Below are 58,545 nucleotides of genomic sequence, written 5' to 3' on the forward strand. Positions count from 1 at the left end.
AATATTTTGAGGATAATTCAGTCTCACAAATGAAGGCAAATTCCCAGGAAAATGTTGCAAGATCCAGTCTGGGTCGGTCACCGGGACCAGAGGCTTAGTCTTCTGAACTTTCAGACTTGTGCTGGAGCCCATCCTCAAGGAACTTCTCTCTACTGGAATGTGTGCTTTGAGCTATTCTATGCATCTCCCAATCTGTAATAACTCCCTGCCTTCCACTGCTGTTGATCAATTATAGACCAGTTGAAAGAGTATTTGTTGCAAAGAATGAAATTGGATTCAGAAATTTAAATTAGGAATTATATGTGTATAGAAATGCTTTAGGAAAGTTTTTGGTGCTCTTTAGACCCCAGCTATGATATAATTAACATTATTAGATTATTGGACCTATGTCAGTTATAAACATAAGAAACGTATTATTGATATTGTTTCATAAAGAGGTTGATCCCCAGCATGCTTGTCAAAATCAATCTTACATATCCTGATTTTCACCTAGAAAATCAATTATTATAATACTAACAAGGAAAACAATGGCATAAATAGCAGGCACGTCTGCTGTCTCCAAATCATTATTGTCCATTCCTTGTTTTTTTTTTTTTTTTTTTTTTTGTTAGCATCTGTATGTTGTTAGCCTGGGAATGTCTATTCTATCATTTAGTTACCTTATGCATAGGAAGGGCCTGTTGTTTGATGTGCCTTCACTTTAATGTAAAGCACACTATTACTAGGTTAATGATCATGAGCCATCACTGAGTCACTTTGAAAAGGTGGCAGTGATGAATGGAGCCGGCAGCTCTGAGGGAGGTTGATCACTGAATGCACAGTGAAGTTTATTTAAGCTGGGCTTGATAATGGGCCTGTATTTGAGATGGGATGTTTCTAGTCACTATTTAGACAACAGACATTCCCTGACATGATATTCCCTCCCTGCCCTCTTATCTTTACACAGAGTAAGTAAAGCTAAGGCTGCTCTCTGTTGAAGATCTATGGATAGTGGGTAGCATGCGATATGAAGTGGCAACTCTACTCTAGAGGCTATAGAATATGGAAAGTATGCAGAAAGAATAGGCAGTCTTCCATGGCCCAAGCCTCTCTTTGATAAATTCACTTTTTCAGACATGAATATTGACCATTCATTTCCTTAGCATACTATTTGAAAAATCCATACATTTGCCAAAACATCGACAGGGAGTCCTCTGGTCATTTATGAAACACAATAATATTTTTCCCCATGGGGTATGCTCCATTTCTGAGCACCATTTCCATAATCATAGGCTGATGTGGATGAAGGGGTTTGACATCTTATATATCTGTAATAAACTAGCTTGAAAGAGGCTTTTGAGGACTTAAAAAGAGCATTTCTGTATTAGAGGCAAATGATGTGTCAGCCCTATGAGGTAAGCCATGACAAGAAACCGACTCCACAAATCAGAACTCTATTTTATTGACAGAGGCTATAGAAATATAAAACATATAAAATAATATAAAAGCCTGACTGACTTCTCCTCTTCTTCTTCCCCCCTTACATTTTATGAATTAGAAAAGAGCCTCTTTCTCACACTTTCCCTGTTGCCCTGGCCTAAAATATACTTCTGTTTCTGCAGGCATTATGGTCTCTGCCTAATTTTCCCAAGGTCCTCTCTGTGATTTTTTACAATAACCAATCCAGTATCATACACTTAGATTAGTTATTGTGGTTCAATATGATTGTCATGTACTCATGTGAACCAACAGCTACACTACAGTGGATTTTTAATATATATGTATTCAGGATCACATGCATATTGATTTCTTTTTAAAGTAAGAAAATGAACCCTGAGTTATTGTTTTAAGCATTCTCTGATAAAGCACCAGTGGTGGGATTCAAATTTTTTTTACTAGCGGTTCTGTAGGCGTAGCTTGGTGGGCGTGGTGTGGCAGGCGTGGCGTGACGTAGCTTGGTTGGCGTGGCTTGGTGGGTGGGGTGTGGCTTGGTGGATGGGGTGTGGCTTGGTGGGAGTGGCAGGGGAATGATACTATAAAATCTCCATTCCCTCCCCACTCCAGGGGAAGGTTACTGCAAAATTTCCATTTCCTCTCGATCAACTGGGACTAGGAGGCAGATAATAGATGGGGGCGGGGCCAGTCAGAGATGGTATTTACCGGTTCACCGAACTAGTCAAAATTTCTGCTATAAGTTCTCCAGAACTGATCAGAACCTGCTGAATACCACCTCTGTAAAGCACCCACTGTAATGAAAGGAAAGCATCTTTTTCTTCTAGCTAATATCATAGAGCTAGCTTATATTATACTAAAGATACAAAATTTGGGCTTCAAAAACCTAGATGACCACTAGATTCCAATAAAGAGTTGAGGATAACTCTAGCCCTCTAGGGATCATCTGGATGTTTGCAGCAGCCCTCCAGGTTACTGAAGACAACTGATCCTTTCTTCACATAAATAACTCAGATCAATGTAATGTTGCAAAAATACTAGAATTTGGGGTCTATGTTGCCCTGTACTTTTATTATAGGAAGCTGTTCCGACAACTAAATGACAACTTTATAAGACATGTCCCATTTTTATTCATTGAAGGAAACATTTAAATAGTAGTATAATAAAATTATTATTTAAAAAGAAAATGCTACCCCCATTTTGAAAGGAGGTCATACAGGGGTATAAAAAAATAATATACAGTAATATATAATAATATACTTAATAATATATATGTATATGAATAATAAATAAATAAATGTAATATGTATAAATAATACATAAATAATATAGAATAATATACATACAGGTTTATAAAAAATATCTAGTTAACTTAGACTTTTAGTTTGGGTGGCACCTCTGAGGAAGACTTTTTAGAAGGGAAAACAGGGTCAAGTGATCCATTGATCCTCTGCACCAGATGGACCCTCACCACAAATTTGGACCAAAATGAATTTCCAATGGCCCAGGACTCTGATCTAAACTTACCAGTACAAGGCCACATGATTGATGCTCCCTTTTGGTTAGGCATCAGAAAGCAAGAGGCATGAAAATATAAGCTTACGAAGCGGAGTGTGAAGCCAGATCGAGTTTTGGAGGCCACAGTTGAGTAAATGCTATTAACTTAATACACCTGGATGGCCTTAAAGACAGATCAGGATTAAATTCTGAGTAAGGATTGCTATAGATTCTAATATGAAATTCTCTGTCTATGGATAATTCATTAATGGAAACAAAGTCTACTGGTTGTTTTGAAGCCTCACTGATAGTGTATCAATATAACCTGATATCACTCTCTTGCCTTTGTTCTCTGAAACACTGATTGGATCTGGACTTGTTTACTTTTCAGCTTCTGGACTGATTTAGTATCTTTTGTGCATTTCTCTAACTGTGAGTAATCCTTTCTGGAATTGTAGCTTGAGCCATGAAATCATACTTTCACTGCTTCTGATCTCATCCCAGGACAAGGCATCATCTTGGGAGGCTACAAGAAGGCTATTTTAATGGAGGCATTCACTTATTGTGCTGGGAAACCCAGCTACTGCACCAGGATTTCCCTGGAGTATGCATTCTGTGTGTTAAGTGAGAGGGAAACAGCCTCCTAATCAGAAGCCGTGATAACAGAGATAATGGCTTGGCAGTGAGAGGAGTAGTACAGATGGAAGGGCTTAAGGGTCCTGGCCACATTGGAATTGCTATCATCTTCCCACAGGAATATCAAAGGCAGCAGTGGAAACTCAACATTGTTTTTCTCATATAACTGACTGTATACCTTTCAGCTGTAACTGGCAAATAGCTGCAGTGGAACTGGGAGATGCAGCCAGAGAAGGTGATGCCTCAGCATTGAGAGCACCAAGGACCCAAGATAAATAAAACTGTTGGTGAGAGTGACTAGGGATAGGTCAGGTGAAGGGTCACTAAAAGGCCAAGATGCCTGAATATTTTGGTTGTCTATTTACCCAGTGGAGAAAGACAGAGTGCTGAAACACTCCAAGAGCTTCTTATTCCTGGGTACAGACAGAGCTTGGCTAGCAGAGGTGAGGGGAGAAAGTAAAAAAGAAAAAAGGGGGTGTACATTAGAGATTCTCCCTTTATAGATTGCATGGAGGCATAATAGTGGAGGGTTTCAGCTCACAAGGAAGCACCAATCATGATTATATGCAGGCTGATACTGGCATTACAAAAGAAGAAGATAGAACTGTCTGAATGCCATAGTAACTCAATGTTGGATCACAGTCCTGCCCCCACCTCAGATTAAGATACTCCATTGTTTTCCTTCAATACACACTTTACAGGGAATTTTCAGGCCAGATTTTGGGCTAAATTTTATTTCATCTTTATGTTAAAAGGAAAGGTTAAATTTAAAAACAAGGTGAATTCACTCTTGTGCAAAAAAATTATAATTCAATTGTACACAGCAAGTATTTATTTATTAATCAGATTTATATACTGTAACTGTCCATTTCACCATAGGTGACTCTCAGCATGGAATAAATATAGCTATAACTATAGACAAACATGGACACAAACACAGAATATTAGGGCAAATTTAGCTGTTCTCATGAATGTCTTAACTCACAGCAGTTGAATATTTAGCTATTATATATAAACAATAAAGGTCTTTTACATTGATTCTGAACTTAATATCCTTAGTTCACAAACTGAGATATCAGATGTACAGAAGAATTCTTGTTTTGGCAGAGGGTGAGTTGCTATTAATTTCAGTGGAAAAATCTTTCCATATATAAAGTAATGCTCCCCAGAATTTATTCATTTAATGAAACCAATAAAGAAGCCATTCAGATGCAGTACATGTACTGAAGACCTACAGAATGGAGACCTTCTGTATCTGAAATAAACCTTGGCTGGTGTATAATGACTTCATGATCACATCTCTGCAAGCCTATGTCTCCTCAAAAATGTATTTTCGAGGGGACTTTGTTTATACCAGGCGTAGAGGACTCATAACTCTCAAAATGTCAAATTTACAACCATCAGCCATCTTAACCAGTGGTCAGAGACACTGGGAGCAGTAATTCAGCAATATTTTGTAGGTCATGCATCTGACTAGCTCATACTGTTTGTTGCAGGAATTCTGGAATTCTTTAAAATCTCCAGCAAGGAAAAAAAATGACCTTCATTAAGAGTTGATCAATATATCAATCTGCTCTTACTACCCATACATTTCTCCTAACTTGGAACTGAAATCTATGTTCAAGTAATGAAAATTCATCAAATTGGTATTGCCTTTCACATACACTCAAGTTTCAAACTCTTTGATGCTGTTTCTTCCAAGATCTAGTGGGTAAGAAATGCTCTTTTTATATCTGAGATTAGCTGTTTAAAAAAAAAAAACATGCAAAGTCAGTAGAAAGTACTCTCCTTAAAAATATTGCTAAAATATTTACAAACATATAAATACATAAAATTATAGCGCTTAAAAACTATTGTCCATGAAAGTTACTTACCAAAATTGACCAAATCAATGGATTCTTCAGATGTTTCTCTTTTGTCATGTAATATGAGTGGTTTAGTAGTATTTATTTAAAGCAACTTGAAAATAATTTCCATTATTTGTGGTATGAGGAGCAATCTGAAAAAATTAGAATTAACTTCAAAGTATCTTGACATTGCTGGTACCATTTGAAAAGAAGAGAAGGAAAGGAAATGTAATATGATGGAGACACTAATTCACATTTTTATTTCCTTTTATTACCACACAGAATCATCTTATCAAGGAGATGAGCAGCATATACTATACATTTAATAAATAAATAATAATTTACATGGTTTGTTATTTATTGAATATATTACAGTAGCCTGGTTCATATAACACTAAAACATAAACCGTAGTTTATAAAGTTATAAAGATTGAATTCACTTATCATACTGAATTGAACCAAATAAATCAGATTATAGCTTTGAATGGTGTGTGAACCCAGCTACTAAATTTTCTTTACAAAATGGAATTATTATGTCTGATACACTTTCTGAGTATTGACTGGCTAGCTTGGTGATAGTTGCATAAAAGAAAGAAAAGAACTTCAGATGAATTCTAATTTTGAAAATTAATTCAAGCACTATTAGAAGGAATTATTATGATGGCTAGGGTTAACTACTTTTATTTTCCTCTGTGAAGGTCTTCAAAAATTTCCTCCTGATACTTAGTGTTATGAACAAAAAGGCAGCCCCATTGTTCTGATTTATGACTATTAGAAACTGTGACAGGAAGTTGCCTCCACTGCAGAAGCCCCAAACCCCACCTTATGTCAATAAGCCATTGAAACAGAAGGCTATAAGTCCTTTGTACAGAGTGGTATTGAACACCCAAACCAACCAAGTTTTACGTAGAAAGGAAAACACTGACAGATTTTTTCCAAATGCAAGTAGATTAACTGTCATTGTGCTGTGTTCTCCTCTTTCTCTTTTTCATTTTATCAGAAATGTAAAAAGCTAGTTGTAATGTAAAATGTTAGTTTTCTGCTAAGTTAATTTACTTATTTGCTTAGGAGTTAGAGTGAACCAAAAAATATGAACTGAGATGTGGGCGCACTGCACAATTAATGTATTTTAAACACTTTTAGATTTCATGAAGTTTTATTAACTTTAAACTTGGTGTTTGTTTCCTTTTGTAAGTTTGGGACTAAGATACACAATTCAAATAAATGGCCCTAAACCTTAAGTAGAAGATCAATTTATGGAGCCTTGGAACCTAATCGTATGATCTCTTAAGAAAGTTATAGGATGGTGCCTCTGTTGTGAGGCTGAAAATATTCTGAACTTGGAGGGGGGTGGGAATTTGACCTTAGAATCTTCTTCCGGTGTGCACAAGGTCCTCTAATGCAAATTCTCTCCAATACTCAACGAGGAAAAGAATATGTACCAATGGAAGAGAATATATGTAGTTCGGGGTTAAACTATGAAGTCCTTGATGATCTCTGTGCTTGGTTCTTTCAAACCCCATTCCTTTCAAGCACTGAAGATGATACTTAGTCTGGTGACAAAATTTCTGCAAGCAAACAACTAAACTCAGAGAGAACCAAGGATCCCACAAGAGGACACGTGGCAGAAAGGCCACAGTTTTGCTAGATTTTATCTTTCTGAACAGTGACACATACTCAAACTGGTTTGTCATTGATTTTAGTAGTGAGAATTCCTTTACATCAGTGTTTTTCAAAATTGGACTCTTTAACTTCAACTTCCAGCCTCACTGGCTAGGGAACTCTGGGGGCTGAAGTCCACTCACTTTAAAGTTGCCAAGTTTGAAAACACAGATTTAAAGAAATAAGAAGAATGAAGAGAGAAAGAAAAACAATGTTGCTTCTAACTCACTTATGTCCCACATAAGATTCTTTGATAATTTAATAACATACGAACAGAATTTCAGCAGAATAAGTGGATCAGACAGAGAGAAGAAAAAAGGAAGGAGGGGGAAAAACATTATGACAAATATAGATCAGTTTTCTCAGTGGTAATTCCCCCCCCCCAATTATGTGTGATGTGTATTTGTGGCAACAAAATACGTTACAGGAAAGAGAAGATTGAACTAATACAGAATTCACTCGCTCCAGACTGAATTGTGTTTTACTGAGAAAATCTGACATACAAAGCATTCTTGATAGTGATGCCACATTTTTCCTTTTCAGAAATTGAGGAAGGCACAAGAAACAATCATGTTTAAAGATTGCAATAAATGTTACGTTAAAGAATTTACAACACGTGTTGTTTGTGTGTGCGTGTCTGTGTGAGTCTATCTCTTCCCTTCTTTGATGGATCATCAAAAGTAAAATAAATCAGAATGTAATGAAATGGCTAGAAGTATTTGTATAAGGTCTTGGTTTTTGTATTTGTTCTTAATCTGAGCATTTGTGCCTCTGACTCAGATATAGAGCAGAGGAGCAAGCATTCAAATTGAAGTAAATATTGGTTTGGTTAGAACAGCATTGCATTCCTCACCTTGCAGCAGCTGAATAGTTGTTATGACTAGAAGAGAAAATTGGTCAGCCTGTATCATCTTCAAGGTTTTGGTGATGCTCGTGAGCAGTAAAACCTTGATAATTGCAACATTATGGATAAGAAGTAGGGAAAGTAGCAGATGTCTGACCTTGCCTGACTTGTTGCTACTCTGCTTGCAGGAGCAAATGATATCTTTCCAAGGTTGCAGTCTTAAAGACAACTACTGATTTTTTGCAGAAATCAATATCTTGGAAGTATTATGAGTCAGTTAGGCAACACAATTTCAAGGCAATAAAGTAAGAACTAAACTGCCTGGAAATGAAATGAGAATCTCCCTTCTTCAAAAGTTATGAAATTATAGGATAATACTAAAAAGTTCAGCTCAGTAGCTTGGCTATTCTTATATTGGGAGATGCTTTTTAAAAATGTCCTCAGTGAAGACAGAGAAGCCTATGAAATGTTACAGCAGATCTGGCACTTTGGGTGCTCTGTTTGAAACAATACACTCCTTCTTTTCTGTTTACTTTTTTATCAGTTGTGTCTTCAGTCTTCTCATTTATTCATTCATTCATTCCAATAAATTCATTCATTCTAATATTCTTTGTTGCATTATGTTAAGCATATTCTAATTATTTTGATTGGGGTCTTTAATTCTGACCTAAGTTTTCACATAAACTACCATTTTCTGACATTTGTTAAGACTGTAAAAAGCAGCGGTGATTTTTCTCCAGATAATTTACCATTAAAATAGGAGGGCTATATTAAATTAGTTGAGAGCAGATAATGAGGGGAGTTTTTTGAGGGGAGGGGAGGACTGTCATATTAAAATTGCCATCCTTTTTGGAAAAAGCAACAGGAAGAATTTTCATGTTCAATTTGAATTAATAATTTAAAGAATAGTTAGTACTCTCACATTACAGCGATGTATTTAGTGTATTAAGAGATCTATTGACTTTCCAAACTGCATCACTGTTCCATGTAGCTCTATTTTCAAATAATGCTTTGATCTAGATGTTGCACTTTGCTCCAGATTACTCTTCGCTCTTGAGTTTCATGTAAACATTATGGACTATTTCTTTCACAATGTCTTTTTGCGAGTGCCATCTTAAATTCAGTATGCCTAATCTGGAATTGAATTCCATTTATTCCCCATCCCCAAACATTTATCTATTTGCTTATGCTTCATCTCCACTGGCAATATTGATGTAGGCAATATTGGTATATGCAGTCTCAATATTATATGAACAATAATGCATTCTCCAGAGATTTATTGTTGAATTTATTTACCAAAACCATGTAACACTGATAATGGCATTTATAAGCTGCATGGTATTTATAATAATGTTGATTTTTTTACTACTTTCATATTTTTAACAGCAACTTTCAAATGCTGTTTATATATATATATATATATATATATATATATATATATATATATATAGCTGTGAACAAAGTCTTCTCAAAAAGTTGAATCTTTGAAGAAAAAAAATGCTACTTTTAGCAAGTGACAAACATTAAAAAAAAGACTCAGGGGGGAATCCACATGCACCCACATCACAAACAGCAACCACTGAAAAAAGCATGCAGGAAGATTAATTTACCAATAATATATAACAATTCAATAAAAATTCAGAGAGTTCAAGGATTCCTGTGAAACTTTCCATAGCCATCTCCCCACCCCAAGAAACATAATTTTATTTGTTTGTGATTTATTAGAAGTCAACAGAATTTATGGTCTATGATATCTAAATTGTCTATAAAATGTTGGACTGAGACTAGGAAAACCCAAGTTTTAGCCCACGTCAGCCATGAAAGATCTCTAAGTGACTTTGGATCAGTCACTCTCTCTCAGCGCAACCTACTAGTGAGGGATGATGTTGTTCTGAGGGAAAAATAGGTAGAAGCAATGCAGTGTGCCACACTGTTGCTCAATGAAAGCTGAGAAATATATCTAATAAATAAATGCAATCATTATATTTTTGTATTTGTTATGTCTGATTCTTTTAATTATTTAATTAAACTGGTTATTTTAACTAAAATATGTTTACTAAATTAAACAAAAAATAGCCTTGTACTCTGTACTCTTTTTTTTTTACATTCAAGTACTTTGATCTTTATTGAATTCAGAAGTAATAATATAATTTTGTTTGTAAATGCAACTTTGTTTCTTCTCCCTTCCAAAATGCTATAATTTGGAGAACAAATATGTTGCTTAGCAGTAAATGAAAGAATGGCAAAATAACAATATTCCTTTGTAGTCAGTATTTAAGATGGCTGCCACTTATGTGTCATGACAAGCAGGATATAAACATGTATATAAAAGTCAGATAAGGTTTTCGCCTGTGAACTGGGGTCCTCGTCAGGGGTGGGTTTCAAAAATTTTAGCAAGGGGGTCTCTGCCTGGTTACTGGGTGGGCATGGCCATGGTGTGTGTGGCCTAGTCTGCCTCCTACACCAGGGCGCGGTGATGGTGTTTTTGCCCTTCCTCAGCTGCAGAGGCTTTCCTCGAGCCTCCAGGAGAGCAAAAACAGCCCCCCCAGGCTCCAGAAGCCCTCTGGAGGCTGGAAAAGGACCTGTTTCTGGCCTTCCCAAGCTTCCTGTAGGCCCATTTTCCCCCTCCCTGAGCCTCTGCACATGCCCTCCACTTACCTGCATGAAAATGGGCTGCGTGAGGACTCCTGGGAGAGGCGGGGTGGGGTAGGCGAGGCCAGCCAGGAATGGGATTTGGGGGTTCTCCAAACAGCACAGAATTTTACTAGAGGTTCTCGTGAACCTCTGTGAACCAGGGGTGGGTTCTACTTACCTTTACTACTGGTTCGCAATGGGGCCGCGTGTGCACACGCACTTCGCAAACATGCACGTGCGCTCTTCTGTGCAAGTGCAGAAACATTTTCATGTCATCAGGGTCAGTGGGCGGACCCTCCCGCCGGTTTTACTACCAGTTCTATAGAACCGGTGTGAACTGGGGGCAACCCACCACTGCTGTGAACCCCCTGCAGCCCACCCCTGGTTCTCGTCCATTCACAGTGAATGCTGTTGGGAACAATTAGCTCGGAAGACACCAGATACTAGCTCCTGAAAAGCATGAGTGCCTTTGATGAATAACTTCGCTTCATAGGGATTGCTGGCTTCTTCTTGTGCCTAAACAGGATTATATGAAAACCATTATATTAGCAATATTAAAAGAATCAAAACAAAAACCTCAGCCCTAAGAGATATAGTATTGGTCATTAAGTGAATTCTTAATGCTGTTTTTTGCTGCTGTTGAGATTTTATTTGCTATTCCTACTTAAAGCATCCTGGAGTACGTTCGTCAAGCCTAATTCCTAGTCTAGGTGACTAGGGAAGCCATGTGACCAACTTCCATGAGAACCACAGAAAAGATGGTCTTCTTCAGTCTTTTGCTTCCTCTTTGGAAGAGCTTTATAGCTCCCGCTGCCTTAAGAAAGTTCAAAACATTCTTAAAGATCCATCTCATTCTGGGCACCCTTTTTTTGAACTATTACTATCTGAGTAGTAATAGTTGGTAGATGGTACAGGACAATAAAAATAAGGACAAATAGGTTGAAAAACAGCTTCTATCCCAGAGCAGTAACTACCGTATATTGAATTCTACTGTATAGTGCAATATTAATGCAATATCAGGGGTTTTCAACTCAATTGTGTAGAATGTGAAGAATGTGGGGTTTTTTTAATGTATAATGTACACTGAAGATGGCATTTAATTTCGTTATACGAGGTGCAATGACAATAAAGTAAACTAAAAACAAAAACAACAAACTAGAATGTATCAAAGAATCTCATTGCTGCTGTATGTTCCAGAAGGGAAACTGCCATTAAACTTGTAAGAAAACCTTGTCAGCTTGATATATTAGGATTTGTTCTTTACTCACAAACCAGGATAGCCTAGGGCATGCAGGCTCGGTTTGGCTTCCCTTCCAGGGTTCCACAGTCACCCTCTTATCAGGATGATGCACGTTTTTCATTCACTGGGAGTGAAAGCATGGCACAACTCCCAGCATCTTGTACTACTGCCAAGACAAAATGAAAAACCAAATGTTTAAACTCATGTATATAAGCCCCTTAAGAATAAAGCAAAAGTGATTTGGGAAGGAAGAAGGGAGAAAAGTAGAAAAGTTCTGGGTGTGCATTTTTGAAGGGAAAAGAAAAGCTATATGGAAGGGAATAAAGATATATACGGATGCTCTGCTTAGTTCAGCTGGAGGGCTTGGCTCCCTTGAATGTCCTCACTCCTATCACAAGAGCCAAGGACACAATGAACTGTAGAGAACGTTCACTAACTTGACTACTGGGCCAAAATATATCCTCTGACTCTGACAGGCTGTCAACTCTGTGATATTTGGCCCTCCCACTGACATTGCTCATGTAGCTGACAGCTTTCAGCATTCAGATTTGCCTAGTTTTGCTTTGCTTACTTGGAAATAATAGATTAAAAACTTGGAGCTAAATTGCAGAATTGGAGGAGATGAAAAACTCATGTTGCGTTGCAACTGCCATCACCTCTCATGGCTAAATGCCCAGTTGGTTGTTCAGATAGCATAAAATATATTTCTCTCAGCTATGAACATTCACAAGGATCATTTAACAATTAATAAGGTTATTGTCCTACAAAGAATGGAAATTGTAGCCTAAATATAACATGGAGCCATTTTGCGTCTGCTTTCAGCTAGCCATTTTAAGAGTGGTCTCATTTGCTTCTATTGTTTTCCATGTGAGGCAATCCTTCTTTTACTCTTTCAGATATGAAATTAAACCTTGTAATACTGACTGTTTGGAGGGACTGGCTCGTTCAAATATTCATTTGCAGAGGAAATAAGAGAGATGTTCAGTGAGGGAACTTAATCAGATACTCTAGATTTAAAACACAGAAGATTTAAAACACTGAGTCTGGGGAACTCAGACACAAATCAGTTTCGCCAGAAAATAAACATAGGGTCCAGTGAAAAAGGACTCAAATGTCTATATACCAATGCACAAAATTTTGATGAATAAACAGGATGAATTAAAAATCCAAGTACATGAGGGTATGAGGGTAAATATGATATTGTTGCCATTTCAGAAACTTTGGTGGGATGAAACCCATGAATGGAATATACAGCTAGAACCATTTAAATTGTTTAAAAGAAACAGACTTAATAAAAGAGGAGGTGGAGTTGCACTATATATAAGAAATAACTACATCTCTACAGAAACACAACAGAACAATGATGAAAACCATCTTCAGTGCATTTGCACTATAAAATGAAAAAAGAATGACATTGTCATAGGCATATACTACAAGGCACCAACCAAACAGAGGAAATAGATGAACTTTTTGCTAATCAGTTAACTAACATATGTAGGAAGCACATCACAATAGTTATGGAGGACTTTAATTACCCTGAGATCAACTGGGAGAAAAACTCTGCACCTAGTGGAAGATCAAACAGATTCCTGACAAACCTAGCAGACAACTTTTTCTCCCAAAAGGTAGAGAAGGGAACTAGAAGGTCAGACATACTGGACTTAATTCTCACTAACAGAAAAGAAATGATAGAAATCACAAGAAACTTGACAGGGAGTGACCATACAATTTTAGAATGCAACATTATACAAGCACAAGTAACAGAACAAAGTCAAACTAGAGTCTTTAAGCAAGCTGATTTCAATAAACGTAAAGAGAGCTTGGGAAGGATTCCATGGATGAGAATCCTCAAGGGGAAAACAACCCAAGAAGCTTGAGAAACTTTGAAAAATGAGATTATAAAAGCCCAGTCTAACACAATTCCAATGAAGAAGAAAAATAAGAGATTGCAAAAGAAACCAGCATGGCTGCACAAAGAACTCTGATAAACTGAAAGATGAAAAGGACAAGTATAAAAAGGGCATAACTAACGCAGATTATTTTGTAAGACTTGTGGGCTTTGAAGGTCATTTAAAAGGCAAGCTACAAACTGCCCTTTAAAGCCACCCCAATATAAGAACGATAATGTTGGCACCCTATATTCTGGAAATTGCTTTCAAAGCCAGAGATGGGACTTGGACACAGAATACCCATATCTCTACTGGTAAAACCTTATTTCTTTCATATGCTTGTATTCAAAGAGAACATCCCCGAAAGAGATCGCTATCCTATCATATCAAAGATGATGTTGCCAGTCCTTCTCTTTTTGATTCATCTCCAACACTACAATCAGGGCTCCTCATGTGCAACTCCAATCTTGACAAGGCAGTTCCAAGAAATGCAATATTCCCAAAACTGAATTTCCTACTTCAAGAAGGGGGAAAAAAGTAACAAAGATCTTTCTGCCATGCAACTTCTAAAGGTACCTGAAGGCTGAAATGAAAGAGACCTGACACAGACACATGCAACTACTCTGCATTGTCTATGTCAACATTTCTGTATGAAACAACATCATTGTTTTGTGACTCCCAAGGTAACATTCTAAATGTTGCCAAATTCTTAAGGAACAAAAATACATTAAGATTAGGAAGAGAATGTCATATGACAAAGATGGACGTGTATATGGGGCTGGGGGGAAGGGGGGTAGAGTGAATATTCAGATAGAGAAGCAATGCAAACTTACCTTCAGTTCACTTTAAAAGCCTAGTAAATCATTACACTTTTTATTATTTACCTGGAACAAAATTCCCTAGTGGAGGAGGGGATACACAACTCCGAGGGCACATTCTTTGTATTTTTTTTCCAGTGGTTTGTTCAGCACTTTTCCTGAATCTCAGAACAATCCAAACTGATACATTAATAAATTAGAAATATCGTAAAGTTAGATTTTCCCAATATGATGGGGTTATTTTCTAAGGCTCAAGGTGCCAATGCCAGGTGGGAATTTTGAGAAAGGAGGTAATTCTCACACAGCTTGAGGAAGACAAAGGTTGCATTTACACCTGGCCAGAAGGTTTAATCATCTACTATTTCCAAACATTGCAGGCTAACAATCTGCTGTGTCTGAGATCATAAAACATATCACAAAGTGGAGACAGAAGAATTGGGGCTCAGTTGACCAGAGCTTATCTTTTCAGACATGCAAGCTGGTTGGGAAATTCTTGTCCAGTTTTGCAAATGCCTCTTAAAGCAGTTTTTCTTTCTCTTTTCTCTTTTCTTTCCTTTTATTTGTGACTTTTTTGAGAAAACAGGCATCCATAGAGAATTTTGCTCATAACCTGAATGAGCAGGTTAAGGGAACTTTAAGTTTAAAAACTTAAAGAGAAGCAGGCAGAACCCATATATGTGAAGAAAAGGTGAACAAAATGTTGGTTATTTCCCCAAAGCGTTTCTATAGCTTTTGTATAGATATGTCAGAATTTGTCACTTCCCTGAGCATATCAACTTAAAAAAAAAATTCAAGGATCTATTAAAATGTTAAAGCTGCCATTGGATCTTTATTTTCTTCTCTCCAGCAAGCATTCACAAATCATTTCCATTCAGTGATTATTTCAACCAAATACAACTTGTGTTCTCTCTAGTAGTCCCCTATCTGTAAAATGGGAGTGTAAATATATTAAAGATAAGAAGGTGTTCCAGTGTTTTCAGACTGGATTACATGCCTAAAGTAGCTAGGTAGATTTGGATGAGATAAAAATTATCTGCTGTATATTATTTGTTAAAAGCATGCCATATTTGCTGAAATTCATGTTCATTTAATGAGTTTTATGTTCATTGGTTCATTGATTGCTCCACTTTACAATATATATTTTTCCTTTTGGAAGTACTTCTGGTCTGGAAATAACACATTCATTTTGTCACTGTAATGCCTTGTGACTGGGCAATTGTAATTATTCTCCTCTGAACACTTCTTCATGCCTGAAAAGACAAGATACAGATTTTGAACATAAATGTCCTGTACTACTGTTTTGAGTTAAAAAGAATTATTTTTTGTTCAATGCAGGCTGCTCTGATCATTCTGGATGGGTTCCAAACTCAAAACAGTTCTGCAAACATTTGGACTAAGTAACTATTTTGAACTCAAAATGAAGTGTTTTGAGCTTCCAACAGTCTGAATCTGAAATGTTTTGCACGCTTTTCCTGTGCACGCAATTGCTATTTGTATCCTTTTCAAAGAGTGTGGTCCTCTGGGGGCATGTCATGCTGTCTTGATGAAAATAACTCAAGAGCTCTCTTGATTGGTTCATCACAGCATATGCTCAGAAACTGTGGTTATCATCAATTTACAGTGCAAATAGAACCAATAAAATCCTCTTCAACTTCTTGAATTGAATATTAAAATTATTTGGATAATAAAATAATAGAGGTGGCATCCATAGCACCAACTATACATTCCAGTGAGTTATAAGTCAAAACTGTCTGTTAGTCCAAACTTTTCTAGTAGGATGCCAAGATAGATGCCAACCAATCTTTGGATGAAGTTGTTCCTCAGGGATGGGAGCCACCATAGAAGTTGCTCCCATCCTTGGCTTTTTCAGGCTTCTAGCACTTTTATCTCAGGAACAGATGGAATAGTGAACAAGCCAACTATGCATAAAGCAGGCCCCTTTCACTTGGAAACTTATCACAGGTGCAATGTGGCCACGACAGCTCTTTTTCCTTACACGTGGGCTGCTAATTTTGCAGGAATTGCAGTTCCAGAGTAGTCTTCAATGCAATCTCATTTAAGAAGTATTTCAATCATCTAGTAATGATAGGCATAATAAATTGTCAGGGCCTTCAATTGTAGATTGTGCTGTAACTAGTTCACCTACTGAAGCTGAGAACAGAAGCCTCCCAACCAAGATTTTCACAGCAAATCCAGCATTACCAATGAGTTTAGCAGAGCTCTTAAATTATGGACTTGCTTCTTCAGGGAAATGCCACTCATCCAGAGATAAAACTGAAGCAGAAAACCATATGATTTTTTAATAAACAGAAGCTCTTTCTTGTTGGGGCTCAATTGCAGTTTGTACTCATCCAAATCCCCTAGCATTTGGATTCTGTGTTAAGGCTTCCACAGCATCTCCAATCTTGCCTTGGTGGAGAAGTACAGCTGGGTATCATCAGCACGTTGATGAAAACTCATTCTGAACCAAAAGATGAATTCTCCAATTAGTTTAATATACAGTAGATATTAAAGAGTAAAGGTGAGAGAACTCAGCCATGCAACAATGAAAAAGGAACACTCATTTCCTTTCCTCTACCACTATAACCATTTATTTTATTTTTTTGCCATTTATGTCTTCAAGTCAGAGTTGACCTCTGGCAACCACATTGACAAATCCATTCAGTTTTCTTGTCAACTATTTGCTGATGTCGTTTGCCATTGCATTCTCTCTAGAGCTAACAAAGAATGACTGGTTCAAATTTATCAAGCTAGTTTCATGCCTGAGTCTTAGCCCTGCAAGGTAGTCCTGATAAGAAGCACAACCAGAAATACTAGCAGCCGGTTTATTGTAAGGTTAAATTAACAGAATCTTGCAAGTCTGAAAGTATTTCTCTCCTTTTATTTTACTGTCCAAAAATCTTCTGAAATGTTTCCTATGCTCTCTTCCCTTCAGTGAGCTGAGGTATCTTTTATATGCCAGTTGTCCAGACTGCAGCTCTCCTTTCTGTCTTCCAAGATCATTGCTAGATACCATTACATCCAGGTAGGACTAGATCTTGTAGTCTTCCAAATTCTAGCTTGGTGTCTTTAAAAAACACATCAAAGTAGGTCTCACTAAAGGAGCAGAACAGTTATAAAATCATGCCAACAACCCATAGCCCTTGGAAGTATCCAGAAGGATACAATGGTCAATTGTACCAAATACTACTGAGAAATCAAATATCAGGAGGCACATATTATCTCCATCCAAGCCCCAATGAAGGCAATCAATATTGTTTCCATTTTATACCTTGGTTGGAACCCTGAGTAAAAGAGGTCCAGATAATCAATTTTGCAATTCTATTGCAAATTGTAATTGAAGTTGCAGCACTTTCTCAACCATGTTCTGTTTTTAGGGCAGTAATTTTACATTATAGTTGAATCTAGGAAAGCCATTTCAGAAAGTACCACACCATTACTACCTTAATGAAGTAGAGGCAACCCTGTCATTTGAGGTAGCATTGATTGTCTTTCATTTTTAGTTATTTATCATTCATTGATATCATGTACACATTTAACTTCCACTTTTTCTTTTACTGGTCTGCATCATTATCTTTCCAAAATTTCCTGCATAGTTTTCCCCTGCAACTATTGAAATAAGCTGTCTTAAAACTAGCTTACTCCAACCATAAATGCAAAATCTCCCAAAAAGTTGGCAAGGCCGTAATGAAATAACTTCTCAAACATTTTCTTTTTTCCTGCCCTGCTCATTCATTATTAGATAATCATCTTTGGAAAAGGTGATTTGCTGTAATTGGGCAAATTCAACCAACAGTGAATAAATTTTATTTACATGTCTTCAAAAAGAAATCAACCAATCTCTTAGTTTACAAAACACAGGAGAAGTACAATGTATTGATACATAAAATGAGTTCCATGAGGAGGATGAATTGGCTTTCTTCTCAATCCCATCAAATCTCACAGAACAGATCCCTTTTGAAATTACCAGGATGATTAGAAAAGAATATACACTGCTCAAAAAAATAAAGGGAACACAAGCAGAAGACATCCGAGATCTGAATGAATGAAATAGTCTTATTAAATACTTCGTTCATTACATACAGTAGTTTTGTGTTCCCTTTAGTTTTTTGAGCAGTGTATAAACTACTGTATGTAAAGAACAAAGTATTTAATAAGGCTGTTTCATTCATTCAGATCTCAGATGTCTTCTCCTTGTGTTTCCTTTATTTTTTTGAGCAGTATATTTTAATCAATTACTTCATTTGCACCAAAATGTGGGAAGCCATTTCTCAAATAAATAAATACATCTTCCAAGATTTTTTAAGAATTAAAAAGCACACTCCCAATGCATAAAATAGGTACCTTGTATTTCTTACTAGAAGTAATCCTCATTTAGTGACTGCCATTTTAGCAACCATTCACCATTACAATAGTGATGAAAAAGTAACTTTGTGACCAGTTCTCACATTATGACCTTCAAAGGTCTATAAAAACAAAAGAAAGCAAAAGCAAGAGAAAAACATTGCTGCAATTTCACTTAGGAATTGCTTCACTTAATGAACAAGTTGCCAATCCAAATTGTAGCCATTAAATGAGGACTACTTGTATAAGCAAGATCTGTGGGTAATATTTATTTATTTTATTAAATTTATATGTCACCTATCTCACCATCAAGGATGTCAGGTCAACTTACAAGAAGATAAAAACTTGTTCCTTTGTCGCTTTTGTCATCCAAGCAATGCTTAGGAACTTTCTCCAATACTACAGTTCAAGCAAGTCGATTTTCCTCTTATCTATTTTTTCATGGTCCAACTTTCACAACACCTCTTCTACTATAAACCATTATTTTTAAATGGAAAATAATCTTTTAGCACAGTTTTCACTGTATTCTGTCTGTCTAGGTGTAAGCAAATACTCAGAGACTTCCTTCAAGCTATTTGCTTCTGAGTGCTTTTACAATTATTTTCCCTGCCTTGAAGAGAATAATTTTAAATCACATCTTCTTACAACTCCTATTTATTGATTTATCATTTACAATAGTCTAAGAAACCATTTTAATGGGATGCCCAGGAAATAAACTTTGCACTACAAGGGCAATCCAAGTTCACCTGTTATAGTACAAAGCTTTACAAGGGCAACATTGTGCAGGGATAGACACATAAACCTGTACAACCAGTTTTAACCACCAGTATGCTCTAAGTACTTACTCCACTGCTTTCCTTTCAGCTTTTCAGTAAGAAAAATATAGATAAAGAACTCATTCAAAATCACCTCTATGTTTACTTGGAAGCAAGCTGGCACAAGATTACATCCAGAATCAGTCAAATATTAATAAAGGAATATGAACAAAAAGAGAGGTCGTTAATAACACGATCACACTGGCTTTATTTCAGTATTTAAAAATTATAAGCACTGAGGTCACAAATCAGATAAAATTTCTATTGTATATAGATTATAGAGTGCCTTTCCAAATTTAAAAGGAAAAAAATATCAGTGTCAAATTCACACTGGATCAAATGTAGCACCAATTATATCATATCCCATTCCTGCCTAATGATTAGAAAATGAGTTGCCATGTTATAGAAGAAGAAAAATCTTCATAGATTGGACTGCTAGACTGACAAAGTCTGAGATTCAAAAGGAGGACCAGGTGATATCCCAAGGAAGGTGTCACAATATAAAGATTTTTGAAGGACAAAAGAAAAGCTGGTGCTGCTTAGGGCAGAAATTGGTAATAATGGGGAAAAACATAAAGTCAAAAAGAGCCAGGAAATGTGAGGTAGGAGAGGAAATCAGCCACCATGTCCAAAACCAGAGTTTTCTCATGAGTTCAATATGGCAAGGAGAGCAGTCAGCCTGAAGATCAACAAAAAACGATCCAAAGCTTGCAAAACCAGTTCTACCCATGCCATGAAATAAAACCATATCATGAGCCAATAGAAAATATAAATTCTTACATCCACCTTGGCCAAGAGATCAATGCCACGCAGACAGTTGACCAAGAAGTATCATGCTGAATAACAGCACATGTTCAATTTTAACCTCATATAACCAATCTTCCAACAGGTGAAAAAACTAAAGGAAGAATCAACACCATCAACGCCATAGTTAAATCATCAAATGACCTACAGCTACAGAGTGTGGAGCCTGACAAAGCTGAAAGAGAAGAAACTGTGATTAACACAGTGTGTAAGGGAAAAGTAGATAATAAAGATTTCTCTCAGAAAATGTGGAATACATAAATTTGCTCCACAACTAACCTTAACGATGGCACACAAATGAAAATACAAATGGGCAGAACATGTCATATACATGAAAGGCAACAGAGAGGCTTGAAAGGCCAGCTATAGGTGATCCTACAACTTTATTTACTTGCAAATCAATCACCTATGAGATGGAAAGATAAAATATAGAAAAATGTTGGTCCTGGTTGGAATTCTCTAGCATTGGATCCTATCCAGTGGTGGGTTGCCCCGGGTTCACACCGGTTCTATAGAACTGGTAGTAAAACCGGCGGGAGGCCCTGCCCACTGACCCTGATGTCACCAAAATGCTTCTGCACATGTGCAGAAGAACGCACATGTGCGCAAGCAAAGCGAGAGCGCATGCGCAGCCCTGTTGGGAACCGGTAGTAAAGGCAAGTAGAATCCACCCCTGATCCTATGTAATACAAACATCTGTCTGTATCATTGCCTATTGAACATACCCAAATGAATACAATAAGTAAAGTAGCGAGGAAGAGCTGTTAAAATTGTTTCCTATTTTACTGGAAAAATATTTGTCTTTCAGAATAAGTAAGATGCTGCCTTTGTCAAAAAGAGTTTTTAAGGAGATTGATTTGACTAGCTAGAGATATTACAAACATTGGCAATTACAACTGCTGCTTAATTGGAGCAGGCATACTTCTTTCAAGTTTTTCCGAGAATCTAGGGGGGGGAAAACAAGCATTATGGACACATTGCTTTAATAATTTGGTTCATTATAGTAGCACACTCAAAATCATGTCTTCAGACACATCACTAAAGAAAATAGTCATGTCTACGGAGTCAGGTCAGAAAAGGCAAGATGGTGTGGCCATCACTGTAGACTTTAATCTCCCCTCCTTTTTTTTAAACCTGAAACTCCATTAACAACAACAAAAATCCCTTGTAGATGTTCCTGAAAGTCCTAATGACTTTCCCAAGCGTTTTCCTGCACATTCATACTTTATAACATTCATAACACATTGTTGAAATATCTATTCCACTGGGTCATGATGAAGATTTCAGCAATAGCACATATTGCATTGACTTAAAAACTAACAGCCTCTGTTCTTTCAAGTTAAAAAATGCTTGGAAGAGATAATTCTCCTCCAGATATGATCAAAAGCACAACAACAATCCAGCAGCATTTGAAATGGCATTACAATTAATAGAGTGCTTCAGAATTCCCTTTTGTGTATCCAATCAACTCCGATCAGCCCTCATCAGTCCCTTCTTCACAATTTAATTCTGCAGTGAAAGGTTAGAAAGGCCCCAAGGCTATATTGTTAGATTTTTTAAAAGTGAAGGTGAGAATATGTATTGGACACACTTGTCCTGTTAAAGATAATCTGGCATGTCATCCTGGTGCCAACATTCTCCGAAATCCCAGCAACAAGAGGCCACTATAATCTTACCTAATGTGATTTTACTGCTTTGAATCCCTGCCCAGTTCCTCATGGCATTCCATCTTACCACATCATTACAAGGGAACGACCTTTATCTTGAAAACTTTAAGAGTGTTTGTTTTAAAGATGATTTACCACCCTTGACAAGGACTTGATTTCTTAAATTAAGGCTGAGCTATTGTTGCCATTATGCATCTCACCGAATGCAGAGCCATGCCTAGGAACTAGACCATATATTGTAAATCCTTCAGTATGGATCAAGTTGCTCATAAAACAAGGAGCAGAGCCCAGTCTTCTAATTGGATTTCTGCTGCTCTGGATGTCAGCATGGGCTTGAAAATCACCTGATTGAGAGGGTGAGGAAAATAGAACTGGCGCCCAGCCGGTCGAAGCTGAGGCACATCTCTGAGCCTAGAAATTATCTATCTTTCTGCCTCATATTCAGTCTGCCCAACCACAAATACTCAATTGACTGAAATAACTTTTTTTTTCCGTTTAGCTTTTCATCTTAGAAACAGAAAGAACTGTCTACTGGGAGTGTATCTTACTTTGTTTTTTTTTTATAAAGGAAATCGGTCTTGATATTAAACATGATGACTGTAATATACAAGTACAAAATACTGTAAATTCATTGATCTAACAGCCTTGTGAAAAGCCTATAGCATTCAGATGCTCGGAATATTAGACAAAACAAGATATTCATGTGTAGATGTACAGCATAGATATTGAACATATGTACAGGTTAAGCAGGCTCATGATAAAAATTGCTGTGGCCAAATTATTAAACATCATGTGTGTGTGATAAGCAACAAAATGAGTATTATCAAAATATTTACTGGAGAATAAATGCATTTATGATGTAGTCAAAGTATATTAATCAGATCAACAGTTCAGTAATTGACTACTGCATTTAATCCTAGTACACGTACTCAGGAATTTTTAATTCACAGACTGTACATTTATTCTAAGGATTTTATTAGTGCAATGGTTGCTTGTGGAGATATCTGGATCAGGATGACTATGCAAGTGGGGGGAGTAGCCCTTTCCTAAACTAGTTTAATTTATAAATTCTCTCCTCTGAGCTTAAAAATAGAAAAATGATGTCCCACAGCACAGAAACTGTGTATGAAATTCAGATGGGAAAAATAACTTTAAGCCTTCCCAAGTCATACACAGTAATCCTGATCCAGATAGAGCACCCACAAAATGTCTTTTTAAAATCAGCTACACTCTGTGTATGAAATTGTGTAATTTGTGTTTTGTCTCTATGATGGCACTGGGAGGCTACCATCTTATATAAGCATATAAAGAATGAGTCTCTTTGAACTCTTTTGAGTAGAAGTTTTTATTTCTGAGTAGAAATGCAAAAGGTTGCATTGTTATTAATTAATTAAATTGTTATTAATTAATTAATTTAATTAATTGTTATTAATTAAAGAAGATATTGGAGAGTTAGAAAAAACAAAAAAATCCTTAAAAATCTTATTGAGAAACTTTACGTTGGTCATTCTCAATCATTATTGAATAATTATCACCCTGTCCTACTGTCCCCATTTATCTGTAATCATTCTATGTGTTTATGGCTATGTTTTGCCTATTTATATCCTTTTATTTGTGCCAATTCTTTTTCATGTGTCCATGTCTATGTCTATACTGTTACTTGTTTCCTTGTACTTGTAAATAAATAAATAAGTAAGTAAGTAAGTAAGTAAGATTTGCTGTACTTCAAATCCCATACCTTCGGATATCTCTAGGCTCAGAGATGTGGCTTTCATGAAATGTATGAATCAATGGCTAAATTTGGGGTGGAAGGAGTTTTCAGAGTTCCTTATCTTCATTTTAGATTCCTTGCTTTAGTGATATTGCTGTTATATTATTTTTCTGAAGGTGCAAAGATTCCTTTTCCCCCCCTTTTTTTTAGAACTTGGCTGCCTTTATCAAATTTAAAAAGAAGTACATCAAAAGTAATCGTAGGTGACAAATGTTAATATTTGTCAAAGGCTCCAGCTTTGATCCTTCATTTTTATTTCTTAAGAGCTTGACAAATGTGGTCTGTGGTTTGGCTTCAAACATTTTCCGTCCCCAAAGTGCTTTGCTCGGTGTCTAATCCATTTGATCCTCCACTTGCTTTCTCTGTCATTCTATGGGGAAAAAAAGTGGGTAGCAACCAAATTTCAAACACTGCTGGAACGAAATACTGTCAGTTTAAAAGGAAAGATTATTTCGTTTCTTTTCCGAAAGCTTGGGTTTGTTTGTTCAAGTGTCCTCTAAGCAACTTTTAAGTAAAAGCTTTGTTATTTATTACTGACGACTTGATTTCGTCTGTCTTCCTTTTTGTGCAGTGACATTTTCATCTTTTTATTTTTTTTTAAATCAACAAAGAAATCAGTTAAGAAAAATGGTTTGTCAAAAGATCTGGTATAATCTGCAAGCAAAATGAATAAAGCAGAGTCCAACAAGGTGAAGTGTTCCACAAACGTGTTTAGCTATAAACAGATTGAAAAACTTTAGCAATTATGGTTATAAAATGATAGTTCAAAAAATCTCTTGAGTAAACATTAGAGCAGGTGAGAGGAAGCTTCTTAGAAATGAAAACCTTATTAAATATATTGTGCAATAGTAACCACTTGGTAGAAAAAAAAAAATAATTCAAAGTAACAAGGAAATCTCTCTGCCTCCATATGCTTGCAGTAGCAGGCAGAATAACAGAATTGGAAGAGATCTTGGAGGTCTTCTATTCCAAACACCTGTTTAAGTAGGGGACCCTGCACAATTCCAGACAAGTGGCTGTTTTCTTCTTAAAAGCCTCTGGTGATGAAGCACCCACAACTTCTGAAGGTAAGTCCTTCCACTGGTTAATTTTTCCCACTGTTAGGAAATTTCTCCTTAGTTCTAGGTTGCTTCTCTCCTTAATTAGGTTCCATCCATTGTTTCTTATCTTGCCTTCTGATGCTTTGGAAAATAGGTTGACCGCCTCTTCTTTGTGGCAGCCCCTCAAATATTGGAACACTGCTCTCATGTCACCTCTAGTCCTTCTTTTCACTTGGCTAAAAGGTAAAGGTTCCCCTCGCACATATGTGCTAGTCATTCCCAACTCTAGGGGGCAGTGCTCATCTCTGTTTCAAAGAGCCTGCGCTGTCCGAAGACATCTCCATGGTCATGTGGCTGGCATGACTAAACACCAAAGGTGCATGGAACGCTGTTACCTTCCCACCAAAGGTGGTCCCTATTTTTCTACTTGCATTTTTTATATGCTTTCGAACTGCTAGGTTGGCAGAAGCTGGGACAAGTAACGGGAGCTCACCCCATTACATGGCACTAGGAATTCGAACTGCTGAACTGCCGACCTTTCTATCGACAAGCTCAGCATCTTAGCCACTGAGCCACCCCATCCCTATTTCACTTGGCTAGACATACCCAATTCCTGCAATTGCTCTTTGTATGTTTTAGCCTCCAGACCCCTAATCATCTTGGTTGCTCTTTTCTGTACTCTTTCCAGAGTCCTAACATTTTTTTAAAATAATATGGTGACCAAAACTGGATGCAGCATTCTAAATAAGGTCTTACTAAGGCTTTATAAAGTGCTACTAACACATCACGTGATCTTGATTCTATCTCTTTGTTAATGCAACCTAGGATTGCATTGGCTTTTTTGGCTGCCACCGCATACTGTATATGAATTTTTGGGTTCATATGCAGGCTACTGTATATGAACCCCAAAATGCTAATTTACTCTGGATTTTCATTGATTGTGTTCTTAAAAGCTAAAAAAATTATTAGAAATTAACTTTTGTCCATTATCCTTTTATGTATTCATCTATTGTTGCTGTCAACACAAATAGAATAGAATAGAACGGAACGGAACGGAACGGAACGGAACGGAACGGAACAGAACAGAACAGAACAGAACAGAACAGAACAGAATAGAATAGAATAGAATAGAATAGAATCTGGAAGTGACCTTGAAGGTCTTCTAGTCCAGCCCCCTGCTCAAGCAGGAGAACCTATATCATTTCAGACAAGTGATTGACTAGTCTCTTCTTAAAAACCTCCAGTGATGGAGCACCCATGATTTCTGAAGGCCAGCTGTTCCACTGGTTAATTGTCTTCTCTGTTAGGAAGTTTCTCCTTAATTCCAGGTTGCTTCTCTCTTTGATTAGTTTCCAACCATTGTTTCTTGTCCTGCCTTCTGGTGCTTTGGAAAATAAATTGTCCCCTTCTTCTTTGTGGCAGCCCCTCAAATACTGGAATACAGCTATCATGTCACCTTAGTCCTTCTTTTCTCTAGCCTGGCCATACCCAATTCTTGCAAGCGTTCTTCCTATATTTTTGTCTCCAGGGCCTTAATGATCTTAGTTGCTCTTCTTCGCACCTTTGCCAAAGTCTCAACATCTTTTTTGTAATATAGTGACCAGAACTGGATTCAGATGTTGTTTCTTGTCTTGCCATTGTTTAGATGGCATCTTTAGACTAGCAGCCAAACCCAAAACCTGCAGCCATAGGTTCATATGGTTTAGTCTCCAGGCCTTTAATCATCCTAGTTGCTTTTCTCGGAGCTTTTCCCAAAGTCTCAAATCTTTTTTTGTAGCATGGTGTGTTTGCAGTATGCCAGGTGTGATCTTACTAGGGTTTTATAAAGCGGCACTAATATTTCACGTGATCTCAATTCTATGCCTCTTTTTATACAACCCAGGATTGTATTAGCTTTTTTGGCTGCTGCTGCACACTGCTGGCTCCTATTCAAGTGATCATCCACTAGGATTCCAAGTTGGACCTGTATATGGGGGAGGATGACCTGTTTCTAAACTTTGAAGAAAATAGGAATAATACCATTTACCATTTGAAGACTAGTTTTTTGGCGGTGGGGGTAAGAATACATAAAACTTGTTGCCCTGATTGCCAAACTCTATTCTGCCACAGTAATGAGGTCATATAGTGTTCTGTTTACTTATTGTACAGTAAATTAAAGAAAGTGATTGATGGATTTTGTTTTCCCTCTTACCAATTATTACCTGCCCATCAGAAAACTACCACAAATCACTCTCCCTAAATGGGTGGCACAATTTTGAATAGATGTGTAATGGCCAAGTTTAAGCCATCTATGAAATTGGCTATTAGTTTGCCAAATCCACCTTTCCAACCTCTCTATTAAGCTATTTCCACACACGGCTCTACAGGTAAGCCCCCAACTTACAACCACAATTGGGACTGCAGTTACAGTCACTAAGCCATGCAGTTACTAAGTGAGTTGTCCTGTGACTGGATCTAATTTTATGACCATTTTAACCACTGTAATTAAACAAATCACAGTTGTAAAGCGAATGTTGTGATCATTAAGCAAATCACAGGGTCGTTAAGAAATCCGACTTCCCCTTATTCCCTTTGCTTGTCGGAAACCGGCTGGAAAGGTTGCAAATCGTAATCACATGATGCAAATGTGAGCTGGTTGCCAAGCAACCGAATTATAATCAGGCAGCTTTGGGGGTGATGTGATGGTCATAACCTTAAGGAGTAGTTCTAAGTCCCCCCCTTTTTTTTGTAATTGTAAGTGTCATTAAACAAAGGGTCATAAGTTGAGGATTACCAGGAGTGTTCCTTTGAAACAGCATTGAAACCATGTCCAAAAATAGCTTGGCTAATAGGTGCAAGCTTAGATAATGGACTCAAGATAAGAAAAGATAAGATAAGATAACCTTTATTGTCAATTTTTTCTGTGAACACACTGGCAAGCATTAAAAAATGAAATTCTGATGCCCATCACGAAAGAATGAATACATAGACATAGATATATATATAGACATATACATATACATACATACACCTATACAGACCCCCATGCATACATGTGCACACAAGCGCACACACCAGCACGCACACACACACGCACACACTATATATATATACATACATATATACATACACACAGAGAGAGAGAGAGTGAGATACAGATACAGATAGATATAGATGATATAGATATAGATATAGATATAGATATAGATATAGATATAGATATAGATATAGATATAGATATAGATATAGATATAGGTATAGGTATAGGTATAGATATAGATAAAGATCACCGTTTATTTAGAATATATAGCGGAAAAAAGAGTCTTGAGAGTTAACAAAGTTGATACTATAAGATGTAGCAGAAGGGAATAGTGCAGCTGTAACATGTGAGTTCTATTTTTGACTGTTGCTAGAGAGGAATGATACTTTCTAGCCTTGTGGTCAGCAGCACCAAAAGGAAACTGGAGATGGAGATGGAATGGACTAGCAAAATTATGTTCCTCTGAGTCATTAAAACCGTGAAAAGCAAAAATCCCTTTTGGTAGCAGCAGTGGAAGGCCCCACAGTGGTGAGTGAACGGACAATGCACAATTATGAGACTTCATTTTAAAAAATCAGGTCGTGCACTCCTTCCTGTTTATAAGGAGCACACAAAAGAAATGCGATTAAAAAAGAAATAAACGAATAACTCAGTAATTTCTGTGGAAACTGAGGATTACACATAATATGGGCAGATGACTGCAGAAGTTAAGTGCTGGTCCCTCCCAAATGGCCATATGTCTGCAGCAGCCTAAGACACCCATGGGAATAGGGCAGGTTCCTCCCCCAAACATATCTCTGGCTACATTGTTGGTAAAACATGCCTGTAATAAGAAATAACAAGAAATAACTTTGGGATCAGGTGATAGAGAAAGAACTAACAAACACAACAAGTCTGATAAAAAAAAAAAAATCCTAGTTTGGGCCAGAACTGTAACTTGAGAAACCAAGACACTCCCCAGTTTCCATGAAGTTAAAGTGAAGGAGGGGGGAAACACACTCAGGCTAACATTGTATTACTATAATCTTATAATAAAAGTAGTATTAGCATTGATGACTTTGTTTTCCTAGTCTGGTCTATCTTGTAGGGCTGGCAATTCCAGACCATATCCACAACAGAGATCATGTTAGGAAAAAAGGGGAAATATTTGTTTAAATTTTTTTAAAAATAAAGACTATTGTATACTAGTTAAAGGAACAATGCTAGAAATTAGAAGATAGTGAATTCTAGTCTTGCCTTAATTACTAAGCCAACTGGGTGACTTTAGACTAGTCTCCCTCTCTCTCTCTCTCTCTCTCTCTTAGCCTTAAGAAAAAAAACCACTTCTAAAACCTTGCCCAGAAATCTGCAAGGGACTAGCTCAGGCAGTCACCACCTGACTCAATGGCAGGAAAAGGCAACTTTAAATTGTTTCAAGATATGGTCTGGAAAGACTCAAAAGCAACAAGATGAGATTATTGCATAAGAAATGATCACATGTCCATGTCATGATTACAGGACATGAGGATAGCCCTTTCAATTTATATAACAGTTTATATTCCTACTGTTACTTTCCTGTATTTTTCGTTTTCTTTGCTTGTTAATCAAATCAAAGTAGGTATTAGTCAGAATTGGCTTTAAACAGCACTAAAGCTGAGGAATTTAGCAATGTATTTGCTTTAAAAAGTTTCTGCAGAGGTGTTAATTTCTATCACTGTTTTCACAGGCATTTCCTGAACGATGCTCCAATAAAACTCCGACTTCAATAAAATACTGACTTCGTTGTATGCAAGATGCATTACTCTCTTTTTTAAAAGCAATTTCAGGGTTGTAGATTTACAACTTGAACAGCTTTGGAAAGCAAATGGCATGTTAAACGTGGTTGGCAGGCATTTGGCAAGCTAAGCATAGTTTTCAAGAACAACCTCCACCTATGCCTGAAGTTTTCGATCAGTGAGTGCTACCTGCTCCAACATATGACGGTCTAACATGGACACTAACCCACAATCAATACAAAAGCTATGAGTGGCACAAAGAGCCATGGAAAGATACATGTTCAGCATTACAAGACAAGATAGAAAGACCTGCACATGGATTAGAAAACCAAAGAAAATATACAATATTATCAAGAGAGTAAAAGAAATGGAAATGGGCTGGTCACATAGCAAGAAGAACTTATGATAGGTGGACCAAGGCAGTCATTGAATGGATCCCACTCGATAAAAAAACAACCACGAAAGAGACCTAAAACAAGATGGATCAACAACATCAGCAAATATTGTGGGCCCAATTGGCTAAAGAAATCTCAGGACCGTATAGGTTGAAAACATGCAGAAGAGGCCTTCATCTGGCAGTGGATAGACAATGGCTAAAAGGAGGAGGAGGAAGAAGAGGAGGAGGAGGAGATTTGTAACTGTTCATTATATTGCCATTTATTTGTAATTTTGAATAACCACACATAAATGTGGGGTGACGGGGAGGCAAAGCATTAAAATGTTTTGAGAAAGGAGAAGCATTCCATTTTGAAACTGGTTTCCCAAGGAATGGCTGGATCGAAGCAATGGATCATCAGCTAAAAAGGCCAGGTTTCAGCTTGCATCATTGGATGCCCTGGTGCTCTTCTAGAGTATATGCAGACCTTTCTCTACTAACTGCAATGGCAAAGCTCAACAGAGGTGGACTGCTGCACCAACTGACATTAATCATCAACTTATTCTTCTTATTCTCTAATGTAGCTTGAGAGTAAGGATTTCTTTGGCTCGTCATCCTCTCTGCAATTAGGTTTATCTTCTTTCTTGACAAGGATAAGAGGTTCAGGCTCTATTGTTCTCTTTCTGAGATTACTCGAGTAGGCACTTGAGTCATTTGCATGGTCACCTTTTATGTTCTTGTTTGTGTAAGCTCAGATAGAATCGTGATTTGCTCAGTGGTGACAGTCAAGCTGGCTACACTTCAAAAGTTTAGGCCAGTCTACTAGTTAAACTTCAAGAGCCTTGCAATGAATTGCTTATGAACATTCACATTTTCTATGTTCATTGTAAGATACAGAAGATCTTCTTTCATAAATCAAGTAATGTACCAGTGGCTTCAAGACATGATATATCATAATCTCCCATTCGGTTTCACTACCACATAACTGATATAAGAATATAAAACTGATCTCCTCAGGGGTTGTGTGTATATATTACTTTATCTATTATAATGAATGACCTATACATGGACAGAATTCAAGGTATAATCTGAAGCTTCTCGGAGAAAAGCAGAATAAAAATTAAATTAAAAATCTGACTTGTTCTACTCCCCTTAAATTCCACTACTTGGATGGAGAATTTTCCTGCCTAGTGAGGTAATTTTATTTTCATATTATGTTTCATGGGATATCCTTTATTTACCCAATGCTTTCCTGCCCACTCTTTTCAAGCTCGGCGGCGTACATATTTTATACACACAAAGGTGACTTTTCCTTCCTTTAATGACCATGGCTTATCAGTGCAGGCAACTGATACTGGACTCATAAATATGTCACTCTCCTCCCTCTTTGACTCACAGTCTTCTCCTTTACAAGAAGATGTCTCCTCTCTCCTACTCCCTTGCCCTCGCACTGGGTATCCCATCATCTATTTGCATCTTCTTTAATCCTGCAAATTCTCCATTGGTTAATAGAAATAAATCATCAATGTAAACTGTCGGTAAAAGTCATTGTAATGAGCCATATACAGTAAATATAAATGCAAGGTCAGTGGAGCCAGTGCCTTCCGTTTCTAATTAAATATTTCCTGTAAGCTGATGCCAACTGTGCATCTTGTAAGAACATTTGAGGCAGGAGCTTGAACTCCCAAGGACCCGGTTGCCTCAAAACCTGTTTCCTGCTTAACAACATTTAACAAGGAGACCGAAACATGCGCCATCAGCAACAAAAGTCATTGTAAGCAGTTCCAATGTGCAAAGGTACTTGGTTTCCTCCCTGAGACATTAAGGTTAGCCCAGCCAGCCAGCCTTTCTGACAAGTGGGAAAGAGACTTGCATGGCACTCTCCCTTTCTTTCCCCTCCCAGCCTGCAACAGGTTTCTCGTATTTTTTATCTGGACTTAGTAGTCATAACAGTATGAGAAAATATTTCAGGGATTCAGCAGAAGCTTTGCATGAAAAACATGCCCGTTTCAAAGCTTGGGTTGAGAAAAGCACCTGAAGTCCTTGTTTTGGGGCTGGTATGTTAGCTCATCTCACCAGCAAACCCATGAGACAATATTTTCCCCTGCCCCAAAGTTCCTGGATTTTACCCAATATCGGCAGATGAAATAAAAGTTAGCTCCCGCCTTCTTTATATTCTGTGGATAGGGAAGGTGGGAGAGTGGCCAAAAATTCCAAAAAGGAATGTTTTAAAATGTTTCTTGATGCTTTTGACCATGCTTTTCAACTTTGGCAACTTTAGGATGTGTGCACTCAGAATACTCCAGCCAAGAAAAGAGAAGGAGTCACCACTTTTTATTTCTTCCTATAAGCCAGGCAGTTGTTGGGATGCAGAGTGCGAGGCTCTTGTGGAATAGGTCAAGACTTCCTCTCTTTCAAGTCCAGCCTCCTTGCATCATCTTGCCAGCCCACATGAGAAGCCATCCAGCCTGGGGAGGCAATGCTGAGGTCCATGGATTATATAGCATTAGCATTTAGCAACAGCACTTAGACTTATATACTGCTTCACAGTGCTTTTACAGCCCTCTCTACGCAGTTTATAGAGTCAGCATATTTCTCCCCCCCCCTCTTTATTTATTTGTCAACAAGTACAAGGAAACAAGAAACAGTATAGACGTGGACATGGACACATGAAAAATAATTGGCACAAATAAAAGAATATAAATAGGCAAAACATAGCCATAAACACATAGAATGATTACACATAAATGGGGACAGTAAGACAGGGAGGGTAGGCATGCTAGTGCACTTATGCACGCCCCCTTAGAGACCTCTTAAGAAACATGAAAGGTCCACGGTAGACAGTTTAAGGTAAAAGTTATGGGGATTAGCGAGACTAACAACAGGATCAGGTACAGTGTTCCAGACATTTACTACTCTATTGCAGAAGTCATATTTCCTAAATCAAGATTAGAGCAAATTACATTGAGTTTGAATCTATTGATAGCCCTTGTGTTATATTGCCCCCAACAATCTGGGTCCTCATTTTACTGACCTCAGAAGGATGGAAGGCTGAGTCAACCTTGAACCAGTGAGGATCGAACTCCTAGCAGTGAGCTGAATTAGCCTGCAATACTGCATTCTAACCACTCTGTCACTACAGATTATAGTCCTGATTCAGTGTAACATGTTTCCTAGGTCCCTAATATGGTCTGAAAACCAAATTACACAGCATACTAAATCTGTATTGTGTGTCATTGCTTTTCACTTTTTCCTTTATGCTAATGGAAGCATAAATCTCCTGTGTTCAGAGGGAAAAGCAGCCTTTATCCTGTTCCAGCCATTTATTTTGCAAAACCCTCTCTCCTTATTTGGGCATTTAAAATGAAAAATTCCCACTCCAGAATTGTATTATCAGGCTGCAGTACTCACGTGGGTGAAAGAATGGATTGTATTGAGGCATACAAGACTATTGACTTTGGAGGGGCATGATTTGCAATTGGACTGGCATGCCTTCTTGTGGTATCAGAAAAATAAAATGCACGGTTACTTTCAAAGACATTATATTAGGAATGCATTATTGTTAGTGTGGGAGAAAATTAAAGAACAACATTACTTAAGGATACCAGTTTGGCTTTCTAACAATGGAAGCACTGATTCACCCAAATGTTATTAACATGGAAAATATTGTTAGGTACAAAGATATTCTGAATGAAAAGGGGGAACTCAAAACTAAACAAGAATTGAGCGATCAAGGGATTGATATGGCATGGTACTTACAAGTGCAGATACATTCTAAATATGAGAAAGATGTTAAACTATATGGTTTTTATAATGAACTAACAGAATATTAACAGGGACAGAAGAAAATTTGATAAAGAAAACATACAGCTACTTATTAGAATTAAATTAAATTAAATTAAATTAAATTAAATTAAATAAGAGCCTTGGTAGTACAGTGGTCTAAGGCACCCTGTTATTAAGCTGGTTATTAAGACCAGCTGCCTGCAATTACTGCAGGTTCGAATCTCGCCAAGGCTCAAGGTTGACTCAGCCTTCCATCCTTTCTAAGGTAGGTAAACTGAGGACCCAATTGTGGGGGCAATAAGCTGACTTTGTATAAATATACAAAAGAATGAAGGCTATTGCTTAGCGCATTGTAAGCCACCCTGAGTCTCCGGAGAAGGGCGACATATAAATCAAATTAAAAAAAAAAAATTGGAAGAAGAACAAGTGAAAGAGACAATGATAATATCGGCAAAAAACTTTGGTTATATAATAGAGTTACATAAATGGCAGAAACTGTGGGATAGGAACTATAAATTAACAATGTCAATTGCATACAAAGAAAATTTGTATAAGATGTTTTATAGATTGCATTTCGCGCCAGTGAGGTTGGCAAAGATGTTTAAAGATAAGATGGCTAAATTCTTGAAGTGCCACCAGATAACTGGATCATATTATCATATGTGGTGGACATGCTCAAAAGCAAACAAATATTGGACAAAAATACATATGTGGCTGGAAAAAATGATAAAAGCAGCATATTGATTTAAAGCCAGAAATATTCTTGTTGGGGATTTTACCTGAAAAATATTATAAGGGGAATGCATATTTAATTATCCATATATTAACTGCAGCTAGAATTGTATTTGCACAAATTGGAAAAGTGAAGAGATCCCCACAGATGAGAATGTAATCAGAAAAATATTAGGTTGTGCAGAAATGAATAAACTAACACTAGCAATTAAGGAGAAAGAACAAACTGAGTATTATATGACATGGAATTTATTTTATCAATGGTTAGATAACAAAAATGGAAGTTAAAAACAGGGAAACAAAAGAAAAAGATTAGTGAAATAAAGAAGATATGTTAAGAGAGAGAAGCAAATATGATTATTATGTTTAATATTATCATTTTAATATAGAATTAATGTTAATGTAATGAATATTGCTGTAAACCTTGATTATAATTTTACAAAGATATTTGTACCCGGACGACACACTGTTTAATTGAAGATGGAATTATTATATTAAAATAATAATAATAAGAAAAAGAAAGAAAAAGAAAAATTCCCACTCCTGTTGTTCAACTTTTTGGTGTTTTTTGGGGGGGGGGAATATTTTGATAGGCATATGGGGGTCATGTTATTATTATTTTTTTCAAATGCTGTTTTTGAAGTTGTTTGAGAAAAAAAAATTTTTTCCTGAATCTTCTATTTTATCCAACTGCACATAAACTTATTTTTATTTTGTTGGTACAGTAGTTACTTTGAGAGCTCTTTCATTAGAAGACATAAAAGTAATTTTAATACTATATAAATAAAAAAAACCATTTTGCACAATTTTAAGTAAGAAAAGAATTTTGTGAAGAAATGGGACTAACTGCCTACAAAATCTTATGCTATGCTAAACTCTGAAGGGCACTTTTAAAAATAATTTTCTTGAGTTTAGCTTGACTCCTGAGGCATGCATGGAAACATCAGTCTCGTTTTATTGGGAACAGTAAGAAATAGTTTGTCATTAATTTCCAATTTACAGATTTCTTGATGGTCCCTCATCCCGGACTAAGTAGATACATCCTGATTAACAGTTTCAAGATCAGCCAACGTTAGACGCTGCTTCTTGCTATGACCTGAATGGCAGTATTCAGTGGTGAAATGTAAAATTTGTTACTACCGGTTCTGTGGGCATGGCTTGGTGGGGAGTAATGTGACAGGGTGGGCGTGGCCAACTTTTTTTTTTTAACTTTTAAAAGCATTTTAAGAAAAAAATGCTTTTAAAAGGCTCTGACGATCAGGCAACTCAGCTGGGATTATCAGAAGAGATTGTAGAAAAAATGCTTTTAAAAGGCTCTGATGATCCCAGCTGAGCTATGTGATCATCAGAGGCTTTTCTTTTTAACTTTTAAAAGCATTTGTAGAAAAAATGCTTTTAAAAGTAAAAAAAAAAAGCCTCTGATGATTGCACGGCTCAGCTGGGCATGGGGGGCCCTGGGGATTTCTCTGAACCACCCACCGCTATCGCTACTGGATCAGGCGATCCAGGCCGAACCGGGAGCATTTCACCCCTGGCAATACTCCTGGAGGGGGGGGAGATATAAAGTCTTTGGTCCACAATTTTTTTCTCTTCAGTGATTATTTCTGCATCAGGCTTACATAGTTGCTATCTAAATCAGTGTTTCTCAATCTCAGAAACTTTTAAGATGTGTGGTCTTCAATGTCCAGAATTCCCCAATCACTGATATAGACAAATAAATGTATTAATAATAATACAATTAATACATAAAACTTGCCTAAGTTTTTATAGATCTCTCATTTAAGTACTTTATGTATTTGCAGGATTTCTACAGACTTTGCATGGCATCCAGACTGCTTGTTTGGTGCAATATTTATTTATTTATTTATTGGTTCGATTTATATGCTGCCCTTCTCCGGATACTCAGGGCGGCTTACAATGCGTTAGGCACAGTACAATAGGCACAGTACAAGTATCCAGAAGTCTTGTTGGTGTAGAATTATCTCATGATACATCAATTCTCTTTTAAAAAACAACAACAGAACAATGTTGTTTCATTTTGCACCACCATTCCCAATTCTTCTGCCCTTATTTTTCTTCAGTGTGTAGTTCTCAGTTTTGTGTGTCACAGGAAGAATTTGCCTGTCTTGAAAATCTAACCAGAAGATATGACCCTCAAAGAAGTCATATAATGTGAAAGGATACCCCACCCTTCAGATTAAACATACAAGTTATTGCTCATGTTAAGGGACTATCCTATACCTGGTATAATGCTTCACAAGATGAGAGAGTGACATGGCTAGAAGAGATTCAAAAGTCAATAAATCTAACCCTTTTCTCAAGACAGGATCAACACTGTAGATTTATAATGACACACCTGCCTGTTTAATACTTTAAATACCTTGGCAAATAGATTTTGTACTAGTTAACCTCCCCCTGACATTCTCCTTGTGCCTGTGTGTGTTTATGGTTTGTTTGTTTTTAATGGAGAAGAATTGGTGACTTTTTAAAGACTGAATCCGAATTCTCCTCCGACTCTATGATAAATCACAAATGTAACATAGAGTGATTTCCAGCTCAGTGGCCCATGTTAATCTTCCTGCAGCAAATAAACAATGGAGCCTTCAGATCCTGGCAAAAGCTTTCATGCATTGTAACCCTCTAGTATTATCTTAACTTGCTAGACTGTTAAGTGCCTATGAACACAGAGAAAAAGCCACTGTACAAGTAGAATCAGGTAGCAATGAAGTGCATGTATGAATATCTGTATACATCTGCAATGGTACATGCCAATAGCAATTCAGTTAGAGGCTGCCTTCATGCAATGCAATAGTGTGACCATTCAAAAAAGTAGCCATCAGAGAAACATCTCAAAAAAGGCTAAACAAGTGAACAGAAAACCATTGTCTTATGTTTGTTTTCAAATCAAATCAAGGAAAAAAAACTTCCATTATTAGTTTATCTGTTTAGCCTCTTTGGAATTTCTTTGTGGTTATAATGCAAAATTTTAAGTCAGCAGAAGAACATCCCAAAAATCTGAAATGCTGCCTCCTGGTTTTGGAAATAACTTCTATTTTGTCATTTGCAATAGCCATGAGAGTTTTCAAGTGATGCATAATTCTTTATTATGCAGAAAGAAAGTTTAATTCCCCAAAAGACAGACATCATAAATGTTCAGACAGTTATATACAGCATTAACATATACAATACAGCACAAAATTAGATGAGTGTAAATCTTAAATTTAAATTTTGACATCTCTCTGTAACATCTCATTTTTATTAGTCATACCCTAATCAATGCCCATTCTAACTGGAAAGAAAGAGAATGGAAGCTGCCCCAAAACTGAAACAACATAAAGTTACTAGTTGGCACAATCAAACCCTGTCATCATGAAAACAAAATGTAGAAAGAGCTTACAAATGTCATCTATGTACTACTAACCATGAAAAAAATTGACAGCAGCCACCTTGCTTTAATAGATTATTTACATTTGTCATATCTGTCATCAGCCCCTGCTATCTTTTGTGTATTCTTGCAGTTTGAGATTAAAGAGGCTGCTTCAAGAAGACAAGATTTCTGGAAGCATTTGTTTAGCTGCTGGACTAGTCAGTAGCTGTAATGTTTGGTTAAGCCCCAACTCCAGGTAACCTAGCATGATTAGAAATCCATGAAGGTGTTTTTAAAAGCTTCTTCTCAGCATGCATGTGCGTGTAAGTATGCATAGTAATAATTATACTCTACAAGATATCCAAGAAAGATAAGTAGCAGTGTGTGTTTGAGTGAGATGCCTCTTGCATCACAACTATTCATTGATTAAAATACAGTCTTTCTTGCAATTGTGCTTTCTATATATTCTGAGTTGACTTATCACCCCTTTCAGATAAGATATCCTTTTCTCAATAAATGAAATTAGATAATTACTCAAAAGTAAATACTGCACCGTCGTCCTTTCATTTGTAAATAATTTTATTAATGTTGTCAGCAAAACCAGAATAATATGGCTAAGGTAAAAGCCATACAAAAAAAAATTCAAAATTTTTAAAAAATCATCCCAGCCAATATTAAAATCCTTGAAAGCACAACTTCAGCTAGAAAACATGAACTACAACAGCTTGGGTTTAGACTAAATTAGTTTTGCACTAAAGACTCATTTAAATCTCGGAGAATTAAGTTAATAATGTATCTCTTTGATTTCAAGATATCAATGTGAAATTAATTTGATCAGGATCCAAGCCATGAACTCCAGTTACATGGCATGTTCAGATAACAGATTGTAATAGTTTCCTCTTAAATACATTCTGGCAATTGGGGATCCTGAAATCAGAGTGACAATTTACAAGAGTATGGTCCAGAAATGAAACACTTCTTCATGCCAATAAAGAAAATACAACTCTTTCCACATTTCTGTGAGAGTGATGGATTCTGTGGATCAGGATCAATGCTTAGAAGATTAAACAATTCCTCCTGAGATTATCATAGTATCAGTACCTAAGAAAATCTGGAACTGAATTATGTTCATTGTTACTATTATTCAATAGAAATGCCACTGGCAATCATCATAAGAGTAGCACAAGGTACCTTTTTCCTTTTAGAAAAATGCCTCAGCACACTTTTCCAAGTTAACTGGAAATATTGGAGTGTAGTCTTATAAATTCAGAAAAAACAGAAAGCTTATACAAGTCACCAAATGCTATTGTGCTGCATCTATTAGACAGGTTAAGGGTTACAGCTTTAGACTGCTTCCATCTTTGCTAGCCATTGGGATAATCCTAGAACAGCAAAATATATATATATATCCCACATTTAAATATATATATATATATATATATATATATCTCCTTTCTTCTTTCCATAAAAGCATTTCATTCTCAGAAGCTGAAGTAATTAGTCAAGTACAGATTCTTCCCATAAAACTATTAAAAATCCAGTTTTAGGAAGCAGAAAAGGAAGGAAACTAAAACTTCTGTCAAAGCACAGAGGTGAGATTAGCATTATTAAAGCATTCTTTTGAGAAAAGAATGATAGTTTGACTTAACAGACATTCCACGACCTCTTCTTTCCATAATGTTTCTTCTGCAGTATATAATTTCTTTACGGTGTTAAATATGGGAAAGAGGCTTGCGAATGCCCTGTTTAAAAAGTTAACTGAACTAGTAATTAATACAACTAGAACAATCAATGATTTGGTGACTGTTTAATACCATAATTTTATCAAATGGGATTTGTTGAAATAAGCATTAATTATTCCTACTTCATTTTTGTGGAAGGACATCTGTAGCCAGATTAACAGTTCATATGGCTATTGGTATGAATTATACAGAACGGAAATTAAGTCTTATGTTCTGATTATTGTACTTATTGGAAAACCATTAGTGACATCAACCAATGTTTTTGAACCAAGAAGAGGCATTTCTATTCTTGGGTACATTTACAGTATGTGTTTATTGCTTGTTATGCTCCCTTGGGATTATAGTAGCCTAAATCTGCCTGCCTAATCCTGCCCCACTCCAGTTTGTAATCCTCTTTTCTCATGCAATCAGAGCCGCTATGTCTGGAGCTGGAGGCCTCCGTGCTTCAAGCTCAGCCTTTTTCACATGAAATGTATAATTCTATAAATGTATAGAATAAGTGTGACCACTTTTTCTCCTTCTCTTTCTCCTCCAAACCAAAAAAAAAAAAAAATCAGAAATCTGTGACTGAGTAGGAGGGAAAAAAATCCTGTTATTTTTTCCCTTTAGGAATGCAGCACTTCCTTCCCAACTCAGACTCTAGAACGATTCATCTCAATAGCCATTTGTCACTGACTGTTTTTCACATGAACAGTGGGTTAAATCCAATAGAAGGTTCCTCTACCACCCTGATCCACAAAAGAAACAAAATGACCACCCTCTACACCCTTTCCCACAAGACGCTGTATGTGCCTACAGACTTAGGCACATAGATAACTAAAACCTGGAACAGAATTTGACTTTAAACTTTCATGTTTCATTGGGATTAAAAATAAAAGAAAGCACTTTAATGTTAAGCAAATTATGTTTGCAATAATTTTTAAACCCAGAATGGGTCTATCTCTCATTGAATCAACTCCTGTGTTTCCTTTATTTATCCAACCATGTGTTGCCAGGTTGCTAAAGTTCTAAATACGTAACAAACAGAAGGAGTAATTAGGTGCCACCTTAGGCCTTTAAATAATATTATTACAACCTGTCTTGTTTTCCACATGGAAAATGGAAAAACAATGGCAAAAAGGTCAGCCTATTCATAGATTCCACAGTAGGTAACTCTTGCCCAGACATTTCCTATTTTGGCAGTTCATTGGCAGGGCTATGTGTAATGGATGCTGACTTTTAGACAGCAAATGGCCCTGAAGCTAAAGCTTTTATAGAAATGTGGATCAAACCTGGAATTTCAAGAGAGAGTATCAAAATTGGTGCCATGCTTCCAATAATATGTAACAATGTATAAACAATTTGGTTCCTAGTTTTTTTGGTAACTTGGTTTGATGAGGGACTCACGAAAAACTGTCAATATATCTACACATGCCTAGGCACTCCCACACATCTGTGTATATGTGTGTGTGTGTTGAAATAACACAATAGTGAGAAATTCATGTAATATAATTGTATACATAAAAATAACTTTCATTGTTACCAGTTGTAGCTCAGCAACATTTAAAGGCCAGACTTTTTCTATCCTATGCAGGCTAGCTTAAGTTTTTGAAGCCATGGAGTATAACTCCCAGCTCAGCAGAGAAATCCAAATTAAAGCTTCTGGGATAATGGTTATTCTGCTTCTATTTGAAGACATCTAGAAAAAAAGAATCCAATCCTCCTAACATATTTGATTCTTCTGCTATGTTGCTAACGCAAGGCAGCAAAAGCTTGCTGAAGGATAATTTGGTACCCCGTACACTATTTCATTGTTGAGCCAACAAACTAGCTGATCAAATTCAGAAATTCCAGTTCTGATTCTCAAACTAGTCTATGGAACATGCTTCCCTCTTCCATCCCACAATCAGACTTTACCTATTCATAGTATTTACCAGTGAGCAAGCTTCACTGAATACCTACAATACAAATATCATTGCACCGTTCATTTCCGTTAAGGTTTTGACTTTTTAGAATTATGCAAATATTCAGCATCTATGCCATCTTTCTATAAACTGGCTAAAAAAATAGATAATGATCAAATCACAATACATAAAATTACAAACATCCACAGCCAAAACATGTAGATTAATTTTCCAAGGATAATGACAAACTGGTTTTTAAGCATTTGTAAGTTCTCTACTGTGCTTCCATCATATGCTGAACATTCTAAATGTGAGGAGACTCAAAGATATCTTTCCTTAATTTATTTTTAAAGTGCTCCCACCTTAATTCTACTTTTAGTGCATTTGGTTCGTTCGGTATATATACGGTAATTGATCCTTAATTATTTACCTCTGCACCAACACTTTATCCCCGCATGTTTTACAGTATTATTTATTTATTTATTTGTTGGTTCGATTTATATGCTGCCCTTTTCCGGAGACTCAGGGTGGCTTACAATGCGTTAAGCAATAGCCTTCATACTTTTGTATATACCTGCTTAGTAGGGCTTTCGCCCCCCTGCCCCCCAAGCAGTGTTCTTTTTTATACAAAGTCATCTTATTGCCCCCACAAACCGGGTCCTCATTTTACCTACCTCGAAAGGATGGAAGGCTGAGTCAACCTTGAGCCTGGTGAGATTTGAGTATATGTATTTCAGTTCAGCAGCCAAGCTTAAATATAATTTCAGCTTTAAAATGATTTCTTTCAATAAAACTGGATCAATTAATTTTTGTGCCATCTCCATGAAACTGCAAGAAGACATTATCAAGAGTTTTGGACTATGTTATGACCAATATCCAGATGGCTCTATTTCTCTCTTTTTTCTCTCCATTTTGTTTCTGTGCCCAGGTCTAAGTGGTTCTGAGATGTTCACAAGCAGAACACGGAGACCTATAGTGGCTCTCTTACTGTGGTTCTCCTGTAATTGGTATGTGAAGACATGTTACCCAGAAATTTAAGTTGCAAGAACACTCTTAAAAAAAACTCTCCCATTTGCATTGATTAATTTATAAAATAAAAACAAAGTATGTTTTATTTGGGAAGTGAAAAGGATTTTTTTTCCCTATACCAAACATTCATACAACTATCACTATATAATACAATGGCAACCCTTCGGCAATTGGGACTTCATTTTACTGCTTTTGTGGAGCTGCCCTGCCCTTTTTAAAAAAATCATCATTATCCCCTGCATTAAAAGTGATATTTCTTTTTGCCAAATTATACACGGGCATTAGGAAATTGACTCTTATTAGAGTTCCAGTCCAATGATCTGGTAATGACAAGTTTACAATTTTCCCAATCACAAAGTGGCAGCCGAATGCCCTACAGAATGTATGAAGTAATTGCCATTTCCAGAGCAAGGCCCAAAAACTGCCTTCATATGGGATTTCATTTATTTAAAGTGTCATTTGATTCCTAATGAAGAGAATATTTTTTTACATTCCTTTCGACAAAAACTAACGTTCAAAGAGCACTCAGGGAAAAAAGTTCAAAAGGTTATTGGCTGCAATATTGAACTGAAAATAATTTGAATTCTTATTTTCACTTTTGGTCAAGTCTTGAAACCATGAACCACTCTAGAAGGGTCAAGCATTCATGGAGGATATCTTCAGAACTTTCTTTAGCAACACTTTTCATTCTTTTACTTTTCCAACCACTCAGTTGCTCAGAAAACAATATGGCATGAAAAGATTTAGCACACCTTCTGAACAATTAAGATATTCTTCCTGCAATTTCCACTGGTTGAAGTAGATTGCTTTTAGACTTCTGTATAAAAGACGGATGAGAGCTGGTGGCCCTCCAGAAGCCACTTTTCTTGTAACATTTTCATATTGATTCTCACTTTTTTCCCCTGCCATATAAATTTCATTATCATTCTATTCAGGTCTTCAAAATATTTTTTTCATTAATGGGAAGAATAGTGGTAATTAAGATGAATATATTACCTAGATTGTTGTTTTTATTTCAGAAGCCACTTTTGTGTATTCATATCATTGGCTGTCTGGGGCTGTGAGGAGCTGAACTTTAGCTGTCCCTTGAGGACCAAGAGCTTCCCACTCCTGTTATAAAGAAAAAATAAATCTGAAATTTCCAATAAGAGTTATTTGGAAAGTCATACATTTAGGCACAGCCTATCAGAAGCGGTAAAGAATCAATTACTTGTTACCTTAGCATGCTTAACACTGTAAATTTGAGGGACAGCAGTATAGAAAAATGATTAAACAATAGCAAAATCCATTATTACATGCCTTTCCTTTTGTTGGTGCAGAAAAACCTGGAAAAGGATGTGAAATAAACTCCAACCAGGAACTCCATTTTTAGGAACTCCAAAGGCTGAAGGTCACCAGGTGACCCATCTCTGACCTAAACAAGAAAATGTACCATTGGACATACCCTCTTCCCCAAACTCAGTGATTTGTATTGCTAAAAAAATGGGCATCATGCATGGCATGGTGAAGCTCCCCACTTAATGGGGATAAACCAAGATGCTCAGAGAAAAGGAAGTGCTGCAGGATGGCTGGTGAGTTCCGCATAGTTTAATGACACACCTAGTAATTCCAGGCAGTTCTCAGATGATATAGCTGTCTCGTGAACTCTGTGCAATTGACCTCTTCTTTGTATTGTTTTGCAGTGCTCTGTTTTCGTTGGATAATACAGGCACAGATCCAATGTATATTGCAGTCAATATACAGTTGTGCCCTTTTACTGCTTAATAGTCCCAAATGAATAACTGACATCAACAGAAATAATTAAGTGATTTTCTTTTTAAAACACAGTAGGCACTTTGCACTCATGCCGTTTATTTCAATGATTAATGCATTTCTTTTCATGTATTGTCCAAATAAAACGTTGCTAAGCTTCCTTTGTGAATTTTGGTGTCTAGTATGTCATTCAGGATTCAGCCATTAGTTTATCACTGTATGGTTTTTGGTTTTTATTTTCTTTTGGGTTTTTTTAGTTTGGAAATGTAGAATTCTTGTCTTTTGCAAATCTTGTGGATTAAAACAACAATATTATTACTTTGTCTTAAAAAATAGTTTTCTATGTACACCACCTTTTTATTTCTCCACAAAACAACTATTCATGAAAGAGGATTGAAATATTACTTCAATATTTTCACTTTCTAAATTACATTATCTGCACTAGAAAGTCTAAAACTTATTTGTGACTGACGTATTTGATTCATGACTGAAACTCAAATAACACATATTCTTCAATTTGTGCTATCAACTGCCAAAGTCCTCTTACCAGATTTATGTTGCCATGGGGTAGTATAATATCTGAGTGTTGGATTAAAACCAGGAAACCTACATTCAGATTTTCATGTAGAAAATCAGTGGGCCACCCAAAGTTCAATTATCATCTTATCTCATGAGATGTTATGTGAATGAAATGAAAGGGAGAACAGAAGGAATACTGACTCACACCTTAAGTTTTTGAGAGAAAGATGGGATATGCACATGGTGGGTTGCTACCAGTCCTCCCCAGATCAGGCGAAATGGTAGCGGCGGCGGTGGGAGGCTTTGCCCACCTGCCTGAATGTTTCTGCGCATGCATATGATGCATGCGCAGAAGCATCACACACGCATGCGCGCGAGCGCGCCCATGAGCGAACCAGTAGCGATGGGTTTTGAAACCCACTCCTGGATATGCATATATAAAAACAGATTTTTAAATGTTTTAATTAGTATGGGCCAAATTTATTTAATATGTTTTTAAATTGTTTTTTAAATTTTATATTGTATCTGTTTTATCTTTGGCTGTTCACCGCCCTGAGTCCTTTGGGAGTAGGGTGGTATATAAATCTAAATAAACTGAAACTGAAACTTGTCTGGATTTTCTAATCCTCCAGATATGTTGGGCTTCAGCTTCCATGTTGGTTGGGAATTTTGAAAGATATTTAGAACATCTAAATGGGATCCAGTTAAGGAAATTAATCAAAAGCATGATTCTAAGTTACAAAACCTGGAAGAACAAATAAGAAAAATTAACACAAATATAAAAATGGCATGGATTATGAATCATTTGTTTCTTTGGAGCTATTTTTTTAATGTAAAAAGCTCCTGCTATTGTCTTCTGATTATTTCTTTCTAAAGTGTTTTTTTTTTCTATTTTGAGAATGGTTGTTTGAAATCATGATGTAATTTAATGTCTTTTTAACAAAACCATTACCTGTAATCAAAGTTGGGATATTTGTCTTGCTTTGCTTTGCAGTTCCAGCTCTGCCACAATGTCCTTAAAGTCAAAAAGAGAGAAAAATGAAAGGCTGGAAAACAAGGATTTTTGAAATAATACTTAGCAAAGGGATAAAAAAAGATGGGAACAAGCAGATGCAGAGAAAGAGAAGAACATTGAAAAGAAATTCTGTGAGGGGGGAAAAGACAATGTGTACCATTAGCTAAAAGCAAGAAAGCAAAAGAGAGAGAGAGAGAAAGAGAAAGAAAGAAAGAAAGAAAGAAAGAAAGAAAGAAAGAAAGAAAGAAAGAAAGAAAGAAAGAGCGGGGAGGGGAGAGGAGAGGGAGAGAGGTCGGGGGAGAGAACTACAACCACAGGTAGTTCTCAACTTACGACCACAATTGAGCCCAAAATTTATGTTGACATTTGTTGAGTTTTGCCCCATTTTACAATCTTTCTTGCCACAGTTGTTATGAATCACTGCAGTTGTTAAATTAGTAACACGGTTGTTAAATGAATCTGGTTTACCCATTGACTTTGCTTGTCAGAAGGTCACAAAAGGCGAACACATGATCCTAGGACACTGCAACTGTCATAAATATGAGTCAGTTGCCAAACTCCGAATTTTGATCATGTGACCATGAGGAGGCTGCAATGGCCGTAAGTGTGAAAAATAGTCATAAGTCGCTTTTTTCAGTGATCTTGTAACATTGAACAGTCACTAAATGAACTGTTGTAAATTGAGGACTACCTGTACTGCAGTGGTGGATTTTTCACAGAAGGTCTATAAGCTCAGCTTCGTTCTCTAAAGCAAATAGTTTGAGTTTTTCTTTTTTTAAAAAAAAATTATGCTTTCAGCATTGGTGAATGGTTGATGGCTCTCAGGATTCAAGCAAATTAAAAAAGTTTTAAAAGCTTGGATTTTTCATGTTTCTAACCTATTGATGCAAGTTTTGTCCCAAAATATGTTTATTCGTGGTATCTTCCCCATTGTTCTTGAAATTGTGCTCCCATCACTATAGTATCGGAAACCTATTATTACCATTACTGAAAATGCAGAAATCATAATTCACTACAATATTCACTTCATGTTTCTTTTCTCAGGAAACTCTTGTATGTGATACATTAGAGGTTTTCCTCCCTATCTATGCAGTACTCCATCACTGCAAGCAACAGCCGAATGAATGTTTTTCCATATCTTGAAAGTTGTTTCCCATTGTACAATCAAAAGGAAATTGTTTTGAAGATTTTTGATGGAAGCATCAATCAACCATTTCTGCATATATTTCCAGATGGAAATATATATTATGATTTTAAAAAAATGCAGAGTATCATGCTTAAGAAGGCTGAGAAAAGCGATCATATACATCTGTACAAATAGCAGTTATGTGAAATTATAAATATAGTCATTTAAGATACTGAATAAATCATTTAAGACAAGTTTGCTTTGAAAAGCCACTATCGTAATAAAAGCAATGCAGCTATAAGCCACAGTGATGTATATTGAGACTAGGGATATGTTTTTCCTACCTTATCTTTCCCTTATATTTGGAATAGGAAATCTGCAATCTTCCAGATGTTGCTGAACTAAAAATGCAGTTAACAACTGAAAAGCTGCTAGGTCAGTATGTCTATTTTATGAAGCTCAAAGAAAATAAAGCCGCATACTGTGCAAGATCTGTATTCCCAAACTTTGGAAGAACATTGGGCATAGAAAAAGCAGGAAGATTCCCCCCCTTTTCAGAGGACTGAAAAGGGAATTTTGGAGTGCCCCCTCCCCCCATATTTTGGCAAATTATTAACTTATTCAACAAGACATGGCAGAAGATGATTTCTTTCAGAATATACTATTGTGTTCAAAGACGATTAAAGGCCTGGGGACTAAAACATATGAAGAATAGTTGCAGGGTTTGGGTTTGGTTAGTTTAGAGAACAGAAGAACTAGGGATGATATGATAGCAGTATTCCAGTATTTGAGAGGTTGCCACAAAGAGGAGGGGGTCAACTTATTTACCAAAGCACCAGAGGGCATGACAAGAAACAATGGATGGAAACTAATCAAGGAGAGAAGCAACTTGGAACTACGAAGAAATTTCCTAACAGTGAGGACCTTAATCGGTGGAACAGCTTGCCTTTAGAAGTTGTGGGTGCTTCATCACTGGAACTTTTTAAGAAGAGAGTGGACCGTCACTTGTCTAAAATGGTATAGGGTCTCCTGCTTGAGCAGGGGTTTGGACTAGAAGACCTCCAAGGTCCCTTCCAGTTCCAGCCCTATTCTGATTAATTGGTGATTTGGTTGGTTGGTTGGTTGATTGACTGGATCGTTTGTCGTTGTTTTTAAAAACAACATCACTGAATTCCTGAATGTTTTACGATTGATGGTTTTAATGATTTTTTAAAGTTTTTATATTGTAAGCTTCCCAGAGTCTTTGGATAAATTTTGTAATTAAATTTTGTAATTAATTATATAAATAAATAAAACAACCTATCTCCACCTACATCGCCTACCTCCTGTTTATAACACAAGCCTTTCAGCAGTTACAAGAAGGTTCCACAATCATTTGCCCTCTAATTCAGGTGACCCTGAGGTTACAGATAAACCCAAGTGGTCTCAATGACTCTCAAATGACCAACCTTCACAGTGCTAATGACCAGATGACTGTAAGGAATATAAATCCTTCCATTCCCCATCATTCAGTCAGAACGAAAAAAGTTTCTTGGATGAAAAGCAAAACATTTTTAAGAAAAAAAAAAAAAAGGAAAGTCCAATTGCCTTTTTAAAAAGCACCTTTGAGTCTTCATCCACAGTATAATATGTAAATGAATTGACATGGGTATGAAGAACTATGCTCTAAATCTTGCATACAAGTAGTTTTCAACTTATGACCATTCGTTAAGTGAGCATTCAAAGTTATGATGATGCTGCTGAAAAAAAGTGGCTTATGATCCTTGCACTTATGACCATCACAATGTCCCAAAGATCATGTGATCGTAATTCAGGAACTTGGTAACTGGTATGTCTCTGTGATGGTTGCATTGCTCCAAAGTCTGGTGGTGATTTACATAGCCAGATTCCAATAAGGAAGTCAATGGGGAAAGTCAGATTTGCTTAATGAAACAATTTGCTTAACACACGTGACAAAAAAGATCATAACATTGTGTGCAGTCACATGATGACTCACTAAATGATCGCACTGCTTAACAATGGAAGTCCAGTCCAATTGTGGTGATAAATCAGGTACCACCTGTAGTTTTGATGGCTCTTACCTGGGTTTGGCGATGCATCATAAGATGTAGCAATCTTATGCATGAGTCTCAGTGGTGGGTTTCAAATTTTTTTACTACCGGTTCTATGGGTGTGGCTTGGTGGGCGTGGCATGGCTTGGTGGGCATGGCTTGGTGGGCATGGCAGGGGAAGGATACTGTAAAATCTCCATTCCCTCCCCACTCCAGGGGAAGGTTACTGCAAAATCCCCATTTCTTCCTGATCAGCTGGGATTTAGGAGGCAGAGACTAGATGGGGGCGGGGCCAGTCAGAATTTTTTACTACCGGTTCTCCAAACTACTCAAAATTTCCACTACCGGTTCTTCAGAACTGGTCAGAACCTGCTGAAACCCACCTCTGATGAGTCTCATAACCACACATTCATTTTTCCCCCTCAAGTCACTCTCCCTTGTATTTGAGAAAGTAAACTGCTGATCAGACCTCTCTGGAGAAGTTATAGAAATAAAATCTGGCAGTCAGAGGTATTAGAGATATTTCAATAACCAACAGCCTTCTTCCTGTGTTCATTTTCAAGAGAATATTAATGTTTCTTTCCTCTCTCTTTTTTTATCCGAGTCAGTTTTAGTCCCTGCCTTTTAAAAACATTTTTATTTCATTGCTTTATTTATACACCCCCTATTGTTTTTAAATCTGTAGGCTGTGTTCTGGCCTATGTAATATTTTTATTTTGCTATAAATACCTTATGAGGATAATTTCCCAAAAGATGATTTTAAAAATCCCAATAGTAATAATTATGCAATTGTTATAATGAAACAATAAAACATTTGGTATTAAGAGCCGCAGTGGCACAGTGGTTAGAGTGCAGTACTGCAGGCTACTTCTGCTGACTGCCAGCTGCCTGCAATTTGGCAGATTGCATCTCACCAGGCTCAAGGTTGACTCAGCCTTCCATCCTTCTGAGGTTGGTAAAATAAGGACCCAGATTGTTGGGGACAATATGCTGACTCTGTAAACTGCTTAGAGAGGGCTGTAAAAGCACTGTGAATTGCTATTACAATTACAGGTAGTCCCCAATTTACAAAAATTCATTTTGTGACCATTCAAAGTTACAACAGCACTGAAAAATGTGGCTTATGACTGTTTGTCACAGTTACGACCTTTGCAGTATCCCCATGATCATGTGATCAAAATTCAGATGCTGGGCGACGATTCATATTTATGATTATTGCTGTGTCCCAAGGTCCTTTTGCAATCTTCTGACAAGCAAAGTCAATAAGGAAGCCAGATTCATTTAACAACTGAGTTACTAGCTTATCAACTGCAGTGATTCACTTGACAACTGTAGCAAGAAAAATTGTATAATGGGGCAAAACCCACTTAACAAATGCCACACTTAAAATTTGGGGCTAATAAAATAAAATAAAATAAAATTTGGGGCTGAATTGTAGTTGTAAGTTGAGGGCTATCTGTATTTATTGTGGCTTTCTACTAAAGAAATACTGCTCCAATACAATAACTATTGTATTGTATTGACTATAGATTTAAATGAGCTCCTGAAACTTCAAACCTCATTTTTGTTGACGTTTGTGTTTAAATGGGAGTTGACCACATAGATATATTCATTTCCATTCAAGAAGTTCCCATGCTTGTTTTAGCTAGTTGCGTGTATTTTAGGGCAGCCCTTTCCAAATTGACCTCCCCAATATACTCAGTCCCCCTTCTCCTAATTGCATAGATTATTTTTATACTAGCTCAGGGTAGTGGGAAATTATTTTATTTATTTATGTTTCAAAGTATACAATTACCCACTTCAAGTCATGACTCTGGATGGCTAACAACAATTAAAAAGCATAATCAAACCTACAAATAATAAGCAACACACAAACAATCAGAAGCAGAGGTAAAAACAGTACAATTAAGTTATGGCCTACCCTAAGGCAAGGTTTCTCAACCTTGTGAACTTTAAAATGTGTGAACTCCAACTCCCAGAATTCCCATGTTGGCTGGGGAATTCTAGGAGCTGAAATCCGCACATCTTATAGTTCACAAACTTGAGAGACATTGGTCTAAGGCAGGGGTGTCAAACTCATGTTGTCACAGCGTCACAGCATCATCATGTGACGATGATGTCCCGCTATCGGGACTTTTCCCCTTCACTAAACCGGGCGTGGGTGTGGCCAGCGTGTGATGCATCCAGCCCGCAGGCCAAGAGTTTGAAAGCCCTGGTCTAAGGCATTGAATAGCCCAGATTGAAAAGGTTACTTTATAGGTTCAAATTCAGCTAAACCAGGATTTTATAATACATAGAGTAGGATTCTGGAATTGGTTTGGGAAGAAGAAATACTATAATCTTATAATTCAAAGGCCTTTTAAACAATAGGTGATTAATGTTTTCTTGTAGCTATTTTATATAAACTACCCTTGGGAAGCATTTTGCCTTTGGTGGCAGTCTAGAAATATTTTTGACACATAAATTAATGTTTGCAAACAAAAAACATTGCTGCTGAGATTATGGAGTTATGGTGAATGGAAAAGTCATATAGATTTTTCAAAGTAATAACTAACAGTTTTGATATCATATGAACACAATTTGGCAGCCAGTGCTATGCTGTCAGCACAATAGTGCTAATGTACCTTTCAGACTTGCATTTATCCTTATTTGCATCATTATTAAGAAGAATTACTATGTTATCATCTTAAAAGATTTTGCTCCTCTTTTCATATAAACTAAACCCCTGGCTGATTTCATATTTTCTTTTTCAAAGAAAAATAATCAAAAGGTGAAGATCCATAAGATAAATAACGTGATATATTAATTTTATCTGGTTTATTATGTGATCATTTGTGGATTCCTCCTATTCTCCACCTAAGTGGAAATCACCCAAAAGTACAGGCTGAAGTCTGGACCTCCCTTTGGAAGTATGAGGTGTGATCTAACCATCAGGGGTAACTTTTTCATTTGAAGTGCAAATATAGAGTTGGACTGAATAAAAGAATATTCTGCTACAATTCTAAATCCCCATTGCCCTTTTCTGTTTCCAGGGAACCTTCAACGTAGTTTTATATCTGTCTGCATCAAAAGATCAAAATAAGGCTCCTCAGTGGGAGCAGGCTTGATTTACTGTATACCTTTCCTTGCGCTGATCTACTATGTGTTATCAAAATACAGCTTAGAAGTAAGAAAGTGTGTCCCTGTGAAAGTGCTTTCTGAAATAGGAAAATCCCTACCTTTAATGATCTGGCTGGTAACATGCTTGCAGAGAGGCTTAAGAGTATCTGCAGACTACAGTCATAAATATCAAGATGGTGACTACAGTGCTATGATCTAAGCCAGGGGTGTCAAACTCGATTTCATTGAGGGCCGCATCAGGGTTTTGTTTGACCTTGGGGGGCCAGGTTAGACATGGCCAGAGTGGGCGTGATCAGCTTGACGTCACTCATGTCGGGAGCACCTGTGGTGGTCCAAGTACTCTGCCAGCAAAAACGGGCTCCCAATCTCCATTTTTGGCACAGTCCTCCCGAGCTCCATTTTTGCTGGCAGAGGGCTGCAGGAGGCCATCCTAGCCAAAAATGGAGATCAGGAGCCTGTTTTTGCTGGCAGAGGCACAATGGGCTGGTCCTTCACTGTTTCAAGAGTGGCCCCGCCGGTCAGATTTAAGCATCCCACAACCAGCCCCAACCCACGGGCCTTGAGTTTGACACCCCTGATCTAAACTCTGCCTGTTTTTTTGTGTATATTGCAACAAAAAATAAGCACAGTTTTGATCACATTGTAATGGGTGCCATATTGACTTTTTTTTTAACCATATCCTGCAATTTCCCCTAGAATTTTCAAATGAAAATAAAATTATAGTTTCTTGCTTTTTTCCTGAATGGAAAAAAATGGCCCCATTCTTTTTTTTCCATGTCTTGTCATAAACTTTAGATCAGTGTTTTTTAAAAGTATATTTCTAGAATCCCTGAGGGTCCTTTAAGACTCTCTAAGATATCCTCAAAGACTTCAGACTATGTTGAAAAATAATACAATATTATAATCCCATCAAACAATAATGGGAAGTGGTAGTAGCAGCAAATGTGTTAATTTGAATTTTTAATAAAAATTAAACAGGAAATCTAAATAAATATAATCTCTACAAACAAAAGCTTGTTTGGTGTCTTCCCCACAACAATTCTGAGAAGTGGGTAGGGCTGAACTGGCCAGAAGTCACTCTTCTGGTTTTCATGGCTAAGGCAAGGCTAACATTCAGTCTCCTGGTTTCTGGGCTACTGAACTGGCTCTTGAAAAACTTGCGGCTTTAATGAAAGTTCTCTATACTCTCACCTCCTCTGAGAGATGATGCACACTGACAACATGCAGTTTACATTAGTCTGAAATAAGTGATTGTATGTCCAGATGGAGGCACACTGGATACCTTCAGAGCAAGGGTGAAATCCAACAGGTTCTGATAGGTTCTGGAGAACTAGTAGCGGAAATTTTGAGCAGTTCAGAGAACCGGCAAATATCACCTCTGGCTGGCCCCAGAGTGGAGTGGGAATGGAGATTTTGTAATATCCTTTCCCCAGGAGTGGGGAGGGAATGGGGATTTTGCAGTATCCTTCCCCTGCCACGCCCACCAAGCCATGATCACAGAACCGGTAGTAAAAAAATTTGGATTTCACCACTGCTTCAGAGGAATAAGAGGCTCTTTAGAGGTCCTTTTCAAACAAGCCCTATTCCATAGGATTCCTATCTCAGAAGCATACCCACACAGCCATGGTATAAGAGGTTCTTCCCATAGTATGCCCAGAAACAAAACACAACTAGGATGAAATCACAGAATTTTCTGTCCTATCCACTTCTGAAAAGCGGCTATAGCTCAAACTTTTAAGCACTTTGGCTTCACTTTAGTGTTGTCAGTGGCTTGGACTCTACTAGGGGTCTCCAATGATTTAGTGTGGAGGGAAAATGTGAGGGGCAGAAGTGAACTACTGGAGAGGGGCCAGACCAGATCTCCCCAGACCAGTTTCAGCTACATTCTGGGCTCTGATTTGAAGCAGAGTGGACTGCACAAGTTTTTCAGTCTGTGATGAAGCGTGTGGGGAAAATGTACTCTTCATAAACTGAAATTTGAACTAAAAAATGAAAACAAGGCTGGAATAAAGCCCCACACAATGGATCAGATAAGGAGAGTTAATCTTTCAAACCCATTCAGACCTATAGAGTTCAATGATTAAAATCATCAGCTGTTCTCAGCTTGTGACACATGGTGGAATATTCTCCAGCAGAGTTTGCTCTATGTGGCAATACGTGCTCCTGAAAGCAACTGGACCTGGGTTTACCAAAAGAAAATGTGGGATTACAAACTCATGTAATCTGCAGAAAAACCAATAGCAAAAGAGAGTGAGCCTTAAAATTGAGCATTTTACGTCTGCTTAAAAGAGTAAAATTTTATCTGAGTTAAGTTGAATTCCGGGAGACTCAAGGGACTTCTCATACAATTTTCTTAGCAGCAGTACCAATGTGGTTTACCATTACTTTCTTTCTGAATGTTTTTCATTTCCCACTCAAATCTACAATCGTGGTGGTCTCTCATCCCAGTACTAGCTAATACTAGGTCCAACCCTACTGAACTTTGTGCTTAGATGCTTGATGCCAGCAATTCATACTTTCTCCACAAAGCACAACATGGTATGTAAAGTTTTTCTCTCCTTGGTCATAACTAGCTGGTTAATTATAACCACACATTGATGAAATGGGCTAAATTCTATCATCCTGTGAGATTTTGAACCTTGATCACACTAGACCTAGTTAGACAATCTATTCCAGTATTTCTCAATCTTAGCAAATTGTGTGGACTTCAACACCCAGAATTCCCCAATCAACATTTTAACTTTCTAAGCCAGACAGCATGCTACATTGCTAAGGATGAGAAACATTGTTTATTTTAATTATTTTGCCATGCTCCTATTTGGTGCTAAACCAGGCAATTAGAATTAAAAGATGTGGGAATGGTTCCCTGAGCCAAGCACATCCCACTAAGATTTGAGAAAGCCTAAACATGTTTTTGCTTTGCATTTTAATTTAGTAGGTTAAGTACTAAGCACTGCAGATGTTGTAATGAGTGAAATGTACCTTGAGTAATTGTGAGAATTTTTATAGCTGATCAACCAAAAATCAGAACAAGGCACCAGTTCCTGTAGCAAAAAACAGATATGATAATTTGGACTAATATAGGGAAGTGATCTTAAACCCAGCATGCTAAAGATTGTGAAGGGCCATATAGCTCCCAGCAAGTTTATTAGCATTTTTTTAAAAATCAGGTTATTTGCATTTGGGAAACAAACTTTTGTTTTAAACTTTTTTTTTTGTCAATTCCTTCTGCAATACTCCCAAAGTTAATCCTGAAAAACAACAGAAAACATTCCTTCTTATTACTTTTGATGGATAGCTAAACCTGGCTGGTTAGATGTATTTTCTAGGATCAAAATAAGGATGGTTTTTAAAGGAAGGTAATTTAGACCAAGAGGACATAACGGGCTTTGAAGGACTGGCTCCGTGGGTGTTGGGCCAGCTCGCAAACGGGTGGCCTTGATAACCTCTTTTTAAGAGGAGGAGGGGGAGGGCAGCCTTCAAGCGCAGCCGAGAGTTGGGCTTAGCAACTCCCTCCTTATCAGGCCACCGGCCTTGAGCAGCGCCTTGTATAGCTCGACCGTCGCGTTCCATAAAGCCAAGGAAAGAAAGCATCTTCCGTTTCACGATCCAGCCTGAATGACGTTCTCGGTTCCGACAGGTGAGGCGGTCCATTCTCAGGCCGGCAACTTTGGGCACCAATTGCCAAGCTCGCATTACGTCCGGACCAGCTCGAGATATTTTTCAGGGCAGGCAAATCAAAGTTCAAAGCTGTCATCTAAGGAAAGTATTCGCTGATTGTCGCTCTCTGCACATGTTCAGTTAAAAACGTTTTTCTCTGCTCCTTGCGGTTGGATGACAATGGAGCAGGTCAGATTGACAATGGAGCATAGTCAAACATAACAACAACGACGACGACGACTCTGACCAAGACGACGATAAAAGTCGTGAGGTTCAATCTCTGCTCTGTAATTCAAAAGCCGGTACTCGGCTACCCGCCTACTTTAAAAACGTCCGGCTATTCTCCGGCCCGGATTCCAATTGAGCAACGGGATCAGTTCAGATGCGGAGAGCAGGGAATGTTACCTTTCGGACGAACACAGATCCCTCAAAAGTACTGGCCCAGAAATATTTAGAAAAAAAAACAAATATCCGAACTCGAATATTTCCCCCCGATCCCATAGTGCCTCGGAATTTTTCAGCGTAGTAAAATTAAACGGAGGGTAGGGAAATTTTTCATTAGCCTCCGTGAGCAAGCTGAGAAGAGATTTGCAACAGGCGATCCCTGATCCGGATAAAACAAGCTGTAGTTTCCCAGAGCCCAGAAACCCGTTTTTGTTGGAATTTTGTTCAGAATCCTTTCTGGAGCATTTTTTTTTCTTTTCTTTTTTCTTCTTTTTTTGCTTTCTAGCGCGTTACTGTAATTCGATGGAGTTCAGAAAGTCCAATAACCCTAAAAGTCTCCCGCGGTAACAATTTCTTGGGATGGACTTCAAAACAATAAAAATATTTAATTTAAAATATAATGGTGAAACACGAGAGCACCCCCGGGGAGAAATCTAGGATGTGAATCCTGTGTAATGTTGCCCCAATGGATCGGCATCTGGGAGATCAAAGATTAGCAACCAGGAATATATTGCAATTTAGCCTAGTTTAAATTCTGTCATCTCTAAGCTTTTAGTATTCATTTATACCCCCGCTCTTATTATTATAAATAACTCCAGACAGCGAACATAATTTCCCCAGAACACTTTGAAATGGGTTGGGCTGAGAGAGAAAGAGCGACCGGTCCAAAGTCACCGGCCAGTTTCCATATCTTGGGTGGTGAGACTAGAACTCACAATCTCCACTAGAGTCAAATTGGCGCTCCCAAACACTCTTCCTTGTACTTCGCCTACGTTTGTGTGTTACGTGAGGATAGCACCATAAATAAAAGTTGGGAAGTGGGCAGAAATGGGTCCTAGCTAGACTATTTGTTTTAAAATAAAACAAGCCTTTCACATCAATGTCAACAGCTCAGACCTGGGAAAGAAGTGAAGGGTAAAGCTGCTGTTCCTCCCAGGAAAAAGAAGGCAACAATCGTCTTAAGCAAGACACGCTTAAGCGTTACCGGTTAACTAAATCCTGGCTTATTTAACGAACCCAATTTTCTGAGTTCTAGCGAAACACCCACAAGCTAACTTCCCATTGGGTTCCGTTCCGCCAACATGCATGCCGCGAATACGGTTGGCCAGTTTACGGTTCGGCAATGAGACAATTCAGCCAATAATGTCTTGAGGATGGAAGCGTCCGCAGCGTGAGATTTAAAAAAAAAAAAAAGTTAAGATGGCAGCCGCGAGGCACCTAAAAACCGTTAACGCTTCAATGACATCGTCTCGGCCGCCATCTTGACTTTTCTGACCATATTCAGCGAACGCCGTCTCTTGTGGGATTTGAAATGACATTTTACAGCACTGTAGAAAAATTTTGATGGGACAAAAGGGCAACAAGGTCGTGGCTATTAGAGACTGGAAAAGAGCTCCCTTTTTCTACAGCCCAAAGGATCACGGGTCTCTCGACCTTGGAATGCCAATAGGTCTCTCGACCTATTTACATGCCCAAATAAGTGCATGTAAAAACCTGGCGCGCTCTAATCCGCGGGCTGTTTAGCAAACCATCTTGCAAAGCGTCTGTTTAATGATCAGTCCCGAGTGGTTTGTTTTGCCTGGTTCGGGGATCGAGGATCGCAATATGTTGGCCAGGCGAGAGAGAAAGCAAGCCCGCGCCTTTTTCCTCAAACCAAAAAGGCGGCGTGTGCCGCTTGATTTCCTTTTTGATGCACCAGTTTGGGATTTTTCCTTTACTTGGGAGTAAACCTCGGTGGGTTTGTGGAACCGAATTTGCAAAGTAATGTAATCCGGATCAAGGCAGGCCGGAAAGGAAAAGGAAACGAAACGAAGGTCTGGGAACTGCAGGCAGCCTGGCCCGGCGCTTGTATATTCGTACTGGACGCGCCCCGTGACGTTTCTCTTCCGGCTCTACCTTGCAGTTTTGGGGGCAGCGGGTGGATGAAGTCAGGCGAGCTTCGAACGGCCTGCTTTATTCCAGCTCAGCCGCCGCCTTGGAAGAAAACGATTTTGGATTTTCAACGGCGTTGTGATTGTATAAACGGGTCTGGATTCGGATTTTAAAAAACGTCATTCTAAACAGGTCCCAAGTAATAAGATCTCATCGAAGTCAGTGAGAGATTGGCTCCAATCGCATAGAGATAGGGTCAAGTTGGCTGGATCTTTTTCTCTGAAATCTGTACCACTTAAATCATTAGTAACTTACAATATTGGCTATAACAACAACTACACAACAAACTGAGTATGCTA

The 58,545-nt window shown here is 37.4% G+C and overlaps 1 long non-coding RNA gene across 1 annotated transcript; it reads right to left on the reverse strand.

Annotated features, from left to right (window-relative positions):
* Nucleotides 1-5,409: 5,409 nt before the first annotated feature.
* On the reverse strand, nucleotides 5,410-45,915 carry LOC132709149 (uncharacterized). The gene is made up of 3 exons (XR_009620183.2): nucleotides 45,851-45,915; nucleotides 43,624-43,737; nucleotides 5,410-5,563 (listed from the first exon to the last, which is right to left on the reverse strand). It is a non-coding gene; the product is annotated as an uncharacterized LOC132709149 (long non-coding RNA).
* Nucleotides 45,916-58,545: the final 12,630 nt, after the last annotated feature.

The sequence above is a fragment of the Pantherophis guttatus genome, chromosome 3, assembly GCF_059756535.1.
Source record: "Pantherophis guttatus breed Tessera chromosome 3, ASM5975653v1, whole genome shotgun sequence".
In the NCBI taxonomy this organism is placed as follows: domain Eukaryota; kingdom Metazoa; phylum Chordata; class Lepidosauria; order Squamata; family Colubridae; genus Pantherophis; species Pantherophis guttatus.